Below are 72,089 nucleotides of genomic sequence, written 5' to 3'. Positions count from 1 at the left end.
ATCTAGATGTGAATCCCTTCATGATGGGGTGGGCTATATAAAATGTCTTTCTAACCACTTTGGCCATGTGGTTGTCAAATGAGAGATTGCTATCAACTTGGGTCCTCAGGTCCCTAATTACTTCTTCTGTAATTAATGGATTACCACCTATGTGGTACTTTGTGGGCACTTTGTTTTTGCCAAAGGGGATGACTATACACTTTTTTGCATTCAGCTTGAGGCCATGGCTCTGGCACAAGTTGTCTGTTTCTATGAGGCCCTTTTGGAGGATGCTTGTGTCGGCTGGAGAGTCGATTATGGTGGCCAGTTTGCAGTCATCTGCATATTTGGTCAGCCACAGTCCTTCCATGTTGGCCTGTACCTCCGATAAATATATACCAAACAAGAGAGGTCCCAGGACTGAGCCTTGTGGGACACCACTTGTAACTGGTTTGGAGTCTGGCATGGCTCCAGCAATTCTAACCATGTGGGTTCTGTCCTTGAGCCAGTGTGCAATCCATCTAGTGACATAGGGACTTATATTTAAGCTGGTGAGCTTCTCTAGAATGCCTGAGTGGGGTATTGTATCGAAGGCTTTTGTGAGGTCCAGGTAGGCTGTGTGGACCACCTTCCCCTCGTCAATGGCCTTGGTGACTGTTTCAAAGAAATCAACCAGGTTTGAGAGGCAGGATCTGCCCTTAACAAAGCCAAACTGGGTATGATCCAGTGTCTGTAGGTCCCCAATATCTTTATTTATGAGGTCCATGATGATCCTTTCCATAGCTCTGCAGACCGAGCTAGTGTGGCTTATGGGGCGATAGTGTCCAGGATCCGTTGAGGCACCACCTTTCTGTAGAGGGACCACTGTTGCTGTACACCACTCTTTGGCCACATATCCTGTAGTAAGGCTGGGATTGAACAGTAGTTTTATGTTTGGTTGTAGCTCTTCTTGGAGTTCATGTAGGACACAGCGGGGACACTGTCTGGTCCCATTGATGCAGTGTGTATTGCTTTGGAGGGTGCGGCTCTTACCTGAGCATCTGAGATGTCAGGGGGCAGCACTCTGCTGGGATACATATTTGCCCTTTCAGTGTGGAGGGGGGGGAGAAGTTTGCGCTGAACCTGTCAGCTAGAATGTTGGCAATGTCTGTGGGTTTGGTGTTTCTATTGACATTTTGGACTACCTCTGAGCATATCTGGGAATTACCACCCAGGTTCCTAACATAACTAAAGAAAGCCTTGTGATTATAATTAGTGTCCTGTGCAATTTCTCTCAAAGCTGGCCTTAGACAATCCTATGAGTGCCTGTAGTTATTTGCTAATACTGATCAGTGATGCCTTCCCTTTTTGGGATTTTGCTGTATCATTTAGTAGCTTCCTCCTTCTATTGTGTAGTTTGTTTATGGCTGGGGTCCACCAGACAGGACGTCTGCCTTTGGAGGATTGGGTCTTGGTTTTATTCAGGATAACATGATCCATGCATTCCTGAAGGTGTCCATAGAATGCGTTTATAGAGGAATCTGCGGTCTGGTCTGTAGTTTCCACAGGCCTGGGGGCTTTGAAGGTTTCCACCTCAGTTTTGAGGAGTGTGAATTTGCTTTTGAGAAGTTGTTCACTGTGGTGTTCTGGGCAGGGGGTGGGGTTGGGATGTGAATATCCAGTGAGATTAGTTTATGGTCTGATCTTACCAGTGAGGGATACACTTCTGGTCTGGAGCATAGAGTCCCCATGTTGGTGATGATCAGGTCCAGTATGTTTCCCCTTCTTGTGGGAGTGGTAACAAGTTGTTCCATAGCATTTGAGCTCATATATTCTAGGAATCTTTGGCCTAGGGTGTTGGAGCTAGAGTCATGCTCCCAGTCTATGTTTGGGTAGTTGACGTCACCCAATATAATGGTGTTTGGAGAGACCTTCATATTTTCCACTGTTCTCAGGAAGGCCGAGTGCAGTTCTTGGGTTTGGGAGGGTGGTCTGTAGCAGGCTATAACCTGGAAGGCAGTTTCACCCATTGTTAGCTGCACATGGATAGTCTCTGATGTGGGTATCTTTGATGAATATCAATACTCCCCCTCCTTTTGTGGTTCGTTCCAAGTTTTGGGGCTGAAAAGCATGGTATGAGGTATAACCTGGTAGTGCTGGGGTGCTGTCAGTAGCCCTGAACCAGGCATCTGTTACTGCACAGATATCGATGTTCTCCATGCTAAGGAGAGTTTCGAGTGCATGCATCTTGAGGTTTAGACTTCTGGCATTGGGTAGCATTACTCTTAGTTTCTAATCCCTTGTGATACCTATGAAGGTGGGTTTGTCATTTGAGCCTTGCCTAACAAAGGCACTATGGGGGTAGCAAGAGCCTTTGCCAATATCCAAAAGCCCAGGGGTGACAGGTGCAAGCCGTCCCTAGCGAAGCAGGTGGTTCAACAGAAGATGAATATGTGAGGGTGTAGTGCCTGTGATTAGTTAGCAGTAGCATATATGACTGCTCACGTGGACAAATGCCAGGTAAGTCATATGCAATGTGTCACAGGCAACGTACATGTGAACAGGACAAACAGTGACATTCTGTCAAGTGAGACATGGACATACATATAGTAAGCTATGCAGATGTCACTAGGAGTCCACAGAAGCTCTGTAACTTTGCATTGCAGGTGGGATCAGTATTCCAGGGTAATTGCAAGCAAACATGCATGCAAACAAAGCTACAGTAAGCAGGGCTGCATGTAGTCCATTGTACAACAAACAAGCTGTACCACTTCCAGTAGGTAACACTGCAAATATGCAGGCACTATGCACATGTACATGGAAATACACAGGTCAGATGGCTAGGGTCCAGTCTCAGCGCACACAAGTGTACAGACCATGTACTGTCAGGATGTACAATAACTGGATGGAAACCCATGTGCTCATACCTGCAGTAATACACATGTCAAATAACAGACACTGAGCCTTCACTCAGTGGTTCCATACTTAGTAGGATGTATGCTACCTGGCCTGCCACCACAGTATCCCTGACATGTATGGGGACTCTCCCTCCTGTGACAGTTAGTTTTGTGTGTTGGGCTGTCTAGCATGGTATGAGATGTGAGCTTGCAGTGCTAGGGTGCTCTTGTGTGTCCTGTACCAGTCATGTAGTACTGCACACATATCAACATCCTCAAACATCCACATTGCAGAGTCCAGTGTGGGCAACATGCCACTTGCAGTTTACATGTCCATCATTGCGTATTAATTCTTTCATTACCTTATCCCCTGTGCTACCTATGTATGTAGCCTTCTGTTGACATCCTTACCACCAGTATGCCAACATGTGCAGATGATACACTATGGTACTTACCATGGGTGTAGACAACAGTACATGACAATCATACCCTTACTGCATCAGGCATGCTGTGATATACCCACAATTATTTCAGCACACAGTACTGTTAATAACATGATACCATTACTACACGTCTATGTAGTCACCCTGTGCATCAGCAACATGTTAACCTGTACCTGCACTGATGTTACAGATTGCAGGAGGTGGCACAGTCTCATCATATGCACAGGGTGTGGACTTTGTATGCCTAAGTCAGCCACCGATACCACCAATTGACATGTATGTGTATGTGTGTTGGTGAGGGACAGCAGTACAAGGTGGGGCAATGTTGATGCAGTGTGTGCGTGTATGCGGTAGCCCTAGGTGTTGTCAATTCACATGTGTGTATGGATTCACACAGTTCCACCTCATGGCTGCCATATACTGGTGTTTGTGGACAGCCACAGACTGTACCTGCCAGGTCATACAGATCAGTGTCTCTGACCACGGACACGGTATCTGTGCCTTGCAGGGGTGCTACGGACCATATCCAGTACCAACCCAGACTGGGTACTGTCATCAGAAGCAGTTGTTCATTGACTGGACACAGATCCCTGTTAGGCCTGGCCAGAGCCACGTGCACGTGGTCTGCTGGGGCAGTCTGATGACAGCACAGACCCAGCATTGCTGGGGCTGCTGCTGGCACTATGGGGGCAGCCACGGCTCTGTTGTCATCCGCGACGAATGCCAGCTGCTGCTGTTGCTGGCATACGCCCACGTCGACGCCTCAACCATCCACCATCACCCTGGCTCATGGACATGTAGTTGTGGAACTGGTCTAATATGTCCCCACAACGTCTGTCTATGACATCGGTGAAATTACGGATGGCAGCCGCAATGTCACGCATATTGTCAGTCATGGCTGTGCGACATGCTGTCAGCTCCCTCAGACCCTGTCTGGTGTACCGTTCCATATGTGACTGTGCCTGCATGATAGCCCGAAACATAGCTGAGGTTGTAAGACATCTGTGGGCACGTCTGACAGGGGCAGTACGCCCATGGATGCTCCCACGAGAACCCCTGGACATCTCTCTGTGTGGTACCATCTCAGGGCCATGCCCATGGCTGCTGTGTGGGGAGGCATGTGCCACAGATACCACATTACCCTGGTCAATGCCCACTGTATGCTGTCCATCACCTAGGGACATTGGTGACAAAGGGTGTATTGGCAGGATAACTGTGCACATTGATGGGGTTGACAGCTGTGTACTGTCAATCGGCTGACCAATGATGGACCCTGGCATACCTTCCTGTGCCATTACACAGATATCATCATTATCAGTACCCATGGCACCTGATTCAGGTTCCCTGCTGCATGACACCAGAACAGCACCAGAACCTGTGGGAGGGAAACAGGAAACACAGTTTACAATGTCTACACAATATTACCAGTGATGCACACATCCACACATGCACAGGTCCAGACATGCACACATGCACACATGCACACAGATGCACAGGTGCACACATGCACACATGCACACATGCACACACATGCACAGGTGCACAGGTGCACACATGCACAGGTGCACACATGCACGCATGCACACATGAATGCACGTGCACACATGCACACATGCACAGGTGCACACATGCACACATGCACACATGCACACATGCACATGTACACATGCACACAGTTGCACACAGTTGTACACTACTCAGTATGCGTGATATCAACACACAGACACAGACACACCTGCATGCATACACAGAGCACTACTAAGTGAGCCTAATATTACTATTACTATCAAGACTATTAAAGGTATTGTTAATACACTCTCACCAGCATGGATAGGCTGCATTGCTGTTACACGGGAGGGACCTGCAGAAGTGAGGAAACTAATGTCAGTGGGCACAACTGTGCCATTGTTACTGAGTATGATACAGGTCAGTAGTACAACAGTCACCTTTCACAGGTCAGCTGCTGATATTGAGGATATCACACTTGCACATTAAATACTATGATGACAGCTACAAACCAAGGACACACCTCACACATGCATTAACTACCAGTGTACACAACAGTCAACTATACATATGGCATATTACCTGCATGCTCATAGTCTTGCTGCTGTGTGGCTCCAGCCTCCATCATAATGCATGTCTGCTGCTGTTGTTGTTGCTGGTGGACTGGAGCCACTACACTCATGAGTAGTCCCTCCAGTCTGGTGAGTGGGGGATGTGTAGCCACCCCACCACCTGTGGCGACCTGTTGCCTGTGGATATCCGATGCACGCTGACGGACATTTCTGATTAAATCACTGCAGTGATGTCGTACCTGCTCATATGTCCTATTATGCGTGCCTATGTAATTTACCCAAAGGACCAGGTCTTGCCACAGTGCAGCCCTCTCCTGCTGATTCTGGCTGGTGTGGGAAAAGAGTATTGCATAATCCTGCACCAGGCTCTGGTGGATCTCCTCATTCTCAGCTGCGGAGTAAGCTGGATTTCGCGGGTGAGCCATATTCCTGAAAAAGAAAATAACCTGATATCAGCAATATATGTCAGCAGAATTTGGCACACATACTACACATGCTACTCGACTGTTATGATACAACATATCTCACATATATAGCATCTGTCTGTCTATTGGTGGATACACATGTAAATGGCCAGGTATCAGTGCTCAGCCAGCAACTGTGCAACAGTACCTGGCACACTCCATACGACATACTACCAAACCCCAGCAGTCAGAACACTGATTCAGGTCCAGAGCACCTACTCACTCTGGGGGTTTGTATCTAGGTACTGTATGGCCTACATCATCAACTACTGTGAGCTGACCACAAACTAATTGCCCTGGATATACATATCCCACCTCCACCACCAGCACAAACAACTATAGTGAATAACATTGCAGATGCAAACTTTACACTTTGTAACAGTGACATGGTATCCTTTCATCCCACTGGGCCAGTGGAAGACACAACCCACAATGCTGACCCCTACACAAATGCTTTCTATGGACATCTCCGAGAATGCATGGATCATGCAATCCCATATATGACCAAGACACTCTCCACAAAGGGACAGCATCCTGTCTGGTGGACCCCAGCCATAGACAGATTGTATTACAAAAGATGGCAGCTACTGCAAGACAGAGCATAATTCCATAAAGGGAAGGTATGTCTGAGCAGCACTAGTAAGGATCTATTTTCCCTCATACAAACATCCATGGGCAACTTTGAGAGGGAAATCAAGAGGGACACTACAGATAACCAGAAGGCCTTCTTCAGTTATGTTAGCAACCTGGTCAGAATCCCTCCTCTATGCTCATAGTTAGTACACAACAACAAATAATTCACTGAAACCACAGATATTGACAACATTGTGGCAGACAGGTTCAGTGCAGGTGTCACCCCTCCCTCTCCCCCAAAATAAGACATAGTTATCCCAGCTGACTGTAACCTCTCTGTCATCACAGATGTTCAGGTGAGAGCCGCCCTCAGAAAAGCAAAATACACAACATGACTGGGACCTGATGGTATCCCCGGTTGCATGCTACATGAATTCTGACAGGAGCTAAACACACATATAGAAGTGCTATGTAACACTAGCCTGACTACAGGATATGTAGCAGTGTTTCCACTCCACAAAGGAGGCACCTCAACATACCAATACAATACAACACAATACAATACATTACATTACAATACAATACTATACAATATGCTATTGCCCCTGGGACTACAGCAGCATACTGTTCTGCTACCCTGACCATTGTGACACATGTGGTGTGATGGTACCTGCTGCTGTCACACAGTTACACAGGGTGACTCATATGGCATATTACCTATCTGACTAACATTCAGCAGGGGTATGTGTGACATGTACTCATGGGGAGTCTTGCTTCTTAACACTGTGTGGTTTATTGCAGGGTTTGTCTTATCTGTGGGTAGGAACCTTTACCTCCACATGTGCTCTCTATTGCAGTGGCATGGATGACACACAGCAGTCATTTAGGCTGTGGATGGTGTGAGGTGTTACTATGGTTGTTGGACATCTGTGTGACTTACGTATGTAAATCCAGGAGTGGTAACCTCTATGTGGGTAGTATGTGTGTACTCTGTGGCGTTGTCAGTCACTGTGCATTGGTATTGTGTTTGAGTGCATTGTCACAGTGTTGTACATGTCACTGTGTCCTTCTCCATATCTGTAGATGTCATGTGAGGTACATACCATGGCAGCCATTATGTGGTGTGGAGGGGTACACTGACCTACATGTCCATAGCTGACACACCATGTCAGCTGACACATACCATGTGCAGGTATTCCAGGAATAGTGTGCCACTGTGAATATCATTGGGGGGACTATTGTACACATTTATGACCCTGTTCACCCCTGACACATGCAGTGGTGGGCAGCCAATCACATATCTGGTGGTTACTGGTGTAGGTGATTTGGAATGGAGTATGGTACTCCAGTTTTGACACTGGTGTTCACTCCATGCCTTTGTCACCAGGCACCTGTTGCAATACATCTGTACACATGTGCCTCACTCAGAATATATATACATCTCTCTCTCTCTCTCTCTATATATATATATATATATATATATATATATATATATATATATATATATATATATATATATGTCTGTATATATGTATATATATTTTTATAGATATTGCTATAGATATGGGACACAGAGAGAGGGGTGAGACAGGGGGTGTGTGAGGGGTGTTGAGTTTTGTCATATACAGTCATACTGTAGATAGTCAGATCAGTCTGTCTATGTATATGTATCTACATATATCTATATCTGTATGTGTGTATTACATATATATGTTTGTACATATTCTATCTATCTACATCTGTCTATGTATTCCTACATCTCTCTCTATGTATGTATACATATATGCATATATATATATATATATATATATATATATATATATATATATATATATATACATACATACATATTTTGACATACATACGTATCCATATGATAGACAGGTATATCAACATGTTTGTCTACCATACTGTATACACACACTAACATACTGCTAAACATACATAACTGGAGATCAAATAAAGTGCGGTTATCTTGGTGCGCTTTTTCCATTTTTGTCTTCTAACTGTGAAACCTACTTTGTACATTGCACTACAACCTACATTCAACCTACATTGATATGTGCACATAGATGCTCTCACATACAAATGTATGTACAGCCTTCACTGATAGTTGCTGTATGTCCCCTGCCCTTTGCACATCTTCATATACATATGGATACAGACCAATGACACATATGGAGGGTTCACAATATGTAGACCTTTATAGTATTACTTTACATTACCTGAGTTTGTCACAGCTGCTTGTGTTGCCATCTGGTTTTGTGTCCTTCTGCTCCACTTGCCAGTTGTCAGCTTTCAGGTGGCTGTTGCTGCACAGTTTTGTTTGTGTGTATTTAATTTTGTTTTTCTCTGTCTCTGTCTCTGTCTCTGTCTCTCTCTCTCTCTCTCTCTCTGTCTCTCACTTCCTCCTCAGGGTGCAATGAAAGTATTGCATGTGTGGACTGGGAGTACAGCATACTTTTGTAGGTATCTGCATATGTCCATGTGATGGCCTCTGCACCAATTGTTAGCCAACATTTGCTAACTGCATGTAGCCAGTTGTGTACTGATTGCAGTTTTCACTGTGATTTCAGAACAGTGCTATAAAAAGGTATGTGAGATAGGCGTAGCCCTTTCAGATTTTAAGGGCAGGGACCATGCTGGTATGCTGTGGACAATGTTCTGTTAGTGTAAAGGTTGGTATCTCTCTCATATTTCCAGCTGTGTTGTAGATTAACATTCTTCCATTCATTTCTCCAGTTTCCTGTACTAACTGTGTATGTACACTGACACCTATGACTACTACTACTGTTAATGTGTGTGTGTGTGTGCTTTCCTTGCACTTTTGCTTGCACTTTGTTGCTATGGCTTCAATATTTGCCCTTTACAGTCACTACTTGTATGCCTGCTAGGTGTTCTGACTGTAGTGTGCTGCTGTGGCTTTCCTATTTTCCATGTACATTCACACCTTGGAATGCTTGCTATATCTGATAGGGTGTTACAGCATGCAGTGTGGTCTGGCCATGGTGTGGGCCTTGACATCTATTAGGGTATTTGAGTATGCTGCTGAGCAGGCCCCAGAGACTCTCAGATGCATCTGTTATCTGCCTCATGGAATGGTACATATCAGTGGGGTACACCCATTAAATTGTCTGGTATGCTACAGTTGTGACTGTGGGATAGCATGAGCATATGTATTACTACACTTTTTCTGCCATGCAAGTGGTGCATACTTTCAGGACTCCATAGTTGCCATTGCATGTGTTGTAACACCTTTCTTCCTACTGTTTGTAAATTTCACATGGAGTCTGTGGGGCATCCCTGTAACTCATTCACTGTTGCTATGTCTAGGCTCTTAACTATTCAAATATGGTGGTGTCAGACCTCTCATTTGTACAAATATTTGCAGGTTGTCCACATTTCTGCCTCATATTTTGGTCAATATCTCATGCACAGCTTTTTCTGGCAAATCACTCTGGGCTCAAGTCAGAATATAGTGACAAACATTCAAGTTTCAGACTTCATACCCTTCCAAACATCCCCCAAAATGCAGAACCTGTTACTCTCTGAACTGTCTAAGTTTGTTGTAACATTATTTGTAATGTGTCCCTGGTTTTGGCCCTTTGCTCCACATATTTTATTACTTGGTCCGGATGTGTTCCTGTAAGAGGTTGTGGGGTATGGGCAGTGATTATCCTGCTGTGAGTATGTGTGTGGCTTGCAAGGTGCTACAGTGACATTATTACCTACTAGCTACCAACTAGCATGGCTGTTTCTGTTCACACACTACTATTATGGAAATCCACTAGTTTTTACAGTAATTCTAAATGACATGCTTTGTGTACTACACATCCTATATTCCCTTTACAGTCATTCCTACTATTACATGATATATTTATTTTAGCACAATGTTCTTGTATAACAGTCATGGCTTAGTGGTAAGTCATGCAGACTACTGTTTCCTGGGTTCGGGACTGACAGTGGGATTTTATTTTGCTTTTGAACTGACTATAGGACCTGTCAATCAGAGTGCCTAAGGCACTTTTAAGCAGTTTTAACTCGGTTAGCGCTGGTTTGCGCAGAGCTCACGCATGCGTACTGGTGTTTAGCTCCACGTACACATGCGCACACCCACTTACAACCGCTTAAACGTGCTTACTCTTGCGCACACCCGCGCTATTTTCTTTGAAAGAAAAGAAAGTGGGGACACAGGAAAGTGGTGAAAAAAGGGGTCACAAAGAGGGTAAGACAGTAGGGAAACAAGCTTGGGTTTTGCAGGAGGGATGTAGGTAAGGCCCATAGCTGCCCATTTCTTCATCAGCAACATCTGTGCATATGTTTGTAATTTGGTGTGACATTTGATACCTTCCACCCCTGAGAGAGGTGTAAGGACAACAATAATACTTGTTGTACAGCCAATTGTAATTGATAGTTTCCATGTCCGGCAGACATATGCGCCGAATGGGCAGGTATGTATGGGGCGTAATTTTTTTGTGGGTACAGAGTGCCCTTTTTTTTCAGGTGAGAGTGGTATGTCAGGTGAAGGAAGTCAGTATAGCTGGGGAGGTAGGTTGGGTAGGTCAACAGACAAGACAAACAAGACGCATACAGGGGTGGTGTATGACACATGTGGGGGGGGGTTACACAATTGACGGGGACGGAGGTTTGGATATCCAGAGCCCATGAGCCCACAGATGGCAACAGTGGAACTGATATCCCCACCCATGGGCAGTTGCCACTGTTCCTTCACTGCCCAGGACGGGGCTGTGCTGGGGGCTGTGTAGGCTGGGCAACAGGCATGCCCATAAGTTGTGCCACCTGTGCCTCAAGCTGGCATAGGGGCCCAAGAACAGAGTCCTGGATCTCCCTACGCACCACAGTCCGGACGCTACGGAAGGTGAGTGGTGGTTCTCCTCTGGCCACGCTTGCAGAGGGGGGATGGGCCCCATCCCCTGCAGCGCTTCCACCCACAGGTGGCACAGGGCCACCAGAGGAGGGTCCAGACTGTGCACTAGTGCCAGGTGCACTTGCCAGCTGAGGTGGGAGAGGTGGGTCTGCTGGAACCCGCCTTCCCTGTCATCCTATGTTTTGCATTATGTCATGACAGTTTGGGTTAGTAACATACAATACCATTTACAATTAGTTGTAACAGCATGCATTAGTATTCCCATTAACCAAACACCCAGATATTCACACCATTGAACAGTGAGCATAACACATGCATAATTTGAACAGCAATACACAGTCCAACAACATGCAGGGTTGATTGATTGCAACAGGCCATCAGGTTTGGATGTATGAACAGGGCAGATGCATCAACGGACATGCAAATATTTATGACCCAACAGGACAAATGTCCAGGGGTGTTAATTGTGATTGCACATACCAATTTCACGTGGAATGGATTATATGTGTTTATAGGGTGGGGTGAAGAAAATATTATTAACACCTTCGAATACCAATACATATGCTGTACATTTCTAATAGCTACAGATATATACACACTACTGTTCTTACTACAGTTTCCTATATGATAACTACTTCAATTTGGTGATAGGACTGTTACTGCTACATCAATATACATTTTATTGTTATTCATACACGTTCATATCTGGCTTTGTTCAGCTACATCATCCTGCTACATTTGCTTTATATAACTATAGACAACTGTGGATGTTTGATATTTCAGACAATCATACTATCTGCATATTGCAGACTGAGAGCAACATATCCAGATTTTGGGATACACATTCCAGCTGCAGCAACACTTTGGACACATTTCGCAGTTTGGTTCTACTTGTCACATTCATTTCATTCTGTATTGACTGCTGTATACTTTATTCAGGGATTATTACTACTTTATTGGTGGAATCATAACTCTTTCTCACACTCTCTCACTTGTTTTCATTTTACTATTCAGGATGGTACTTACTTCTAGGCTTTATTGACATGTTTTACCTGTAGTTATTACAATCCTTTCCAGCAGTCTCACTTCTGTCATGTTTCAGTATTTCAACAGGGATATATTTCACACATGTGATTTGCTCATCTTCTGCAGCTGTACTTTTCAGCCTGCTGCAGGTTGTGTACTATTATATTACAGGTGGGGCATCTTTATTTCAGACTTTATTTCAGACATTTTAATTTTTCTGTTTGGATTACAGACTGCAACACACTTTTGTAATCAAGCAATACTTGCAAACACTTTTACACTGTTACTTGCACATTTTATTACTTAGTGACTACACTGCACTCTTTTGCTAACTGTCATACTTTGATATTTCTTTACAGTTACTGGGAGTGGATTACTGACCTGCCTGGTGGCGCAACCGCACCAGCCTATCACCATAGGCTCTGCGGTTCGCAGAACGGACACCTGCAGCTGTAATATAAATGAAGTAATATTGGAATACACATCTCCATAATATCAGCTACTTTAATTTCTTACAAACATAATTAAATGTAACTTACTCAGTAGTGGGGCATTGGGCATTTGCTGGGCCTCCTGTATCCAAAGGTTCAATTGGTCCTGCTTGCATCTCTTCAGGTCTGCATGGTGGTGATGGACCTGCTCACCAGTCCTTGGAATCCCTGTGGCACTGGTGAGATCATGAGCCAACCGGTCCCACGCCTCAGCCCTATATGCTCCCCACAGGACCTGGCCCTGCATGAGTTGGGCCTCATGATTGTGGACTAGGAGCCAGACCATGTATCTGGACTCCTCAACGCCCCACCTCTGTGCTCGAAAGCAACTACCCTCACCTACACCTGACATTCTGGCTGCAAGTCAGTTCTACAATCGTTTATGCTGTGTATTCCCGCCTTTGGGGCTTATATATGCCGTTTTTCCCACACTTATCTGTGATTGGCCATTTTGGAATTGTATCCACTTCACAAAACCTGCTTTGTCATGCTCCACTTTCTATTCATTCCTATATATTTGCTATTACTGCATTTCTGAGTACAGCTGTTGTGGCTTAGTGGTTCAGTACCTTGACTATGGTGCATGGCATCCTGGGTTTGAACCTGCCCACTGATTTTTATATTTTATGACTGTCTAGACAGGCTAGGGGGGTGTGTCTGTGTAAAGGCAGTTTTGTTACATCTTTCTCAACATTGCCCGCCGGTTAGCTTGTTAGCGCGGTGCGCAGCTCCGCGCAAATGGGGTGCACTGGTTTACGCCTCATTTGGCTGTCAGCACGCATATTATGCTCAGCTCAGCTAGGGTCACACAGTTTCAGCATGTGAAACCACTGCTCAGCTACGGGCACTGATTTTGCACCTGTTAAACCACTGCTCAGCTACGGGCACTCATTTTGCACCTGTTAAACCACTGCTCAGCTACGGGCAGATGCACTCACCTTGTTAAACTGTAGCTCAGCTATAGGCACATCTGGCATTTTCTATTGTTTTGTTACCTCACATTTCTTCAAAATAAATGGACTATTTCATTACATTTTACATAAATTGTGATTTTATATGTGTACATATTTGTCAGGGACTTGTTTCATGCTTATTTTACTAAAAAAAAAATTGATGTTGTGGGGGCTCGAACCATGGATGCCTGCTCTTCAGCCGACATCTCTACCGCTACGCTATTGCTTCTTGGCTTACTTTGCATATTTAGTTCTTATATGCTTTCCCACTGACTGCTAACTGTGGCTGCGCTACGGGCACGCCCGCGCAAATGAGCGCACTCACGGGCAAACATCTTTACAATTTAAAAAAAATTATAAGATGTTCATTTGTACATTTTATGTTCGTAGTCTGTGGGGGCATGTGTTGTGTTGTGTTTATTCACATTTCCATGGACTCTGTCATGGGTGTTTACTTTGGGCACTTTTACTCTTCTGGGGGCGTGTCTGCTTGCAGGGCTTGGCCTACGGACACGCCCCCTACTGTCTTACATGGACCGTGTTAGCCTTAGGTGTGATTCAGCATGCTCTCATGAATATGCAGAGCATGCTGACATCACTCCGTTTAACTGCAGCCTCCGTGTAAGAGTTATAACTCTTACACGGAGGCTTCGTGAATCCTTGCCATTATCTTTTAACCATTTTGATAAAAAATATTCTGATTTTATTGACCTTATCAGCTTGTCTCTACAGAAACATGAGAAGCAGATACACAGCTGCTTTCAGCTGCAAGCTTCTCTTGTTGCATTGTGAACATTTATTTGCAAAAGGAAAACTTTTCATTACATTCAAAGTTATTTTATTTACTTGCTTCCACTTAAAAGGTGTTATTAAATCAAACCAAGGGACTTAATCCAGTCAACCCCCTTTTCAAAACTATGAAAAGGCATATCTGTTTTACTTAACTCATGCTCTTTTGTTTAGGCTTTCTTCTCCATTTACATTGCAGTGCCTACATTTCTTAAAACTGAAGAAGAAGAAAGAAGGAAAGAAGAAAAAAGGCACCTGTTTACTGTAGTATCCTCATTACACACAAAAAAAAACTGAAAAAGCTTTACTCTATAAAATGCAGAATATGTCATGTTCTAAAGAAATACTGTTTTTTAATGTTTTTATTGATTTTAATGCATAAGTATCAATTATAATATAAAAATACAAATTTAAAATAGAACATTACTAACAAATAACACAAACTGTAACAAGACAATTATTTACAAAGTTATTTACTAAGTAACTAAATGACTTGTTATTGTTAGTGCCATTGTTGAAGAAAAAGTGTAGGAAAAGGTTTCCATATGATTGATATGTTTAAATGTGTTGTATTAGCAGTTTTTTAAGCTTTATCCATATGTTGTAAGATGTGGTGTCTGTAGTTGTCCTCATCTTGATTGTCAAAAATTCGTAATAACAGACGGTTGCCATATTTACAAATTATTTCATTGTAGGAGTTTGCTCACTTTTCCAATTCTTGGTAATTGTTTGCCTTGCAATTGATAGTAGACTCCATAATAAAGGGTAGTTTACTTTCTTTATACAATCAGGTGAACAAAATTAATGAATTAGTTAAGGCAAATTAATCATTAAATAAAGATCAAAAAAAAAAAAAAACATTCCCCAGGAGTTAATAAAATCCATGTAAAGCCTACACGGAATGTATCCATGGTTCCCCCTTGGCAGATTGCCATGCATATTAATGATTGGATGCTGCCAAGGGAGACCCAAGGAACAGGGATATTGAATCAGTGTAGGGAGAGGTCTAGCGGCTACTTGTGGCTCCAGAAGAGTGTGAGGCTCCCTGTAATGCTCCCCACCGCTGTTGTATTGTTGTGAAGTGTGTCAAATGTATAACATGTCATTTTTATGATCTTTTATTTATTTATTTTCTTCATGTTTGTACCATGAGGTGTGGAGTGCAGCGATGCTAAGCTGTGATCACATATAGACAGCTAACACCTGCCAGATATCTAAAAATAGAAACTGCATGTAATTAATTATCATAATTAATTTTTTTATATATTTTTTCTTCTTTTTTAATTGCCATCTGCGTGGCGTGGCACAGAGCGCAGCAGAGCTGAGCTCAATGAGCGGAACTTATTCATACATAGCCAATACCTGTCAGATATCTAAAAATAGAATCCAGAGGTAATTAATTATTTATTTATAGGTGTGTTTAAGGGTATTTGTGCGGTGTGGTGCTCAGCAATGCTAACAGGTAGCCTAGTAGTATATGTGAAGTTATACTAGTTTTTATAGCATCCAACTAGCTACATGGGTAGAGTTGCAGCCTTATGTGTAATAGGTGCTGGGTTTGAGTCCATAACAGGCAGAATATGTCTGTAAATGAATGTACTATAATTTAATAAAAGTATTGTGAAATTTGGCACTGCTGTCCTCTGCTAAGAACTACTCATTCATGCTAAGCAGTGTATAAACATGTTAATGGGAACCAATGTTTGCGCAGTTCTAAACTTCACAAAAAACACGGTTTTGTGAGTTTTTGCTCTGCTCAGCCCTGCTTAGCTGGTTTGCACTATGCTAAGTAATGCAACACTTTTTTTGAATGCTACTCGATGACAGGTAAGGGTAGGAAACCAGTCTATATTAAGCCCAATCAGTGGGAAGTCTTCAGTGAGTGTGTTAGTATGTCTGATGTGTGTCATTATCTATGGTTCCAGTGTGGAGCCAGCATCCCCCAATAAATGGCCCTGTGGGATTTCCCCCCTAGCAAACATCTGGTAAAGTTGTGATGAGTGCCAAATATGGGAGTCGTCATAACTGCCAGGGCTGCTAGCACACACATTCATGATAATGCCCTGGGGGTTGCACATGACCTAGCAGCTGGTGGAGTGGTATCCATTGCAGTTCAAGTAGATTCTACCCTCTTCACCGGGTGCTGCCTTGATGTGTAAATGTGTGCAATCTATGGCAGCCAGTACCTCAGGGTAGTGTGCTACATGGTAGAAGTGTTGCATATAGCTGGCCCTTGCCTCAAGGATGAGGGGAAAATAAATGTGCTCACTGGTATGTGGTAGCATAGCATCCAGGAACTGGTGGAGTACCCTGGATGCTGATGCCTGTGAGACTCCCATCATGTCCCCAGTTCGTCTTTGGAAGGTACCTGTGGCTATTATCCTAAAGGCTGCACATACCTTTGTTTCTACTGGGATGGGTTCCCCTCTGGTTGCTCTGGATCTGAGTTGAGAGTGGCAGAGCTCAGTGAGTTCTTGTAGTATGTCCCTGCCCACCCTGTAGTGCTCTACAATCTATAGCTCATATAGCTCTTAGAAGGTTATCCTAAGCCTGAACACTGTTCTCATTCTTTGCCTTAGCCTATTGTCAGCTGCAGCAGCAGCAGCACTGACTTCAGCATCTAGCATATACAGATGTAGCAGACCTGCAGCAGCCTCTAGCATTCCTTTAGTTAAAATTCCCAAGTTGGTACTCCAATGGTGCAGAGTATGGGGAAAAATCAGATTTTAGGGTGTATGAATACTTTATAGTGCTCTACTGTAGGTGCTGCCTCCGTGACTGGCTACCTATGATGCATTGCACCTGCCTAGTATATCATTAACATCATTGAATGACCCTAGTTTAAGTTAAACTAGGGTCAAAACTAAACAATACATCATTGCCTTGTAGTTACTCTCAACAATGTGGTGCACCACTGCAAACATGCTCCTTGTAGATAAACAAATCTTAGCAGTACATGGACACACCCCTCAGACTTCCACACTCAGCACAGTGGCACACCGTGCAAACATGTGGAAACACATACCTTGTAGGTAAACAAAGCTTAGAAGTCAGTGCACACACCCCCAGACTTCCACACTCAGCACATCAGGACATTATGCAAACAGATGCAGCTAAACTCCAGTCAGCTTACTAGTTATTGAACCCACCCTCTCCTGATGTCAGCTACCTCCTATGTGGACACCAGCGTTGTTCTCTGCCTGCATGGAGGGGATATTCGGAGATGATTACCCCATTATGCTATTCAGTAAGTGCACCTCATTTGCAGAGGAATCTGTGCTCACAACCTGGAAACTACATGCTTTCAAGCCCTACCACATTAGCAACAGCACCAATGCACCATTGTAGATACTCCACTCAGGGTCCTGTAATACATTTCTGTCTAATAATATTAATTTTGTTATTTCCACTTTTTTGTTTTTATTTATTTTTTAAGGCATGTCTGCACACTGTGGTGCAGCATGAAACATGCCCAGATTATTAAAAAAAAATATTTTAACATATTTTCTGTAACTTTTGACACACACAGAGGATATTTTGCTCATATATGTGTGTGGTATGCCATGTGTGTCCATCTATCTACATTTTTACAGCCCCTTTTGTCTGTCTACATTCCTGTACATGGTATTTTTCCAATGTACACTATGGACAATGACACAGGGTCTGCAGGGCTGCCTATCTGCTTGCTGAATTGCTCTACCTGCCTCATTTGTATGCAGTTCACCTGCTTATGTGGAGATTTGCATGCCACAGAACTTCCCTTTTTGGCCCGTGCCTGCTCGACACCCAGCAGTTCTTATTGGATCACAAACCTGCTTACTTTCATTAAGCGGCATGCCATGATGTCTACACAGTAAAAAAGACCATGTAGGCTTTATTCAATTCCCCCCATTGACTTTGTCCTAGAATGGTTTGACAATTGTGCAGTCAATAAACATATGTTGCCAATCTGCCTTGTCACATTGCACAACATTTCCAACACAATACTTTCTTTTTATACATTTATTCAATTCTATGAGGTGTTATAAATATTTTATCCATGAACTTCCAGTTAAATAATTTCCAGTTTAGGAAAGAAGTAGTTTGCTTAGAGTCTATCAATATTTGTATTCTTTACTTGGATCATAGTAATTCGAAAGTAATCCCAATAGTTTCCATTAATATAGTGTTCTACATTTTTCTTGGTTTTATATATTTTAGATAGAAGATCTTTATCAGTTATTTCTTCACTTACCAGAGTTATCATTAAATGTATGAATTTGGGGACATTATTTCTTATTGACAATTGCATTAAATTTATCTTACTGTCTATACAAGGATTATGGTTTTGTATATCTAACCACATATCTTTGTCCAAATTGAATCCAGCTATTATATTCTCTGTGCTTTGTATTTTGCTTCCATCCATCAACTGATACCAAAAAATCAGACTGATTTCTTTAAGTTTATGCATTGCTTCTAGATTAAAAATATATAAATTATTTTGTGTACAAGCTATTGGAAACATCAATAAAAAACATGCTTTATGTCCTGGATTTTTGTTAATATAATCTCGAAATATCTTTAACATTGAGGTGATATAGGTAGAGTTAATCTTATTATTTCTATTTTCCACAATGTAATGTTTTAATATCCATAAAAAAATAATATTCATTATCTCATTTTGCTGTGTAAAATGTATCTGGTTTGAATCTGTACACATGCTCTCTTGAATGTCCTTCCATTTTGCAGCATAGTTTTTATTTAACCATAAAAGGACTTTTTTTACAATTGAAAGAAATACTGTTAAGATCAAAAATTATTTTACTTACAGTTGTTTCTTTTCTTCTTCTTCTCTTCTCCTTAATTTTCTTCCAGACATTAGCGACATGAAGTAAAGCATGTGTTTTAGAGTCTCCTACAACTTTAAAACAGTAAAAAAAAAGTCCAATATTTCTAGGTTTTCTTGTTCAGAAATATTTCACAAATGTTCTGGTCCTTCTAGTCAACTCCAGTGCTTTTTTCTTTCTCTCAAACATTTTCATTTGGAACATTGACAATGGTTTCACTGGCATAGTCTTTCTATGAGCTTAATTATCAGAAGTACAAGAAGCAGAATGAACTTCTGTTTGATAGCTCACTTTTTTTGTTGGACAAACATTTGTATTTCCTCCTTAGCATATTCTTCATCAAAAATGACTTTGACCCTCCAAGAAAAAATATTCTGAAGATAGCTGGATACAGCAGCTTAAATCTCAAATCTGCTTCTTGATGTTACCTAATTGGTGGAATAAATGTACTCTTCTTCTGCTTGGTGCACAGTGAATAATCTTTTTCCACAAACACTCTGCTATCTCCCACTTTTAGTACTTTGTCCTTCTGCAATAGTGTTGCCAGAATCAAGTCTTTCTGCTGGTAGGATTACATCTTTACTATTAGAGATCTAGGCTGCTTTCTCATTGCCAGGTTGGAAGCATATACACAATGGGCCCTTCCAATTAACAAAACCTGCTGTGGAATACCAGTTCAGTGGCTTATTTGTGGTTTCATAAAATTAATGCCATCTGCTTCTCCCAGTTTCTCTGGTAAAGCAAAAAATTTCAAGTTTTCCCTATGAGCTCTGTGCTCTAATTCTACAATTTTTTGAAACATCTCTTCTTGCACCCCCCCACTACATTGATTAATTCATGCACTTATTGCTAAAAGACAAGCATCTACTACATCATTATAATGGGTGTGCTCATAAGGAAATACAAAAAAGACTAAAATAGCAACTACCTACTACAAAACCAAAGAAAGTACCATAAAATAGGCCCACTCACACTTTATGATGATTTTTCAGCATGGCCCTCATTAAGAAATGATTAACAAGCCCTCAATTCCTTTAAAAACTGATAGTGTTATGTATATAATAAACTTGATTCATAAATAGGTTCATAGGTTCATAGGTTGGTACTAGGCTATCAGCCCTAGGGCCTATTAAAGGTTCTTCTTGAAGAGGTTGACATGTATGGGCAATCTATTCCAGAGTCTGGGGTCTCTGGGTCAGGAACCTATCCCTACAGCATGTTTTGTTTATTGTGATGACAAGGTTTAGATCCCTGTGTAGCATGTCCAACAGCTCTGGGTTTTGTATACAGAGTATAGCTGGAGTTTTTAAGGCGGTCAGGCATCTGCTTTAGGCCTGTGATTCTTTTAGTGAGGTATTTCTGAGGCCTTTCCAGTTGTTGCAGATGTCTTGAGAGGTACATACCAAATGGGGCGTTGTATTCTATAATGGGTCTAATGAGGGATGAGTACAGTGGGACAATGACCTCCTTTTTCTGGATGAAAAGCCCTTCGTGATGAGGTGTGCCACATAGAAGGATTTCCTGACTGTTGTGAGACCACTGTCCACCTGTGTCCCTAAGTCTCTTATCACACTTTCTGTGTTTAGTGTGCTGCCACCTATATGGTAATTCATGGATACATGTTTTTCCCAAAGGGGATAACAATACATTTCTTGGCATTGAGCTTGAGCCCATGGCTCTGGCACCAAGCATCTGTTTCTGTAAGGGCCTTTGTAGAGTATCCACATCATTTGGGATTCAATAATGGCTCCCAGTTTGCAGTCATCTGCAAACTTTAGTCCCTTAGTGTTGACCTGTACTTCAGAGAAGTAGATGCCAAACAAGGGACTGAACACTGAGGTACTCCACTTGTCACTTGTCTGGAGCTGTTACAGTGTGGGTTCTATCAGTAAGCCATTTAGCAACCCATTGGGTGACATAGGGATTAATACCCAACTTAGTAAGTTTATCTATGATTCCAGAGTGGGGGATGGTGTCAAAGGCCTTGGCAAGGTCTAGATAGGCTGTGTGGACCACCTTATCCTTGTCCATGGCTCTGTTTGTATGAGGTCAGGCAGTACAGATCTTTATTTTTGGGGAAATAAATAATGCCTGTGAGCTTATGCTGTTATACTCAGCACTTACTTTTTGCCAGACTTGAACACATGCTAAGATCAGATCTTAGACAGAGGTGCATCAACCATTGGTGCCACAGAAAAAGCCATATCTGATGTGTCATGAAGAGCACACTTGAAGGGATTACATCAGAATCCTATTGTAATGGGTATGGCTTCTCTAACATGGAGTGTGAAACCTAAAAAAGAGGTGGCCTTCTTATGGTGCCATATCTCCGTCCTTTGACTAAGCCACGCTAGGGACTGAAAGTGGTGAGATAGCCAACTACTTTCATAAAGCTACACATCATACAGCATCTGTAGGTGAAGCCACTCCTATCTAGCACAACAGAGACATACTAGTCACTCATTGCTGGATTCAAATAACTTCCTTATCTACTTTTATAATCTGGAGAACACACTGTCAACAGAAAGCACCACAAGATAAGTCTGATTATAACACTGAAACAGCACACTTTTGAAAGCATTTCCTTATTAGTGTGTTGCACAAAATATGTTTTGATTAAAAAAAATGCAAGAAATTGAGGGGGGGTGGGGCCTCTCCCAGTGTAAGCATGTCTTCTAAGTTGAAATGTACACAATGGATTTTTTGATGGAGCCAATTCTACATTACACTACAGACAGGCACGTATAGAATTTATGCAATGCTGGATTTGAACCACCTACCTACCTGATTACACAATCTGACATATGTAGTATCACTTGCAAGCAGAAGTCTGAAATAGAGCACATTTGATGGGATGACTTCATCACTGTGTAGTAGATTAAATGTCAGTGGAATAAACTGATGTCAGAGCAATCTTCCAGAGTAAATGTTTCTCTTGAGTAGAAGTGTACACTTAAGACCTGTTGCCAAAGCCATACTTACCTGACACTAGATACACATGCACTCACAGAACTTCAGCACTGTTAGATTTTCATCACCTACCTGTCTAGTTACATAATCTAGACTACACACTATTAACAGCAAGAGGCATGGGAAAAAATCTTATTACAATATTGAAATAGTGCATGTGCACATTTGAAAGGATGACATCATCATCATTGTGTTGCACAGAAGTGTTTATGCTAAAATGTAAGAGATTGATGGGAGAGCCATCCCCCATTATAACACATGTGTTGTAAGTGGAGTTACACAGTGACACAGTGGACCTATTAATAAAGTCAATTCTACTTGGTAGTACAGACACACATAGTATTTACACAATGCTAGATTTGAACCACTAACCTATCTAGTTACATAACCCAGAATATACAGTATCAACAAGTCCCACGGGAAAAGTCTGACTCAGCATTCAGACAGTGCAGCTCATTAGATGGCCTTATTAGTGGGTTTCAGAGATATCTATGATAAAAATCATAGAAATTGATGAGAGTTCTCTCCCAACCTAAATGTTTCTCCTGAGTGAGAACAGATGAATTAGACTTGTTGTAGAAGCCATACTCAATTGACACTAGAAACACACAAGTTCAACAGTGTTAGATTTGAACCACCTATATACCCAGTTATGCAGTGTAGAAAGCACAGTAGCAAACACAAGTACCACAGCAGAAGTTTCACTTCAACAGTGAGACAGTACAGTTTTGAATGGATGACCTTATCAGTATGTTAGAGGAGAAGATGTTTGCGATAAAGGTGGAAGAAATTAATGGGGAAGTCCTATCCCAGTTTAAATGTTTCTCCTGAGTTGAAGTATATACATCAGGTGTGTGGATGACTCTTACCTTGCACTACAGATTACACATTCACACTCATGATAGTCAGTCACTGCTGCATTTCAGTACCTACCTATCTAACTATACAATCTAGAATACATTATATCAAATGCAAGTGTGATAATGCACATTAGATGTATGAAAATGCACATCAGTGTGTTTGCAGATAAGATGGTGTGCATCACAGATCTGATTGAAAAGGCATGTGTCTTAACAGGCCAAAGCAACAGCAATAGGTTGATCACAAGAAATTACATGCTACTTAGATAATTTATCTATCCTGACATTCTTGTACATTAAGTGACATATAGCTGTTTCACAGTATGGTATACTGATGACAATCACACTTATGAAACAGTGGATTGACAACCAAGCATTCCTGAGTGCTCAGCACAGGAGATTGTATGCAAATATTAATCATTTGTTTGTCATTTTAAATATTTACTCATGCTTGGACAATGTGCAGAGTAAATACAAACAGACATGAGACAAATATGACAGTACACTGCTTAATACCACTAAGAAAAATGTGTATTAAGGCCCTGCACCATTATACTTAATATGACAGTCTAAATAGTTTGGAGTGCGGACATATCTTTATATAATGAAGTGTTTAGATAGCATCACAGTTAACTCTTCAGATCTTGAGTACAACAGTCCTTTACAACATACAGAAGTAGTACAGGCTACTGACACTTTCCTCTTGTGAAAATTGCTTCCTGAAGTGCACTACAAACAAGCTCATTTATATGACTGATGGCAAAGTATTACCTCATGCATAGTTATATTCTGAAGTTTTGAACTTAGAACAGGAATTAACAGTAGTCTATGGTGCTCTATGCCAATCTTCATGCAAATAATGAGTATAGAAGTACACAGAGTTCTGATTCTGATCCATTTCAGAATAGATGTGTGTGATGTTAATGTTTTATGTGCCCTGATTTACAGATTTGTTGTGATAATTTCAATAAAGTACTCATTATGTAGGTAACACGGGTGTACAATTAGACAGACTTCATATCAAATGACAGTCCATGACTTTCAGGCATGTTGCACTGCTTCATATGCTATTGTATGTGTTTATATGGCATCACTGAGTAATGCAGTCACTGCATGATAACAGACATGAAGCTGTCATAATTAATAGACTTCAGAAAATACCTGGAAATGCAACTAAATTAACCTATCACCTAGTGTGTGTAAAGCAGCAATATATTTCAGATGTGTCAAGTGTACTATGCTTGTTAACTCATAAAGCCCTGATTCTACTAAATGTCTTGTACTTATTTCTGGAAAGATATGAGCATCTGGGGAATGATCATCAAACAAGCAAGGGAACAAGCTTATTAACACTGGTGGAATCCCTGACTTTGGAAACAGTATGAAGCAAGGAAGTTTGTGTCTAGCATATTTCATTGCAATAGTTCAAATTACAACAACCCATACGGTATACATTCAACTCTACTCACTGTTCAACATATGATAATAACTGTCTCCATATAGAGTCATCAGCCTGTCCTTCCATAGAGTAGTGAGTCTAACTAACCACAGTAGAGTTTGTGATAGCACACTGATATAACTGAAGGCAAAAACTCACCATTTTTGCCATATGACCTGAACTATCATGACTGCCAGTTAGTATTACGACTCTCTGGCAGGTATCCTGCAAATACTGAGGACAAAAATGATGAGAGAGAAGGGAGGAAGAAAGAGACAGAGATGTAGACATAGAAAGAGCTTTGTTTTTTGCCTATCTCTGACCATCCGTGTGGTATTTCACTCTTAGGTTTGTTATCGTAATTAATTTGTTGTGCTTTGTACAATAAAGTGTTTACAATAAGGCTTATGAGGATTAGGAAAGTATAAACATGAAGACTTACACAGGATAATGGTGGGTTAATAACATATGTAGCCAACAGTTACACACATAATATTAATATGGAAAAAAACATTAAATAATACTTTGACATATTTCTGGATTAGATCCCTTGACACTATGGAAAAAGCAGTTTGTAGACGTGAATTATCTGAGCAGATCACATTGGAGCATGTATTTCACAAAGTTAAAATCACAGAGTTAGAGGGACAGTGACAAAGTTTGAAGCAAGGAAGAATATAAACATTAGGCTTCATTACAGTAATGACATGTGTAACATCCCATAAGATGTACAGTACAGCCAGCAGCATAACAAATGTTAAAGCAAATGCCTTACAATAGTGCTTTCAGTCTGTATTTCAACACAGCAGTAGGGTTAAGTGCACTTGTGCAAAGATAACTGGATGACTGCGGGTGACAGGAAAAACTCCCCAGTCTTTGCCATAGGATGTGAAATGGCACTTACCATTACTCAGCACTAGTGCACAGTGCCAAGCAGTCTTGTCAGCTCCTGATGGGCAACAAAATCACTACCTTCAGTACTACTCCTGGGAAGTAAAACAGTACCAGCAGCTGGGGCAGAGCTACTTGGGGTATATATTATAAACCCAAAAGTTTACTTCAGCGAACACTCACATGAGCAAAAATGTTGGTAAAGAAAAGGGGGTCTGTGGGGTCGCGGTACAGTGAGGAGTGGGATTTTTGCCCTTTCTTCACCGTAGTGCAATCTTGGAGTTGGAATATATAGTTAGTGGGGGTGGGGTGGGGGGCACAGCCCCCCACAATCAGCAGTTTGATTACCAGTGTTTTCGCTCATGTGAGCGTTCACTGAAGTAATCTTTCGGTCTTCTAATATAGACCCGCTACTTGACATAATTGGAGTAGGTAGTGCAGGAGTTGTGGAGGAAACACTGACAGGTTGTGTTCATGCTGCCTGTAGTAGTGCCACCTTAGCCACCTGTGATAGTATTGCAGGTCAAACCCTACTAGTTGGTCTAGCTCTCTCTGCTGGTGGACATTTGTGTTGCAGCAGCAATGCTTTGACAAAGAAGAAAAAAAACAAAGATAGGTTGTGTGAAAGAAAACATAGACAATAACATCAATGCCACATCACATTATTATTTCAGTATATATAAATAAATATAACACATAAGTATATTCACTTTTGCCACACCCAGATATGATACGAAGACGTTAATGCATAATAAAATAAATCAATGTCAGAGCTATTATTAGCAATTTGTAAATGGTTAGTTGATTATGGCATGTTGGATATATGTATTCCAAGTAAATAAATTCAGTTACAAAATGAAATGGTTAATGTCATTTAATATCGCAGTAAATAATTTATACATACTATCCTATAATAAAAGCAAATTTCTGCTGCCGTGAATTGAACCCACACACAAGAAATTTGATTTACTTGTTGCCTAATGAGATAATCAAGGGCTACTGGAGTAGGAGTGTAAACTTGATATAAAGTTTAAGTATGCCTACAAAAGCTCATATGGACTGATACCCTTAAAAGTATGAGCTGGCTTGCATTTATGCCTGATGCAGACATAATCCATGCCTCTCCAAGGTAATCACTCCTGATGTGTCTCTCTATTCTGGGCAATCACACCAACAGCTCTACAGAACAAAAACAGCCAAAAAATAGCTGCATAATGAATAACTATATTTCCCTGCAAATCTGTGTTATATTATTGACAACTGATGGGTCACTATGCTTAGACAGCTCAGGGTTGTTTGTAGTGCTAAATTCAGCTTCCCATCAGCTCAGTAGATCCTGCTTGTGCCTCTTCATGCCACTACAATAGTGACAGCATTGTTCTGGAATCATGGAATGCTGGGTACACTGAACACAGCCTTGGCCATGCTATTCCAAGCCTTCACCCTCATACTGATACCTTGTATAGTTCACCTGCAGAAGTCCACAGCTGTAGATCTTGACAAGGAATGCCACAAATGTCCTGGACTGCTCTTCACACCCCTTCTGGGCTCTAAATTAAGCATCACCCTCACCTTCACCTGCCAAATCTACAGAAGAACACCAAAAAGTATGTGTCTGAATTGGTTTCCAATTCAGATGTTGCATGTACTTGCACAACTGGAAGCACAGAATGGCTTGGCATACACATTGGGAATGATTCCTTCAAGATATAATGAAGTTGTGAAATATGGCACTGAGACTTGCCCAAGTGTGATGCTCACCCTATTTACACATATTCCACTGTAAATAATAAAATATGTTATGATGTTGTTTATAATCACTTTTATTTAAAGATAAAATGTTCTGAATTTGGGCATAATTGCTTGGTGGGATAAACACAATGCAAACATTGACTAACACCATCTGTGAATTAAGTCCATGAGAAAAAAGAAGTCTGAAATGCTAAATGCAGCTCATTAACAGTCAGTGCCATAGGAGAGCTTATTTTTAAGCCATAAGTTGAGATACACAAATTTTAACATGAATGAACATCGAATTAAGTCATGCCTGTGTGTATGTGATTTTAACATGTCATGGTACTCTATGTAAATGGCAATAATTTTGGCTGTAAATAAATTTCATATGCATTGAGTTACATAATCTGACTAATACATGTTGGGATAAGTGCCAGGATTACTGTACATGACATACATGACATACTGTCCTGCACACATAATTATATGTGATAAGTCATAATAATTTTAAGGAAATATTGTGCAGATTATACCTATGCAAGTATAGTTTAAATTAACTACCATCATCATTATTAGGCATAAAATAATTTACCCAGATTATATTTAATATACATAACAATTATTACTCATAGTTGCATAGCAAATTTAATAATTGTAATTGTCAGTTGTACTGTAGGTTAAATTCTTAATAAAGATTATGTGACTATACTTATTCTGATCCCCTCATTAAAATTACCCATAAACTGGATTTGAACCCTATATTATCTTTGCACTTTTCAAGTACATTGCATTTACACCTTGAGCCATAGAGTTAGATAGATGACAGGTGCATTTTCTTCACACAGTACTGTCTAGAGTGTGTACAGAAGTGTAGCAGTGCCAGTCTCATTTGTGCTACTGATGGCAGCCAAAATTACATTGCTGATTTTTTTCTGACAGATGTGAACCATTATTGCACACTGTCAAGTTGCACAGAAAAGTAGAAATAAAAAATAAAAAAAAAATAAAAATTGAATAAATCATTTAGCAGAAATAATATCAAGCTACAAAATGATACAGATACAAGGTATATCTAGCAATGAAGAGCACTTCTGGCATTAAACTGACACATTCATTATTTTAATATTTGTTTGCCACATGATAACTTGCATTTCTGTTACACATCGTCAGGCCACATAAGATTATTTTGACACACTGTATACAAGTAATAATGGGATATATTTAAATGAAATTTATTACTCTTATGATTACTACTTGGGAGATATGAATAAGTAATCCAGAATATATCATAAATATTTCCACATTCATCATGTTACTGATTTTCTTTTCTCATACTTTAGAAAATGTAATGCTTTACATCACACATACCAAATGTTGTTATTAATAATAAAATAGCTGAGTTTCCAAATGCAGAACCCATGCAATAGCAATTCATAATGACTACAGGTACATATTTAGCATTCATCACACAGAGTTAGGGTGTTCAATTTATAATAAAAAAAAAATCTGTGACAATATGTAATCTGACCCCATCAGTAAAGGTATCAGTAGTTTGGATTTAAATCTGACATCACCTCTGCTTTTAATTTAAGCTCACTGCATTTGCATCTTGAGCCATACAAATAGATAGTTGACAGGTACATTTTCTTCACTCTGTTCTGTCCAGAGTGCTGATGGTAGTGCACCAGCACCAGTCTTATTTGCACTACTGATGGCATGCTAAATTGAAATTTGTTTTTCCTTGAAAAGTGAACTGTCATCCATTGCTAGTGACCACTGACAGTCACAGAGATACAATGTCAAGCTTTGTGCAAAGGATGAAGACAGAGAGAGAGAGAAGGAACAAGTGTCTGTGTGATGATTCCTCAACTCTGATGTCTTGTACCATAAAAATATGAATTTTAAGGATCACTAGTTTTACATAGACATCACCCTTACTAGATTTATAAGTTGATACAAAAACATTAACATGAAACATTGGGAAGATTAACAGTATGTGCCACATATAAAGAGGGGTTTATGAGGCTGAGAAAGTGGAGCACAAATAATCAAGCTTTCAAATTCTAATACTTTACGTTTATGGAACAATATATTCATATTGTCAAGTTATCTTTTGCCATTTTGTACTTGATGGCTAAATAATTGTGAAATTTGCTACAGTTATCCTGTGAAATCATGTCACAGTAAGAACAAATGTATGCAATACAGGAGTATGTTCTTCCCTTTCTTTTGTGAACAGTAAGTGTCTTTTAATACATTTGTAATGACATTCTGCTATGAATGTATTTACATATTTCTGCTTTCTATGTTTCCTTTTCATACAATTCCATCATTTACACTTTGTAAACACAGCCAGCTTTACTTCTTAAGCATATATTCCAAATTGTGTTTTCTTTTAAAGGTTCAGTACTAAGTATCTTAGTGTAATCTCAAATTTACTTTATAACTTTGTTCTACCTGACACAGCCTCTGTAAATGTACTTCCAGTGACATGAACATTTAATTATTCATGCACTACTGCAAATAATTCACACTTGCAAACCCTTAGCAAGCCCTACTTCTCAATCCTCACTCTTGTACTGTTAGGGCATGTGCACAGCAATGTGTAGGTCCTCACACAATGTTTCCCTTTCCATGCACTTTGAGCAGATTGTGTGATTCATGAATGGCAATAAGAAGTTGACACCTGATTTACGTATTCACAGTGTCCAGAGAAACTAATCTGCACTGTATAAGAACAAGCTGATGATAAGGAACTTGCATCGTAGTAGGTGAGAGGGATTGGATACATAAAACTCAGATACTGATTTTTAACTGAGATAATTGCATACATTTTTGGACTTTCATACTAATCCTGTGAAGGTATGTGAGTTTTCTATATCATGTAAAACACATTTTAAGTGTTGTGCTGGCTTATTTTTCAGCTAGCATTACATGATGTCTAAAGTTTGTCCATTGGTGTTGTTACAGAAAGTACAGCAGTTGTATGAAGTATGCTCAGCTAATGTTACATGCCTTTATAGCAACATTTCTCTGAGAATGTGAATGCATGTGAGAAAACATTCTTATAAAAGTAGTAGCAATGTTAAGGTTACATTTTAGAATAACAACAATGTCAAGCCTGTTATATATATATGCCTGTCATCAACAAAGGTTATCCAAAATGGTAACATTTCAAATTCCCATCACTTTGATGAATCATTAATGTTGTTATCTATTCCAGAGTTATGCAACTGGTTCCAACCTTAACAGGTTTGACATTATTTATTTATTTATTGATTTATTTTTGGTGGGGGAGCACATTCTAATAATGTAATAAATGTTAGTAGAGTTGTAAGTTAACTTCTATTAATGATGCCTGTGCACATTCACATTTGTTTTGTTGCTTTTCATATGTGCTTCTTTTTAAAAAAAAAAACATTTTTTTTTCATTTTCATCCCATCCAGTGATATGAAAGAAATCTGGGCATGTAATCCTGCATTCTCAACTGCTGAGAATGAGATGATAGTGCAGGCACCCAGTCAACATGGATCACACACATTAGAGAAAGTCTTAGCTGCCAAGCCCTTCTGTAACTGTATCTGACACTAGGTGGTCAATGATGCCAATGCTGTGGGTGCCCGTGGGTGTGAGTGCAAACACATCAGACATCAGGCCATTGGCATGCTCACCAAGACAAACAAAACAGCCACTGCTATTGTACTGGAATGTAGGGCTGATGGTGGTAGTCCTGCTACTGAACCACTATTCACTGAGACGGAGGAATCGCTGCCCACTGTAAGGAATAAGTGTAGCTCATCAAGGATTCCCAGTGTAATACCAGACATAGTTGTTGAGGTAGAGTACAAACAAAGGGTGTCTACAGTTGAAGTTCCAGGTATACCATCAAATATCTTTGGATAGAGACATGACTGTATAACATCTTTATTTATATACATAAGTAGGTGATGTTTTCTTTCATGTGTCATCTTCATTTTGATGCTTATCACCCCTCTTTCTCTCTCCATTCTGTCTGCCTAGGTACATCTGGTATTGAGGTTTGACAACTACCTACAAATGGTAAGGGCATACCTTTTTACTTGTAGTACTGTATAAAAAGTTTCTTTAAGTCTACCTTAATTCCTTTTTAAATTGCACTTGAATCTCTTATTGCTTAACTCTGATTTTCTTAGCATAAGTATTATTGTTTTTTTTTATAGTTCTCTTTTGTTCTGTTTTCTTACTTGTTATCACAGATGAGCCTGCACCCAATGCTTTAGAAGTCCTACTTCCTAATATTGCAGCATTGGTAGCCTTTGATGATGATGGCAGTGATGAAGAGGCACAGTCTAATGATGCAGGAGGTCAGTATGACACTGAAGTTGTGGTTCCCAAATCCCCTGCCCAGATTTTGGACACAGCCAATATGCCAAAGCATACCCATGACAAAGAGCCATCAGATGTAGGACAGATTGAGTGTGACATGGTTGATAAGGGTAGAGTGGTTACTCCAGTTGTAGAGCTGGCAGGGGTTCATACAGGGGCATCAGTAGAGGTGCTCAGAGGAGGCCTTCTGTCTGCCCACTGCAAAAGTTGGTGGGTCAGTAAGTGTCACACAACATTAGTGCAGGGTCAGCATGGAGGAAGAGGCTGTTTCTACCAGGGTCTTGAAAGAGGTAGTCAGAGTACTGAATGTTGTGCATTCTGACGGGCAAGATAACCATGTTGTTAACTCCTTGTAGTGGATAAATGATACACTGGATTCTGCAGTGTCTGTAAAGGAACATATGCTGGGGGAGGATTATCATCCATGTTGCTGGAGGGCCTCTACATTGTCACATGATAGTCAACATGGCCATGCAGGATTTGCTTCTGTTATTACACTACTGACACTGCTTCAACAGTGATTGAGATGTCTACACCCAGATATATCAGGCCACTTAACTGTGGTCATGGACGTAGTCATGATGATAGCTCATCCAGTTGATCTCATTTATGTTCAAGTAGTACCCTGTCTTCTAACCAAGGCCATGGGATTATATCTTGTGGTTAGAGGTGGTGATGGTGAACTGAAACCTCTGCCATGCACAGTTCACACCTGTCCAGGATGTGCTAGCACAAATGCTTTAATTGTATTCCATCAGACCCACTCACATAAAAACTTCTCTTGGCCATACTACTTCACACACACACACACACACACACACACACACACACACACACACACACACACACACACACACACACACACACACACACACATCTAAATATCAATATTGAATGATTTACATTTGTTGATACTGGCCCTGACAATGGATACTCACTATTAACCTGATTTCTCCCTCAAACACACACTCACTTCTTTGGTGTCAGGCTTGTCCTCCTGTAGACCCCCCTCCCCAATTCTGTGTATGTGATGGTGACTGTGTCTTGCCCTTTGCACATTTGTTTCTGACTTAGGGTTAGCTATACCTGATGCACAGAGTAGATAGCTAACTTAGGCAGATCTTTGCTTTAATTAAAAGTATATATACATTTTTTTCATAAGGATCGATTTCTAAAATTATTTTGTTAGGTACTTCTTGATCCTCATTGCATTTGTATTGTATTCTTAGTAATGCAGTCCCATAACCTAGTAATTATTGCTTGATCATAAATCGTACAAATGATGCTAAAATTGCTCTGGTCACTGTTGGTGAGTATTTGCTGGACAACTTTAATGTCTGATGGATAGTAGTGGGTAGATAAATATTTACCTTGCTTATACCACTTATGAGTTACTGCTGACATTCCTGTACAGTTGAGCAATGCTTTCATTTGAGTGAAGGACAATACTTGCATAAGAGGGCAATCATTTATGTTTTTATTACAGGCTAATTAATTACCTTGGTTACTGCTGCTTGAACAAGTTGTATCTTCTGGGATTGACTCTGTTTGATGCTCATAAACACACAACCATTACATGAGTAAATAAAAGTTGCTGATTTCACATGCATCACTGTTATTGTTTGTATGTGCTTAGCATCTTAGGATGCCACTTAGGTATTAAGTGAGTGAGCTATCTTCTGCATCGTAGCCAAAGCCATAGCATATTGTGCATATCTACGTCTGCCTTAATCGTCTACAGCTGTTGATTCTTCATGAGATTCCTCATATTAGTCTGCTTTTCCTGCTGGACCTGCCTGTTTGTGGTGGGAAGTAAGGTCCTTGGGTTTGTTGTCATTATTGCAGCTAATTTCTATTATATTGTGCCACATGGTACAGACTGTGCGTAATTTTGCACAGATAGCTGAGTCACACTACAGGGTATCATCAGAAGTGTCTGGACATTGGAAACTTGATTTGAGCAAGCCAAATATATGCTTGAGAATATTCCTGGCTTGAGCAGGGGCATCATCATATCCTTACTCAGTGGGGTTTTGTGGTTTTCTCATGGGAGTCATGAGCCAAGACTACAGTGCATAACCTGCATCCCCCACTAAATGCCCTTATGGAAAGTCATGCATAGCAAACCTTAAATAAAATTCACAGTTGTGCCATATGTGCTAGTCATGAAAACTGCTAGGATTACCTCCACACATATTGTAGATGATCCCTTGGGTGTTACACACCATCTAAGAGTAGATTAAGTGGTATCCTTTCTTGTTGATGTACCTGCTTTCCTTTTCTCTAGGTGGGGCTTTTATTTTGATGAATGTGCAGTCTTTGGTCTCCATAACCTCAAGGAAGTGTGCTATGATGTAGAAATTTGGCATGGTTGTAGCTCTCTCCACTAAGGTATGAGAAAGCCATATATTGTCCCTTACATGTTGTAACATTTCATTTATGAAACTGATGTAAAATTCTTGAAGCTGAGGCCTGTGATACTCCTAAAATATCACCTGTGGGGTTCTAGAAAATGCCAATAGCTAGTATAAGTAATGCTACACATACCTGGATTTCCTCTTGGATGGGTTCTCCACAATTTCCTAGGGCCTCAGGTGAGGGTGGCAGACATTGCATATTTCCACTAAGGTATCCCTGTCCACTCTGTACTGCTCTACAATTTCTGTATCGTGAACTCCATGATAAGTCAAATGTGGTCTGAACACTCTTCTCCTTCTAGGCCAAGGTCTGGAAGCAACAGCAGCACCAACTTGTATTAAAGCCTGATGCACATAGTAGCATCTGCAATGATGAACAGTTTCTTCTAATTGTGTGTTTGTGTCTGTATTTCAGAGTACTGGAATTATGTCCAAAAGGGAGGGTGGCATGTACTTGTACATTTAATATGTTCCTGAATTGCTCTGCCATGTTGTCTTGCTTAATTAGCATTTATTTCACCTATTTATGCTTTAATTAGCATATTTTGCTATTAACTCTTGTTTTGACAGTAGCATAGATAATATCTAGCAGAGAGCAGATCATATGAACCTTAGTAGTATTATACACACAGTGCTGTGCTAAAAAAAAATTGACAAAGTCAACACCTACGTCATTAGGGATACAAGTGAAAAGTGAAGTAACATCCATAGTAACTAACAATACTTGATTGTTAAATTCACTTGACCTCCATTCATCTAATCTCCATAAGAAATGTTTAGTGTCCTTTAAAACATACTCAACTTTATCAAGTATGGGACGTAGTTGTTTCTCAACATAGATTGAGAGTGTCTCTGTAACCCACCCTCTGCCAGATACTATTGTTTGCATGGGTGGACTAAAGGAATTTTTATGCAATTCTTATTCTTATTTAACAGAGGTTTTGAATGATTTGTGACTGTTTACTAGAAATTTGTCTCTTAGACTCTGTTTTGGTAATAATATTAGGAATGTGGTTGATTTTAAGAAACCCAGTACATTTGTACCTATAAATCCCCCTTTAGTTGACACATTCTACAAATTATGGCAGGATGATATCTATGAGTATTTCTCGAGTAAAAGGAATCTTGGTTTTAAGAACTGCAGTAAAGCAGAATTCTCTGCTTTAATAGAATTAGTATCCTCTGATACATTATGTTTTAGACCTGCTGACAAGGGTGGCGGAATAGTAGTTTTTGATACCATTCGTTACACTAATGCTATGTTGGATATGCTTAATGACACTACTACTTATTTGTCACTTACTGATTTACAAGTTCAGAGATTAATAGCAGAAGTACAACAATGCATTGAGAATTTATTAATGGAGGATTCTACTGATAAACAGTTATATGATTATTGTTTTTTAGTAGAGCACCCCACGATACCTTATATTCATGGACTCCCAAAGTTGCATAAAAATTCCTTTAATCCACTCATGCGACCAATAGTATCTGGCAGTTGATGGGTTACAGAGACACTCTCAATCTATGTTGAGAAACAACTCCGTCCCATACTTGATAAAGTTGAGTATGTTTTAAAGGACACTAAACATTTCTTACGGAGATTAGATGAATGGAGGTCAAGTGAATTTAACAATCAAATATTGTTAGTTATTATGGATGTTACTTCACTTGTATCCCTAATGACGTAGGTGTTGACTTTGTCAGGCTTTTTTAAGCACAGCATGGTGTGTATAATACTACTAAGGTTCATATGATCTACTCTCTGCTAGATATTATCTTGGATCATAATTTATATATGTTTGAAGGTTCTTATTACTTACAACAAATGGGTGTAGCTATGGGCACAGTTTGTGCAAATAGCTATGCCAACATAGTCATGACTCAGTGGGAGTCTGAGTTTGTGCTCAATGATAATAACATTTTTTCCAGATTTATCCTCCATTATAGTTGTTTTATGGACGACGTTTTCTTTATTTGGGACAATGACTACTGTTCATTATGTGAGTTTGTTGCATATCTTAATAGCAGTACGAATTTTGTGAAGTTTACATTTAGCTCTTCCAATGAAAAGATTTCATTTTTGGATGTGCAGGTTATTTTAGCCCCAGATGGTATTGAGACAGAGATTTATACTAAATCCTGTAAGACTAATAACATCCTACATGCTAGAAGCATGCATCCTAAATCCATTAAGAAAAATGTGTTAAAAGGGCAACTTTATAGATCAGCTAGGCTGCACACAAAAGACAGCTGCATGTATGAATTTTTGAAGGAATTTCCGGTAACTTTAGACATAAAGGATATTCACAGTATGATATAAATGAAGCACAAGATGAGGTTGTCTCATTCAGGGACACTCGTTTGAGGCCTTATCTGAATGCAAATATGGACTTGGTTAATAGTAGGGTAGTGAATCAGTCAAGCAAAGCTAGAATGTGCCTTACATTTTCTAATGATTCTTCTGCTGTTTGTGATATCATTAGGAAACATTTGAAACTACTACAATCTGATGTTAAATGTAAGCATGTGTTGGGAGAGACACCACATTTTACTTTTAAGAATCAGAAATGTCTTAAGAGATTGCTTTGTTATAAGTCCGACAGAGCTACTGGTAACAGTGATACAGGAGATAAGTTAGAGACTCTCCCTTATCAGAGATGCACCATGTGTGCTCCTATCAACAATGATGATATATTCGTGCATCCTGTGACTGGGCATGTGTATGAACTTAAAGTCACTGCTGACTGTAATACGATGAATATTGTCTATTTAGCATCTTGTGAACTCTGCAAAATGTTTTAAGTAGGCAAAACAAATAGCTGTTTAAGAGACTGGATACGTGAGCATCTGTATAGCATTCAGAAGAATGATAGTAGAAATACACTTGCAAAACATGTTGCTTTAATGGGCAGTGATCATTATTTTAAATGTTTGGTTCTGGAGATATGTCAGCCTAGTGTTAGAGGTGGTGACTTAATTAACAAAACAGAGTGCCAGGAGATAAAATGATACTTTTGCAAGCCACAGGTATCAAGTGGTTAAATGAGTTAATTCCCCTTAAACCCATTTTGCAGTCACGTGATTTGCAGCATTAATTGTTAATACTATTTAAACTGTAACTGTTCAGTAAAGTTTTAGATCTGATGAAGTACCATACTGGGTACAAAGCGCTTATCTTCTTTTGTTTTTAAAGAGTGTTCTTAACAGTGTGTTTTATTAAATACTTTTGCACTACTGCAGTTTGTTTTTTTTTCAGTTTAAGGTCCTAATGGTAGTGATGGAAGTTGTGCTTTACATTTTTACATGTAGTTTTACTTTTTCACTTACAGAATACTTTTTAAGAAAGCCAGCACTCCTCCCCCCACCAACCAACATGGGTCCTTGCAACTACGTAGGTTGCCTAGTGCTGGATCCAGCTCTGACTGTATACTGCTTTATAAAATGTTTATTTTATTTTATTTTATATTTTTTTACCTGGCTGGTCCAGCTGGTTATATGTTCATTTTCAGCAGAGGCCCGGGGAGAAAAGCTCCAGATACAGACATTAATATCAGAATTTACAAATATAGTTCATTGAGAAAAAATATAATAGTATTAGCATTAGCATGTTCTTACAGAAGCAACAAGGGGATACAAATTACGCATGACTATAGAAAGATTTAGTGTGAGATTTGTATGTAGGAGAAAAGAAAGTACTAGTAGCACATTGAAAGCTAGTCAGGGTTAGCGCAGGGGCAGAGCCAGTGAGTTTTGAGGAGAGTTCTGAGTTGGGATTTGAATGAGAGAAAAGAAGAGATAGCAGTGAGGTTGTCAGGAAGAGAGTTCCAGGCTTTACCTGTTGTGTTTGAGAACAAGGAATTGCCTGCCAAGTTATTGCGTTTTCAAGTTGATATAAGAAGTTTGTTAGAAGAACGAAGGCTTTTAAGGTTGCAGTAAGGAGTGATAAGGGAGGTGAGTATAGGAGTGTTAGTGGGTTTGTAGAGGATTTTATGGGCTAAGGAGAGCTGGTGATATAAGATTAGATTTTGCAGCTCAAGCCATCCTAATTGCTTTAAGTTTTTGCAGTGGTGGGTTCTAAAAGTAGAGCCAAAGGCAAATCTGGCAGTACTGTTATAGGCAACAGTCAGTTTGCTGAGGTTAGTTTTGGACAGGTATGTGTAAATAGGGGAGGCATAAAGGAGGGAAGAAATCAGATAGGTATAGGCAATGGAAGTTCTGGTAAGTGGAGTAAGGAATGGTTTAATTCTATACAGGGAGCCTAGTTTTCTGTTAACTAATTTTATGGTGTTATTGATGTGATAGTCAAAGCATAGGTTATTGTCTATCTCTACTCCGAGGAGCCTGGTAGTGGGGTCAGGTGATATGTTAGTGCCATTACTAGACAAGACAGAGAAGTTGAGAGGAGAGGATTTTCAGGTGGGGGAGAACAGTAACAGTTTGGTTTTCTTGGGGTTTAGGATTAAGCATCGTTTTAGGAACCAGGTTTCAACAGTTTGGAAAATCTGTTGGGTGATAGAGTGCAGTTTGGAGGGTGAAGAAGCAAAACGAATCAAAGTAGAATCATCAGCATATTGTATACAGGTTGCAGAGGAAATACTGGTATGAAGATCATTAATAAAAATAGAAAACAGAAGGGGGCAAATTATAGAACATTGTGGTACTCCGAGGGTAATGGGCAGGTGGTTAGATAAGTTACTGTGCCAGATTACTGCCTGTTGTCTGTTATGAAGATAGGAGTGGAACCACATTATAGCTCTTGAGTCTAGTGAGAATGTTTTAAGTAATTTTAACAGTATCAGGTGATTGACCATATCGAAGGCTTTGGATACGTCAATAAAGAGAGCAGAAGTAAAGATATTATTATTTTGATTTTTGTTGATACAGTCAGTAAAGGAAAGGAGGGCTGAAGTGGTGCTGTAGAAAGGTCTGAAGCCATGTTGACAGTCAGCAAGTAGGTTGTTATACAACAGGTGATTAAGAAGTTGTTTTTGTATGCATTTTTCCATAATTTTAGCTAGAGGGGAGAGTAGGGCTATGGGTCAGTAGTTTGAGAGTTCTGTTGAATTTCCACCTTTATGCAGTGGAATGATATGTGAAATCTTCCAGACAGAAGAAATATAGCCTTCGACAATGGTTATGTTAATCAGAATGGAAATGGAATAGGCTAGTAGTTTGGCTGTAGTTTTTAGATACTGAACAGGCAGCAGGTCAGCAGATGGAGAGGAGGCTTTAAGTTTGTGGAGAAGATAATAGATAAGTGATGTAGGTACTGGTTGCAGTTGAAATGTGGGAATAGAAGTGTTAGGGGAGGTGGACTGAGAGGTGATATCGGCGGATAATTGATTAGCAAGAGACTGGACAGTTTCAGTAAAGAATGTATTGAAGGCATCAGCGGTTTGTTTAGGGTTGTTTTGGGAAGTGTCTATGGGAATAGGGGTGCCAGAGTGGCCAGGTTTTAACAGACTATTTATTCCTGTCCAGAACTTCTGTGGATTTTGTTGGTTAGTTTGTTGTAAATGGCAGTAGTAGTTTCTTTTATCTAGAAGTACTGCTTTTTTGGTGGAGTTTCTGATTTGTCTAAAGTTAAGTTGGTCGGTGGGATCTTTAGTGCTATGGTACTTGGTCCAGGGTTTGTTTTTCAGGATAATTTTATGCCGTGTATCTTTTGAGAGCCAAGGGGCAGGTTTTGAACTTATTCTAATAGATCTTAAGGGAGCATGAGAGTGTAGAATAGAAATGAACTTGGAGTTGAAGTAAGCTACAGCATCATCAAGAGGCAGTAATTTAAGAGGGGACCAGTTGCAAGCATTGAGTTCTGCTAGGAAGCTTTCAGGGTTCAAGTTTTTCTTTATTCTGACCATTTTGTATTTAGTTCGGTTAGGGGTAGCAGTTGAATGATCTCTCAAAACTAATTCAGTAAAGCTGATTTGCTTGAGAATGATAGTAAAGTCCATAAGGCATAATAACCTATTAGTTAGTTATCCTAAGTGTGTGTGTGTGTGTGTGTGTGTGTGTGTGTGGGGGGGCATAGTGAATGAATGAGATATCAGTGTCTTTGTCTTCTACAAAAAAAAAAATCTGTTTCGTGTACCAATTTTAGTCCCATAGAATCAGTGCTCAACAGACTAGGATGTGTCCATAATTAAATTCCAAAACAAGCCCTTGCAGATAGATTCAAGAGACAATAGAAACCTTCTTTGTTTTCAAAATAAAAAAAAATCATAATAACCATGGGGAGGTGTGCCTTGAAACAATTCTCATCATATTACTTGGTGAAGGATTATGGATTCAGTTTACTACTGATTGTCCTCGCACAAACATAAGTCTGTAAAGCAAAATTAAATATAGTATATTCTGGTATGATAGCTGAAACACTGAAAACAATGAATGTGATCTAAAGTTTACATATAAAGGGTGTAATTCATAGCCTGCTTGAACAGGGAAATCTGGAAATGTCATGCAGGACACCCTGTGGCAGCAGAAAAAATGTTTGTAGCTTCTCTACATGGTCATGATGCTTGCGTGCTCTTTTATAACTCAATGGGTATATGCAGAAAATATAACTGTGGTAGGTTGTAAGGGAAGCATGTTAAGATAGGAGGGTAGAAGAGGGTGAAGGGCCCCAGAAACAAACATATATCATTGAGAATACTGATAAGGGGGTAAGTAACAACAAAGATATCAATCTCAAGTAACAGAAGACAAAAGTGTTAAAAAACATGTGACAGGTGGGGTACAGAAAAGTAATAAGGTATATCAATCAAAAGTAGATATGTCATCAGCAGTGCTTGATCACTGTAGTATAGTATAACATAATGCAAATATCATGAAATGATCACCTTATTGTAAACACTGATGTACCAGTGAAGGACTTGAATCCATAAATCTCTCTACTTTAACCATGGAAAGCACTTAATTTACAAGCTAAGCTATAGAAGCTGTCATGTTGATATTGTCAGTGAAGCACATATCAAGTGATTGTTACACACACGGTGAACTAAAGAATAAAGGATAGAAGAAAAAGCATTTGAGAGGACATGAAACCTCAGGCTTTTTATTTACACTGTGTAAAGTACTTCATTTATGGACTGAGCTATAGAAGCAATCACATTAAAGATAAGAGGTTGATCCTGGGTTCATATTACGTTATCGAAAGATAATGAAATCGAACGGCCGAAACATCGAAACTGCCACATTTCAAAACTTTTATTGTGGGGGGGGGGGGGCTGTGCCCTCCACACCCTCGCTAAATATATATTACAACTCCAAGATCGCACTACAGTGAGGAAAGGGCAAATATCCAAATCTTCACTGTACTGCAATCCCACAATGCGAACTTCGAAATGCGACCGTTTTGATGTTTTCGTCATTCAATTACATTATCTTTCGATAACATAATAGGAACCCGCTTGATCCTATGTTGTATGTGTAGATTGATGTACAATGATGCTCATCTCATTTGTGTGTCTGATGGCAGTCGAGGCCATCATATGTAATATATGATAGTGGCTATAGTTAATCATTGCCATACAATGAACAGTGCCCATCGTCTTTAGTTGTATTGGGCATTGATGGCGCCCATCACTTTCTGTTGTGCACAGTATGATCACAAATGATAATGTGAGGTGTTTTATGTATGTTTTATCCAGATGAAAGGTTGAAAATGGGAGTATAGGCAAAAGATAAAGCAAACAAAGAGCAGAATGGAACATGAATAGCTATAGAATGAACAGGATGGAGGTAGATAAAGTGGGGTAGGTGTTTTTTTGAGGGACTGCTGCACATTTTTCATATTTAAATTGAATGAACACTGGGGAGGAAGTAAGGGGTGTAACAGAGTTAATATATGTAACATAGGAGTACAGACACAACTGACTAGGTGCAGGGTGACTAAGTGGAGGAGTGCGCAATTGTGAATGAGACATTAGCTAAACAGATGGAAGACAATGGTGTGGGGAGTGAACAACCAAAAGGGGAGGGTAGAGCACAAAAGAAGGGAACAAGAGATTGGGGGACATGAGGGGGCATTTCAGCTGCAGATGCTGTTGCTCAGGGTTGTAAATGTTTTCAGTTTGGTTCATTCATGCACCTAACCTCCTGTCAATACTCCCCCCTGCAATGTCTGCAAGTTATCAATGGTGTCACCTCCACTGGCACTGCTACTGATGGGTACAACTTTACCAGCATCCAGTACAGGGGCTACCTGAAGCTGGTGGTGCAGAAAGGGCAGGAGGTGTGGAGGTGACTTTTGCAGGTTTGGACACAGATGTGCAGGATCCTGTTGTTGGTGCTGGTGCTGGTGGCACTGCTGCTGCCCCTTATGGGAGACTAAAAGGCTTTGCTGGAGGGAATTGTACAGGTTTTCATACTGCTTCTGCATATAATAGCAAAATAAATGGAGAGAAACAAAAAATACACAGAATAAATGTACATAATAAACAGGATAATAAGAAAGATGGTGGGGGACAGAAGTACAAATATAACGATCAACTGCAGCTGACATATAGCTTGACTATTGAGTTAAAACAATTTACTTGAAGGACCCAAAATTACTTCTCAGTGTAACAGGACTGTTAATTTACATGAGAGAGAGAGGGATTTGAACCAATAGTCATCATCATCTGTATTTTACGAGACAGAGGGGATTCTTGTGATGAGCTACCTAGACAAATCAAGAGTCTGAGTTGCAGTAATGACGTTGGAGAAAAATGTGCATATACAAAGAAACCATGCTCCTCAAACATGACTTTTCAATCAAAATAAACAAGTATATCGAAAAATTGTCCACTCAAATAAAAATGTTGATCATACATATTTTCCTTGTCTAATGCTGTAGTTACTATAATGAAACAGAAAAATAAACCTGAAATATTTTGTGATAACATAACTAGAGGATTGAACCCATGGCATTCTCACAATGTGAGAGCACACCCTTAACATCCTGACCCCCTGCACACATATATGATAGGATACACGCAGAAACACACTAAAAACATTAAACAGTCATAGTGCTACCTTTAAGCTATGGCAGTTATAACAGAAATAGCACTAGTGTACAAAAACTATACAATTTGTGAAATAATCCCCAATACTGCTAATACCAAAAACAAGGCATTCTGATGCAAGTATACTCACCCCATGCTCTCCTAGGTGCCCTAGTCTTCTTCTGTGCAGCTGCCTATTTTTTTATATCTTCAGGGGCTATACAAATAAAAAAATAGTACTATGTAATATTTCTGGATGGCATGGTGTGCCACTTTAAAAGAGTAGCTATGATAAATTCTACTTACTTGATGGGAGGAACAGAGACTGCTCTAAATGCAGAAATGTGATCACTCCTTGGACCGCTCCTTTTTAGCATTTACTTCTCAGAAGTCAAGGCCAATGTCAGTGGTCTCTGGCTGACTAAATTTGCAGATGATTGCAAATTAGGAGCTGTCACTGAATCTCACATGGTTACAAATGTTCTCCAGGAGGGGCTGACACAGACAAACTACTGGTGTCAGAGTCATGGACTAATACTAAATGCCAATAAATGCATAATAGCATCCTTTGGGAAATCATCCATCCCTGGTAACTACCATATTGACACACATCCTTTAGAGATCACCCAGTAGTCAGAGACTTAGGAACACACATAGATAGTAATCTACCCTTTGATCATCATGTGTCTACATTGGTGAGGAAATCATTCTATGTTGCACAACTTATAAACAAAGGTATGCCATCTAAGTCCAAGGATACCATTGTTCCACTGTATTCAGCATTCATTAGACCTATCATTGAGTACAATGCCCCCTTTGGTATGTACCTAACCAGGCATATCCAACAACTGGAACATCCACAGAGGTTCCTCACTAAAAGAATACAGGGCATAAGTAATATGACCTATGCAGACCGCCTCAAGACCCTATCCATGTATCCTGTCTCCTAAAGGTTTTTGAGGGGATATCTTTGCCTGGTATACAGGGCATTGTCAGACCCACTCTGATGGACCTTCGGCATATCCACAAAACAAACAGTATCATAATTACCCATTCTAAAGACTTAAACCTTGCCTGTGATATAAACAGGACCTGCTGGAGAGATAGGTATGCATCCTAGTGACTACCTCATCTATGGAACAGGCTCCCCGTCCATGTGAAGCAGAGTTCCTCCCTAATCCAATTCAAGTGCAACTTGGACAATTGTAAGGGAAACCGGAAATTCATCCCGGATTTGGCACCTATGTCTCGGATGCAAACAGGTAACCTGTAAATGATTCAGCTCCCAGGCCCATTCTTACACTTATCAAGGGTATCAGAACTCATCAGAGATTTGGGATGCAAGGCTAGGCTTAAAAAGGCCCTTCTGGCTATTAGCCTAGTAAACACCTATGAACCTATGAACCTGTAAGAAATTCTGGCATTCATAGTGTAAGCAATACCTGCAAAAACTGGATTTCAAAAGAAAATATTACTTCAGCAAAAGTATCTCTGCTTGTATAAGGTAAGTTCTGTTTTTCACAAGTCTGTTCATTTGTAGTATAACTGCTTTTAACTGTCATTTAATCTACTGACATAATGTTTATGGCTGTCAGTACCTCTGAGTGTGTTGGGCAAGGTATATTTAGAGGGGGTGGCAAGGTTACAACATTTACTGTGGTGCAGGATTGTTAAGCTTAAAGGGAGATACACACATAAGCTCACACTCAGAGCACTGCTGAATACATTTTACTGTTGTATACATTGCACTGATTTCACTAGCAAAAATAGAGATAGGAACAGCCATGTCTCCTGTGTCAGTTGCAGTTTAGTGATTGTTTTCTTGGGAACATGTGCTCAGTAAACCTAGTGCCAGACAATACTTAAAGAGTGTGGATACGGATATATAATTATCAGGAGGACAAACAGCATGCTATATGGCCATGGAGGATACTGGTGGTTTAGCATGTTTAAGGGATACGCAGGAACAATGCTGTTATCTCCACTGTTTTCCATATCAACTGAGCAATACTTTAAAAAACAGCCATAGCAGAGATACACTAAGACTTCTGTTAAGGACATTATCCACACAAATGTCTGATGCATAGAATGAAGTGCTATCCTAGGCCGTTCATCCACATGGATGCCGTCTCTTTGGCCTGCATGCAGTTGAGCAGTCCTACTATGACCGTGCATGGGAAAACACTGTAATCAATGTTAATGTAGTTGGTGTGCAAAATTTGTGCTGCAAGTTCATTGATATGATATGTGGTTCCCAAAAAAGTGCACAACTCCTGGATTGCGAACATAGGGAACAGATGGGGGGGGGGGCATCCAGAGTACTATCTGTCATGGAGATGGCGGAGTTCCTGGCCTCTCTTAAAGGGAGTGGCACCTATGCAGAGCCCCATAATGAAGCGGTTGATGCTAGAGCAGAGTTGAACAGGCCCCAGAGACAATTCACTTAAGATGCCCCAAGTACATAGGCCTATTTCTGTATATCAATATCTGCAAGTTCTCTGTGTCCCTTGGTCATTATTAAATTTATTAGAGCTGTCTGCCTTATGGTATACAGGTACATCAGGGGTTCAATATCACAATCATTTGTATAAGGTGTACATAATAAAGTATTGTCTTTATTATGTACATGTATACTTCTGGTGCTGGGATATACTTACACTGCAAATTTTGTGCTTAAGTATAGTCACAGGAGAACAGGCTCCCCATCCATGTGAAGCAGAGTTCCTCCCTAATCCAATTCAAGTGCAACTTGGACAATTGGATGGGAAACCAGAAATTCATCCCGGGTTTGGCACCTATGTCTCTGATGCAAACAGGTAACCTGTAAATGGTTCATCTCCCAGGCCCATGCTTACACTTATCAAGGGTATCAGAACTCATCAGAGATTTGGGATGCAAGGCTAGGCTTAAAAAGGCCCTTCTGGCCATTAGCCTAGTAAACACCTATGAACCTATGAACCCATAAGAAATTCTGGCATTCATAGTGTAAGCAATACCTGCAAAAACTGGATTTCAAAAGAAAATATTACTTCAGCAAAAGTATCTCTGCTTGTATAAGGTAAGTGCTGTTTTTCACAAGTCTGTTCATTTGTAGTATAACTGCTTTTAACTGTCATTTAATCTACTGACATAATGTTTATGGCTGTCAGTACCTCTAAGTGTGTTGGGCAAGGTATATTTAGAGGGGTTTGCAAGGTTACAACATTTACTGTGGTGCAGGATTGTTAAGCTTAAAGGGAGATACACACATAAGCTCACACTCAGAGCACTGCTGAATACATTTTACTGTTGTATACATTGCACTGATTTCACTAGCAAAAATAGAGATAGGAACAGCCATGTCTCCTGTGTCAGTTGCAGTTTAGTGATTGTTTTCTTGGGAACATGTGCTCAGTAAACCTAGTGCCAGACAATACTTAAAGAGTGTGGATACAGATATATAATTACCAGGAGGACAGACAGCATGCTATATGGCCATGGAAGATACTGGTGGTTTAGCATGTTTAAGGGATACGCAGGAACAATGCTGTTATCTCCACTGTTTTCCATGTCAACTGAGCAATACTTTAAAAAACAGCCATAGCAGAGATACAAAAAGACTTCTGTTAAGGACACTATCCACACAAATGTCTGATGCATAGAATGAAGTGCTATCCTAGGCCGTTCATCCCCATGGATGCCGTCTCTTTGGCCTGCATGCAGTTGAGCAGTCCTACTATGACCGTGCATGGGAAAACACTGTAATCAATGTTAATGTGGTTGGTGTGCAAAATTTGTGAGGCAAGTTCATCGATATGATATGTGGTTCCCAACAAAGTGCACAACTCCTGGATTGCGAACATAGGGAACAGATGGGGGGGGGGGCATCCAGAGTACTATCCGTCATGGAGATGGCGGAGTTCCTGGCCTCTCTTAAAGGGAGTGGCACCTGTGCAGAGCCCCATAATGAAGCGGTTGATGCTAGAGTAGAGTTGAACAGGCCCCAGAGACAATTCACTTAAGATGCCTCAAGTACATAGGTCTATTTCTGTATATCAATATCTGCAAGTTCTCTGTGTCCCTTGGTCATTATTAAGTTTATTAGAGCTGTCTGCCTTATGGTATATAGGTACATCAGGGGTTCAATATCACAATCATTTGTATAAGGTGTACATAATAAAGTATTATCTTTATTATGTACATGTATACGTCTGGTGCTGGGATATACTTACACTGCAAATTTTGTGCTTATGTATAGTCACAGGAGATTCTTTAGCTGTTGATCCAATGAATCAGATGAATGACACATTGTGATGGAACAAGTGGTGTCTGCGATGGAACATCTGCTATGAGGGAAATGGCATCCTCATAGACATAGGTCAGCCACATCATCTGTTGTTAGCAAATGTGGCCGTACCCAATCATGATCTAATAGTGATGCTACTTCCACTGATCCATTAGTGGTTGAGGTGTGCAAACAGAGATGTGGCAGGCCATGGGGTCATGGTCCTGGGCATCTGCATGAGGAGAGCTCATCCAGCAAACATCGATGTTTGCACACTGCTCACATTGTAAATTTTTTGCATCAATTGTGTGTAGTAATTTTGCTGTCTTTTAGTCTCTCTGAATAACTGTTTGTCATTTCCAGTTATCTGACCTTGTCTCACTGTAATTCCTTTGTCTCCAAAGGATGTGGTCAGCAGTCAGGAGTCATTTTGCAAGGGTCAGCTTATTGCAAGTTATGGTATAATGTTGGACTGCTGTCCTAACCTTCTTCAGACAGATGTACATGAGTCATAGGATCATAGGATCATCATAGGAAGTTACTAGGCTACTGGCCCTGAGTCCCTTATAAGCCAAGACTTTAGCCCATGCATAGACAAATCAGCACCTTATGCCCCAGTCCAGCATGGACATGGGTGGAATCCCAAGCATGCATTTTCTATTTCCCATTCAGTTATCCAGATTGCAAATAAAAAGGGGTGAAGTGGTACTCTGCTTGATGTGGAGAGGGAGTTTATTCCATAGATGGGGGAGTCTCTGGAACACAAATCTGTCCCACCAGCAAGTCCTATTGATATCACAGACCAGGGTGAGGCTACATGTGTGGGTTACTCAAGTGGAGCTTGACTTGCGGATATGCAGCAGTCCCATCAAGGCGGGGTCTGAGAACACCTTGTATGCCAGACAGAGGTCACCTCTGAGGAGTCTGTATGAAACAGATTAGAAGCATAGGGCTTTTAGCCTATCTGTGTAGGGTAGATTTTTGAGGCCCTGTATTCTGCTGGTGAGGAACCTCTGTGGTCTCTCCAGCTGCTGCATGTGCTTTGCGAGGTACATGCCAATTGGGGCATTGTACTCAATAATGGGACTTATAAGGGAAGAATACAGGGATGTTATCACCTCCTTGTCCCTGGATGAAATACCCTTACTTATGAGGTGGGCCATGTTTCATAGTTTCATAGTTTCATAGTTTAGTACTAGGCTATCTGCCCTGGGGCATTTGTAAGCCTAGCCATAGTGATGTGGCTTTTGCCACCCCATGAAATGGTACAAAAATGCACAGAATAGATTTAGAATACTGTGCCTCTGTCTAGTAGTGACACGATGAAGGTCCCCTTATATAATAGAATTAGTTTACTGTGCCCCTGTCTAGTAGTGACACAGATGTGACCCCTGGGGTAAACTTACGATCTCCCATCCACTCATCAAGATTTCTCTTGAAGAGAGTCAGTGAGGGGCTCTGCCTAACATGAACTGGGATCTTGTTCCAAAGCATGGGAAGCCTCTGGGTTATGAATCTATCCCTCCAGCATGTCCTATTTATACTTGTGCCGAGGTTTAAGTCTTTAGCTCTCGTGGTCCTGATGGATTTGGATTTTTTTGAGGTGGAGCATGTCCATCAGATCCTGATTGGACATGGCCTTGTACGTCAGGCAGAGATCACCTCTGAGCAGGCGGTATGCTACTGAATAGAGCTGGAGTTTCTTTAGTCTGGCAGAATAAGACATATGTTGGAGACCCTTGATCCTCTTAGTGAGGTACTTTTTGGTCTCTCCAGCTGTTGCAAATGCCGGGTGAGGTACATACCAAATGGGGCATTGTACTCAATCATGGGTCTGATGAGGGAGGAGTATAGGGGTACAATGACATCCTTGGATCTGGATGTGAATCCCTTCATGATGAGGTGTGCAAGGTAGAATGTTTTTCTAACCACTTTGGCAACATGGGTGTCAAATGAGAAGTCGCTGTCGACTTGGGTCCCTAGGTCTCTGATTACTTTTTCCGTATTCAGTGGGTTGCTGTCTATGTGATAATTTGTGGGTACTTTGTTTTTCCCAAAGGGGATGACTATACATTTTTTGGCATTTAGTTTAAGGCCGTGACTCCGGCACCAGTTGTCCATTTCTGTGAGGCCTTTTTGTAGGATGTATGTGTCTGCTGGTGTATCGTCTATGGCGCCTAGTTTGCAGTCATCTGCGAACTTTGTCAGTCACAACCCTCCCATGTTTGCTTTAACATCTGAAAAATAAATGCCGAACAAGAGGGGTCCCAGGACAGATCCCTGTGGGACACCACTTGTGACTGGCTTTGAGTCTGACATTGCTCTAGCAATTTTAACTTTATGGGTTCTGTCCTTTAGCCAGTTTGCAACCCATCTAGTGACATAAGTGTTTACGTTTAAGCTGTTGAGCTCATCTATGATGCCTGAGTGGGGTATTGTGTCGAAGCCCTTTGCCAAGTCCAGGTAGGCTGTATGGACTGCTTTGCCCTCAGCAATGGCTCTAGTTACTGTTTCAAAAAAGTCAACCAGGTTCAAAAGGCAGGATCTGCCCTTTACAAAGCCAAACTGGTTGGGGTCAAGTGTCTGTAGGTCCCCTATGTCTCTGTCTATGAGTTCCATAATGATTCTTTCCATAGCTTTGCAGACCAGGCTGGTTAAGCTTATGGGGCGGTAGTTCCCAGGGTCTGTAGAGGTACCCCCTTTGTGGAGTGGGACCACTGTTGCTGTACGCCAGTGTTCAGGTACATATCCTGTAGTAAGGCTAAGGTTAAATAGCATTTGTGTGTGCGGGTTTAGCTCCTCTTTGAGTTCATGTAGCACGCAACCCAGGATACCGTCAGGTCCCATTAATGCTGTGTTTTTAGCTTTGTTGAGGGCGGTTCTCACTTGGACATCTGAGATGACAGGGAGATTACATTCAGCTGGGATAAGTATTTCTTCTTTTGGGGGTGAGGGAGGGGAGAAATTTGCACTGAACCTGTCAGCCAGAATGTTGGCAATATCTGTGGGTTCAGTGTATTTTTTGTTGTTGTGAACTAACTCTGAACATATCTGAGGGTTTCCGCCCAGGTTTCTAACATAGCTGAAGAAGGCTTTGTGGTTATCTTTAGTGTCTTTAGCGATTTTTCTCTCAAAGTTGGCCTTGGATGTTTTTATGAGAGAACGTAGTTTTCTGCTAATGTTGATCAGAGATGTCTTCCCTTTATGGGATTTTGCTCTGTCGTGCAGTAGCTTCCTTCTTTTGTTATACAATTTGTTTATGGCTGAGGTCCACCAGACAGGACGCTTGCCTTTGGTGGAGAGAGACATGGATTTATTTGGGATTGCATGATCCATGCATTCTTGGAGATGTCCATAGAAAGCATTTGTGAAGGATCCAGCATTGTGGGATGTGGTATCCACTGGCCCAGTGGGCTTAAAGGATACCATCTCAGTCTTAAGAAGAGTGAAGTCTGCTTTTGAGAGGTTTTTCACTGTGGTCTTTTGTGCTGGGGGGGTGGAGGTGGGATATGTATATCCAGGGTGATTAGTTTGTGGTCAGATCTCACTAGCGAGGGGTATACCTTCGGTGTGGAGCATTTTGTCCCCATGTTTGTGATGATCAGGTCTAGTATATTATCTCCCCTAGTGGAAGAGGTGACTAGTTGTTCCAGTGCATTTGGATTTATGAATTCCAGGAACCTTTGGTCTAGGGTGTTAGGGATAGAATAATGTGCCCAATCTATGTTTGGGTAGTTGAAGTCTCCCAGTATGATGGTATTTTGTGATACATTCATATCCTCCAATGTCTTCAGGAAGGCTGAGTGGGGTTCCTGAGATTGGGAGGGGTGGTCTGTAACATGCTACCAGTTGTATAGCAGTTTTGCCTATGGTTAGTTGCACCTGTATGGTCTCTGATGCTTCATGTGTTGCTACTAACCTGGAGGTGTGGGTGTCCTTGATGAATATGGATACTCCCCCTCCCTTTGTGTTTCGGCCCGGGTTTTGGGGCCGAAAAGCATGATACGAGGTATAGCCTGGTAGCACTGGGGTGCTCTCAGGAGCCTTGAACCAGGTTTCAGTTACTGCACAGACGTCGATGTTCTCCACACTGAGGAGTGCATCGAGTGCCTGCATCTTGAGATTTAGACTTCTGGCATTGAGCAGCATTACCCTTAGTTTTTTCCATTTTGTTTTCTAAGGAGGTGGGTTTGTCTTTTGAGCCTTGCCTAAAAAAGGCACTATGGGGGTGGCAAGAGCCTTAGCCAATATCCGGAAGCCCAGTGGTGACAGGTGCAAGCCATCCCTTGTGAAGCAGCGTGGCTTGTCCAACATGTCATCCCAGGCAGACAGACTTTGGATCCCCTTAGAATGACACCAGTACTTGAGCCAATTATTAAAGCTGATCATCTTGTCTTTGTATTGTGGCATCATTCTTGGTGAGGGCAAGATTCTGCTCAGGGTTAGGGTCATACCAGCCTGGGCTACATAATCAGAGAGCTCCTCTATGTCTCTTTTCATGTAGTCCAGGGAGGTATGTCTCAGGTCATTCATGCCAGCATGGACAATGACGGAGTCATATTTGTACTTGCTTTGAAGTGACCTGAGTGCGTGTGTTATGTCGCGGATCCTAGCTCCCGATAGGCAGCTCACGGTCACCCTCTCCTTGTTCAGCCTGGTAAGTGGGACATCAGTGTGTCTGACTATAGAGTCACCTATTACTAGTGTATCAGGCATGGTGTTTGGCCTTAAGGGCTGTGATTGGTTGACACACTGATTTATTGAAGTATGTGTTGCATGTGTTTTGTTTTGAGGTGGTGGATTTTTGGATGTCTGCTTTGGGAGCCTCTGTTGTTTTGGTAAGTTTTTTATTAGAGCCTCCGAGTATGTTTTTGTGTTTTTATGTGTTTGGTTTGCAGTTGTGGTAGGTCTATGTGGGACTGGGTTTGTTGTGTGTGTGATTACCATCTCCTCCTGTCTGGTCATGCCAGCCCTGAGTTGAGAGAGTTCAGCCTCCAGTTTGGCTATATAGTTGCATCTCTCACATGTATTTGTGTTTGTTGGGAGGAGGAGAGTGTAGTCTGTGTACATGAGACAATTGTAGCATTGTCTCAAGATACCCAGATTAACCAGCTGAACTGGAGAGGACGCCAGTAATCTACCACTCGACATGCTAGAACAGTATAAGGGAGTGCTGTGCCTTTAAGGGAAGTGGATATTCACAGGGGTGGTAGGTGGATGTAGTGCTTACTTAGTACGAGACTGCTTACTTAGTAGAGACGTTTTGAGAACAAGTGCTAGGCTTATAATATAGCGAGTAGTCTGATTAAACTAAGAGTAGAGCTTCCTTAAGGGAAATTTTGAAGAGCAGACTTGGCGGAGCCAGAAGAAGTTTAACCTTGTTTAAACAGCGCTGCGCTATGCGCACAATCGCACAAAGCCACTCAAATGCGGATTTTAAACAGGGAACTACAAAAGAGCTAGAAATGGTCCAAAACAACCAATTACTACAGCTGGTGTGCTGTAGTAATTGGTTGTAGAAAGCTTTCCGCACAATGGAGGCAACATAGTGGTCAATGGTCAGGCTGCTATCAATCTGGGTGCCCAAATCCCTCACAACTGACTGTGTGCTTAGAACTTTGTTATTAATGTAATAATTTGTGGGGACTTCTCTCTCCCCAAAGGAGATGATGATGCATTTTTTTTTGTATTCAGCTTGAGGCCATGTTTCTGGCACCAGTCATTTAGTTGGGTGAGACCATCTTGGAGAATGTCCACATCACTAGAGGAATTTATGACAGCTCTCAACTTGCAGTCATCTACAAACTTGGTCAGCCATAGCCCACTGGTTTTGGCCTGTACCTCAAAAAAGTATATCCCAAGTAACAGAGGCCCCAAGACCAAACCCTGGGGTATACCACTCGATACAGGTCTACTACTTGAGGTGGCTTCCCCTATTTTGACTAGATGGGTTCTATAAGTGAGCCAGTTGGCCACCCATCTGGTAACACACAGATTGATGCCTAGTTGAGAGAGTTTATCTATTATGCCCAAGTGGGGAATAGTGTGGAAGGCTTTGACCAGGTCAAGATAGGCAGTGTGCACTGTCTTCCACTCATCCATGGCTTTGGTGACTGTCCCAAAAATGTCAACCAAATTTAACAGACATGACCTTCCCTTGACAAAGCCAAACTGTGTGGGATTGAGTATTTGGAGGTTGCCAATGTTCTTGTTTATGAGGTCCATGATAATCCATTCCATGGCCTTGCAGATCAGGTTAGTTATGGTTATGGGTCTATAATTTCCCAGCTCAGTGGATGCTCCACCTTTGTGTAAAGGGATGACAATGGCTGTCCTCCACTGAGCTGGGACAAAACTGGTACTCAGGCTTTGGTTGAATAGGGTGCCTAATGTTGCTGCAAGTTCCTGCCTGAGTTCATGTAGGATGCAGCCTGGGATGTTATCAGGTCCCATGGAGGCTGTATTGTTTGCCTTTGAGAGAGCAGTGATGACCTGATCCCTAGTTATAAGGGGAAGGGGGCAGATACTGGGAATGTCCTGATTTACTGATGGGGGGGCAGAGGGGTGAAATTTTTGCTGAATCTGTCAGCCAGCAATTTTGCTATATTTACAGCATTTGTATATGTGGTGTACTTGACCATCAGTTCTGAACAGATCTGGATGCTACCTTTGAGATTACGGACACATGTGAAAAAGGCCTTTTGATTGTCTCTAGTAGATGTGGCCAATTTGGACTCGAAGCTTGCTTTGGAGGATTTCACTAGTGCTCTTATTTGCTTGTTTAAGCTAAGGAGAGATTGCTTCCAATTGGGTACCTGCTCCTTCTTGGTCCTTGTCAGCAATTTCTTCTTCTGTTATAGAGTTTATATATTGCAGATGTTCACCAGACAGGTTTACTCTTCCTTGCGAAGGATGATTTAGTCCTGTCAGGTATTCCTGATTCCATGCATCTATATAAATGGTTGTATAGTAATTTGGTATAGTTTTGGATACTAGTGCCAGTTCCTAGAGAGGCGGACAGGGCTATGAAGCTGTTTATACCATGCCTCAGGAGGCTGTAATCAGCTTTGGAGAAGTATTTTTGATTGACCCTAGCTAGAGGGGTGTGTGGGGAGATGGTGTCTTTAAATGTAACAACTTTATGGTCGGATCTTAGAAGGGAGGATGATACTGCAGGGATGCTGCAGTGGCTACACATATTGGTTAATACCAAGTCCAAGATATTATCACCTCTTGTTGGGGTATCAACTATCTGTTCCAAAGCATTTGCATTTACAAAATTGAGGAATCTCTGGGTGTTTGTGTTCTGGCAAGAGTAGTTCTTCTAGTCTATGTTTGGGTAGTTAAAGTCACCCAGGATCAGGGTAAAGGGTTGGATCTTGATAGATTCAAAGAGGTCTAGCTAGGCAGTTTGGGCATCTTGGGTCAGATTTGGGGGCTGGTAGCTAGCTATTATTTGTATAAGGGTCTTTTCAATAGTTAACTGCACCTGGAGTGTCTCCTGTGCATCATACTCTTTGACCAGCCTGGAGGTTTGTATGTCTTTAATATATATTGAAACTCCACCTCCTTTGGCTTTACTACCCAGAGTCTGGGGTCTGAATGTATGATAGGATGAGTAATCAGGTAAGGATGGGGTGCTCTCCACAGCTTTGAACCAGGTTTCTGTGACCACACAGATGTCAGCATTTTCCAGGGTTAGGAATGCTTGCAGTGAGTGCAGTTTCATATTTAGACTCCTAGTGTTTAGCAGCATGACCTTTAATTTGTGTTTTGTTGAGCTTTTTATGTTACTTGCAGCATATTAAATCAGTTATGTATACAAATAACACATTACATGTTTGTACTTAGGTTTATAGGTTCATAGATTGGTACTAGACTATCGGCCCTAGGGCCTATACAATCCTAGTCATAACAATTCCGTGGCTATTTCTTCCCACACTGTTTACTTCCCTGTACTTCCCTTTGCAGACATTTGCCATTATATATGTCTCCATTCCTTTTCCACAAATAGCCTTTGCATGCTTAAACAGTGGCAGTCCCCATGATTTCCTCATGATGAAGGCGAGCTGAAACTTTGGTGCTCATTCCTTTTCATCTGCTCCTTGGCTGTCCAAGCAGCACTCAGATGACTAGCTTATTCTGGGCATCAGTGGTACAGTACACTTTGTTTTTGCAGTAAAGTGTGACATGTAGGTCATAATGTAAGAAAGTGAGTAAATCTTTGTTGTAGTGCATACAGCTACCTGATTAAAGTAAAAAAATGTCTAAATTATATCCTGGATTAGTGTTGCTATTGCACGAGACCCAACCATAACAATACTTAGACAGGTGCTTAAAATTGTTGCCTCATTTAATCCTGAAGAAAAAGAGGCTACTTAACACCTTTGCTTCCTGAAATCTTCAAAGCCAGGAAACATCTTGCTTCCTGAGAACTTTTCTCCAAATCATCGAATTTAAACTCAGCACAGCTCCTCGTGGTGGCCAGCAGTGTTCCTCTAGCAGCAGAGACCAGAAAAGACTACCTTTCCAGATTTTAAGTATTTTCCTTGGCTTTTTCAACCTTTTGTGACTTTCGACTACTGTTTTTGCTTGTTTTATCGAAGTTTGCACTGTTTTTACTGTCTTTATAAGCTAAAACTGTTTACTGCACTTGCTAGTTTAAGTTTTGCCTAAAGGTTAAACTACAGGCTAATACACTCAAGTGTACTAGCTTTTGATAGCAGTTAGTCGAAAATTATAGCATTTATTGTGTTTGTTGCCTTTCTGTAAAAAAAACTTGAAAAAAAACAAAAAAAAATATCCTTGTTTTCCATACTTTCCTAACTAGTGTTCCAAAGACCAGATTTTACTCATCCCTGGGCTTTGTCTTGGTTCCTGTGTTTCTTCATTTTCCTTGTTTGGTCAGGGGGAAGTTTCTTTACTCACCAGTGAGAGTGGGGGGTACTGAGCTGCCTGTTTGTCCTTAGAGGAGTGGTTTAAGGCAGTAACTTGTAGTTTATTGGCCATTTTGGGCCATTTCCTGTCTTTTCCAGCCCCTGAGTTGCCACCGTTGCACACTAGGGCAGCGGCGGTTAAGCAGGTTTAAACTGTTCGGGCTACCTAAAGTCCACTCTTCAAATTTTCCCTTAAAACTACCTTCCTCGAACTATCCTACTGATCTAATCAGCATATCCTTCAACTAAAAAGATCATCTCTACTTGACTCCAAGTAGACTATTCTCTATCTGTAAAGCCTAGCACTTGCTCCTACAGTACTTATCACCTTGATACAGCACTCTTGTTATAGATAGTACCCCAAAAAGGCAAACCCCATTTCTCGTTCACCCACATCCCCCGGAATCTCTTTTTAAGTTTTTTTGTCTATTCCTTCTAGCATGTCAAGGGATCAGTTGCTAGTGTCCTCTCCTGCTCAGCTGGTGAACCTGGGAATATTGAGGCAATGTTACAATTGCCTCATGTACCAACCCTCTCCTCCTCCCACAAAACACAAATACATGCGAGAGATGCAACTATACAGCCAAACTGGAGGCTGAGCTCTCTCAACATAGGACTGGCAAGACCAGACAGGAGGAGAAGGTTACCACACACACTATAGACCCAGTCTCACATAGTACCATCACAACCTCAAATCATACACATAAACACACAAAGACATACTCGGAGGCTCTGATCAAAAATCTACCAAAACAGCAGAGGCCACCAAAGCAGACACCCAAACAACTACCACCTCAGAACACAACACCTGCAACACATAGACCTCACAGTCAGAGTGTCAAACAGTCACAGCCCTTAAGGCCAAACACAATGCCAGACACACTAGTCATTGGTGACTCCATAGTCAGACACACTGACGTCCCACTCACCAGACTGAGTAAGGAGAAGGTCACAGTAAGCTGCCTGTCAGGCGCTAGAATCCACCACATAACGCAAGCACTCAGGTCTCTCAACAGCAGGTACAAAGTGCGACTCAGTCATTGTCCACGCTGGTGTAAACGACCTGAGTTGGACTACATGAAAAGAGACATTGAGGAGCTCTCTGATTATGTAGCCCAGGCAGGTATGACCCTGACCTTGAGCAGTATCCTACCTTCACCAAGAATGATGCCACAATACAGAGATAAGATGATCAGCTTTAACAATTGGCTTAAACTCTGGTGTCATTCAAAGGGGATCAATGTCTGTCTGCCTGGGATGACATGCTGGACAAGCCACGCTGCTTCACAAGAGATGGCTTGCACCTGTCACCCTGGGATTCCGGATATTGGCAAAGGCTCTTGCCACCCTCATAGTGCCTTTTAGGCAAGGCTCAAATTCTAAACCTACCACCCTAGAACACAAAAAGGAAAAAACTAAGGGTAATGCTGCTCAATGCCAGAAGTCTCAATCTCAAAATGCGGCCCTTCTCAGTATGGAGAACATCAATGTCTGTTCTGTGACAGAAACCTGGTTCAAGGCTCCTGAGAGCACCCCAGCACTATCAGGTTTTACCTCATATCATCCCCAAAATCCGGACAATACCAAGAAAGGAGGGGGTATCCATATTCATCAAGGACACCCACACCTCAAGATTGGTTGCATTGGAGACCATCCAGGTGCAATTAACCATAGGCAAGACTGCTCTGCAATTTGTAGCATGTTACAGGCCACCCTCACAAACTCAGGAACCTCACATGGCTTTCCTGAAAACACTGGAGGGATAAATGTATCTCCAAACACCATCATACTAGGTGACTTCAATTACCCTAATATAGACTGGGAACACTACTCAAGCCCAAACACCCTAGCCCAAAAGTTCCTGGAATTCATAAACTCAAATGCCATGGAACAACTAGTCACCATCCCCACAAGAGGAGAAAACATACTTGATCTCATCATCACGAACATGGGAGCACAATGTTCAACACTGGAAGTATACCCCTCACTGGTGAGATCAGATCACAAACTAATCTCGCTGGAGGTCCTCATCCCACCCCACCTGAAATAAAAGACCACAGTAAAGAACTTCGCCGACTTCACACTTCTAAAGACTAGTGTGGTCTCCTTTAAGGTCCGGAAAACAGTACTCAAGCCACTGAATCACTTACAAATGCCTTCTACCAGCACCTGCAGGACTGCATGGATAAGGCAATCCCAAGCAAAACAAAGACTCTTTGTACCAAAGGCAAGCGTCCAGTCTGGTGGGCGCCAGCCATAAACAAACTCTACAACAAAAGGAGGAAGCTACTACAAGATAGAGCAAAATCCTTAAAAGGTAAGACACCTTTGATCACTATAAGTAAAAAACTAAGAGCTCTCATAAAATCATCCAAAGCAAATTTTGAGAGAAAAATAGCTAAAGACTCAAAAGACAATCATAAGGCATTCTTTAGCTATGTTAGAAACCTGGGAGGAAACTCCCAGATATGCTCAGAATTAGTTCAAAATGATGTAAAGATTACTGATCCTACAGACATTGCCAACATACTGGCTGACAGGTTCAGTGCAAACTTCTCCCCAAAAGGAGAGATATCTATACCAAACGATTGTAGCCCCCAAACATCTCTAAAGTGAGAACTGCTCTCCAAGGCAAAAACACAGCATCCATGGGACCTGATGGTGAATTAAACCCACAGTTAGGACAGCTGTTTAATCGTAGTCTCACCTCTGGATACTGTGGTCCCACTTCACAAAGGCGGTGCCTCCCATTAGCTTGACAAGCCTTATCTGCAAAGCCATGGAGAGGATCATAATGGATCTCATAAATAAAGACATAGGGAATTTGCAGACTTTGGATCCAACCCAGTTTGGATTTGTCAAAGGCAGATCATGCCTTTTAAACTTGGTTGACTTTTGAAACAGTCACCAAGGCCATTGATGAGGAAAGGCAGTCCATACAGCCTACCTCGATGATACAATACCCCACTCGGGTATCATTGAAAAACTCATCAGCTTAAATGTTAACCCATACATCACTAGATGGGTTGCAAACAGGCTGAGTGACAGAACCCACAGGGTCAGAGTTGCCATGTCAGACTCAAAGCCTGTCACAAGTGGTGTCCCACAGGGCTCAGTCCTGGGCCCACTCTTGTTTGGCATCTACTTTTCAGTACAAGCAAACACAGGAGGGTTATGGCTGACAAAGTTTGCAGATGACTGCAAACGAAAACACATCTGACACAGATATCCTTCAAAAGGGTCTCACAGAAACGGATAACTGGTGCCAGAGCCATGGCCTAAAGTTAAATGCCAAGAAATGCATAGTCATACCCTTTGGGAAAAACAAGGTTACCCCTAGCTACCATATAGGTGGCAATCCACTGAGCACAGAAGAAGTTATCAGGGACCTGGGGACCCAGGTTGACAGTAGCCTGTCATTCGACACCCATATTGCTAAAGTAGTTAGGAAGACCTTCTACATTGCCCACCTTATCATGAAGGGATTCACATCTAGGTCAAGGGAGGTCATAGTCTCCCTATACTTATCACTCATCAGACCAATGATTGAGTACAATGCCCCATTCGGAATGTATCTGACCCGACACTTGCAGCAGCTGGAGAGGCCACAAAAGTTCCTCACCAAAAGGATAAAGGGTCTCAAAAATGCTGTCCGACTGAAAGAACTCCAGCTCTATTCAGTGCTCAGAGGTGACCTGTGCCTGACATACAAGGCCATGTCAAACCCAGATTTGATGAACATGCTTCACCTCAAAAAATCTAGATCCATCAGAGCCACAAGATAGATTCATCACCCAAAGACTCCTATGCTGTGGAACAAAATCCCGGTATATGTGAGGCAGAGCACTGGCCTTGTTCAAGAGAAATCTTGACCAATGGATGGATTACCTCAGTGTCACTGCTCGACAGAGGCACAGCAAAATAATGGGCATAGTTCCATGCCCTCGGGCAGATAGCCTAGTATGAACCTATGAACCTATGAACCTATTAGATTTCTAATACCTGATAAATCGTGTGAGTTAGAAAAATGTAAAATATGGCATCTCTTTGGTACACGATGGGCTTTACACTAATGTTAGTATCAAATGTCTATCTAAAGATGCTGATTTTATATTGCAGATTTATGAAAAAGTTGATTTTGTTTGCCAAAAAATACTATTAAATGTTATGGTCAAACAAAATATTATATCTCTGTAAGTGCAAAAAGGAATTGTCCACCTGATATATGACAAGAAGGGATAATATACTGTTGCTTTTTTATAATGACAAATCTATTATACAATCTCAAAATAATTCAAAACAATGTTAATCTACAAAATCATTTGTTAGATCACTGAAATATCAATGAGGCAGTATTCACTGTCATGCTTAAACCATGTTAGTTTGTAGATGTCACCTTGTTGCCTTAGTTTTAGTTATGTGTCTGCACCAGGACTTCAGAAATTAGACTTTGAAAATATTGACATGTATACTGGTTTAGAGTACAGGAAAGTCTTCTGTAAATATGAATATATTCTTACAGGATACACAGCCTCTCTGCTTTTCTGATGACTACACTGCTTTAGGAAGCAGTGAGTTAAGCACCCTTAGCACTGTTTACTTTGCATTTGCATGAAAAGTAGAAAGCACTGACCAGCAAAGAGCAGCAGCAGCAGGATATGAAACATCATTTGAACTTCTGCTTCTGCCTGCTGTCTGCTGAAGTGCGCAAAGTATTTTGAATTAAATCGCGTCCCCTTACACAGGGAGTATGTAAGATGTCAACCACTCCCCCACTGCTTTACCAGCTTTCAAAGCCAGATCATTTTTTAACTCTTGCTTTTGATTAATTAGTAGTACAAGGAGAAGATAAATCTCCATGCACTACAATGAATTATGATCACGTTGGTAATCATAATTGCTTTAAACAGTCTTAATTTCTTGGTGTCCATGTCTCAAACACTTAATAAAGCAGCTGTGATCACCAACCTGCTCATAAAATTAGAAGTGTGAAAGGAGAGGTAAAACAATGCAGTGGTGTAAGGTAGAGTTAGAATATAAAGCTCAGAATGAAATAAATGCCTGCTCAACATTACTTCCTTTCTTTTGTCCAATAAATTACTAAGTAAAAAATGCATTATTTTTAGATAGTATGTTCCAGAGTCATAAGCATAATATCTAAGAAATTATACACTTTATTTGAACTGGTAGTACATGTCATCTAGTATCAGGATAACACCAATGTATAATTTTTTAGATATTGTTTCTAAGTCTGAATAATTTAAAATGATGGTAATTCATATAACCAAGTTATTCAGATGTGAATTGATAGGGCATGAAAATAGCATAATTTTATCTTTATTATTATTTAAATACTCATAATGATTAATATGTTTCATGGGTCTGTCAAAATATTTTTCAGGTTTGTCTTATTAACTCAGTTTAGCTTATCTGTGTATATAGCTAGCTATATAGATATTCTTGTTTTGTTGTTACATTTGCAGCTTAGCATCTGTGGTTTCCTGAAAGTACCTAATGAAGTACATAAATCAGTAAATATTTAAGCTTATGTAAGCAGCTCAGGATGTGTTTTTGAATGCTTCTGATATGTTTCTATCCCACAGAACAAATGTTTTTTTAAGTATACATGCTCCATTATTTTGTTCTGTGACAACAAATCTGGATTGATTAAAATATTTGGAAGTTCATTAATCAGATGTGTGTAGCCAATGAGCAATTCAGGAGCTGAGGTTGTCAGCAATGTTGTTTTACAGTGTGCCTCATCTGTTTAGCCAATTCTGAGTCAATTCAAAGTGTATATAGTTGCAATAACTTGGAGGTCATTACTGGTTTCTTATAGTGTGTTTCATGTGTTTACTCAATTCTAAATATATAGAGTTTTGCAAAGACTGATACCTTAAAGAAGCACCTTACCCTTAGACAGTCATATAAAAGAATACTTCTATCTGTTTTATGAATACTTTTTATATCTGCATATTGACTCTGAAGAAAGTAACAGAACTGATATAGCAGGCCAAAACTGGGACTTTTCTAAGTCCAAGCCTTGTGTGCAAGATCTTCAATATTATGTTTAGATTTTGTTTTCCTGATTCAGAAACACAATATTAAAAAATATAGCCTGCTTGTTGTGAATGGTGTATATCTTTGAATCATGAATTTGAGTGGAAGGCAGCTTCTTGCTATAAACACCTTAAGCTTTTTTTTCCAGTTAGACTGCGAGAGGGACTGCTTGCTACAAATGGTTTATGCTGTTATTATTAACTGAAACAAAACCAGAACACTAGACATCTGCCCCATTAGTTGCAGGTTTGATTGCTTGCATTATACTTAACAGATTAAATCACTCACTGTCTTTAGGATTATGATGGAAGGATACTGTTTGATGTTAATGCTTTGTTAGTGTTTTATGAACTATAAGAGGTCTGCTTCTGTGGATGGTTAGTCAAAATGGAAATATATGTCTGCAAGTGAGCTGCAGAGTGCATGATACTTGGTGAGAGTGGAGCTTTGTGGGACTGGCTACTGTGATGTTGTATAGCTTGTCACAGTGCATCACAGCTACTAAATGCCAGTTAAGCTGGAATATGGCCATCTCTGGGATTGTTCAATTACCTAGGGGTGAAGCAGCATAGACGAATGGGGGCAAGGCTGCAGGATGATGGGGGGGGCAGCAGTGCTAGATCGATAAATGTCAAAAACCTGGCTACACTCCTGCAATGAAACACTTTTTACTGGTGAATCTGCATTCTGAAGTAGGCAGGAAGGACTATAATAAGGCAAGATCATCTTATTCATAGTGTGGAATAGGTGTGGTGCTGGGCTGCTTTGAAAAGAACCCAGCAAACAGAGTCAGCTGATTTCTTTTTGCCCTTTTAAGTGGACCTCAGAAGGTCTCAGAACTTCAAGCATGCACATAGTTATAATACTGGTGAAGATAGTGGATGTGGAAACATTACCAATTGCCATTTTGCAATGAAACAAAAGCAGGCTACAGCCCAGCAACAACTGCCATGAGCTGCCACTGTTGTGCCAGACTGTGCTACTCCACCTGTCTATATTATGCAGCGTGTTTTTTTTTTCTAAATCACACGCATACCTATCACATGGCTGATCATCATCAAAAATTCACTTACCTTGATGTGGCAGTTTTCTGAATCTGGCCTGTGAAGTTATTCATGATGTCTGGTTGCTGTACTTACAGCACTGCTGTGGGAGCTGCAGTTAGTCTTGGCTCAGTACTGAAAGAGTTTAGCATTTTTTTAAAGGGGAAAAACAAATTATTCTATTTGTTTCTTTTGTGAGGATGAGGCTATCAGCCTTTAACCCACATATTTTAAAAGTGAAATCATGAGAAAATGGGGGATAGTGGCTCCCTTGCAAATAGAATTAACCAAAAGATTAAATAAATGACATAATCTTTTAGAAAGTAAAACTGGCAATGGTTGTCAAATCTGCTAACGTTAAAACATTTTAAAAGCCGAATTAATATTATGGTGAGGTCCATCTCTCTATACTAACACCTATATTAATATATATAGATTAATATTGCCTTAACTGTTTCCCCTTGTTATATAGCATTTATGAGCAAGTCATCCCCTTCAGCCTACAGCACATTAACTTTGATTAAAATCACAGATTAATCACTCAGTCTGTCTTACTAGATCCAGCATCAGGCAGAAGGCTTTTGGATATACAGATTGCAGCTGAGTAGAGAGATATGAGGAACAGTTCACTATGTTCAAACATATATGGCAGCTGAGCTATTTGCTATCACTTACTGATATCACCAACCTACAGTCTTTGTTTCTAAATAATATATATATGCTGAGCAGTTCATGATACCTTCCACATAGTTGGCATAGATAATTACAGGGCATTATCATTTTGGTCAACAACAGTGATGTCAGAGACTGTCATCTTGCTTCTCACTGGAGGAACACCAACATCATCAGCCTGAATTTTAATCTGAAAAATGTGTGCATCGCCATAGTTAAAAAAGTGAGCAATGTCCAGTGAATGATTTTAGGAAGTGATACAAAAATAAGAGAAAATAGAAACATTTTGTGTAATGTGTTCTCGAAAGAATAAACAAATTTGGCATTTTATATTCATCAGGTAGTCGTAAATCACTACAAACCAAAGTTACAATCTTGGATTATTGTTCTCACGTATGTGGTGGTATATATATCTGTAATTTCAATAAAAAACAAACAAACAAATAATGAATGAAGCTTGAACTAATAGAATTTAATGTAATATTATAATGAGGCAAGGTCTTATGACAATGCCCCAGATGATAACATAAGTTTGAAATCAATGCTGTGAGGTGTTTTAATGTGGACACTCTCATTTGCTGTGTAATCATTATTGTGTATACTTTTTAAAACAGTAACACTGCCTGACAGAATTGTATCTTTGATGGAGCTGGTCAATTAATTTATTATTCAGTGCTAATGAGTTCATCTTCAGTGGGTTCTACGGAGACACTGTATTATTCTTCCGTAGCTACTAAAGGTAAATGATACGTATCAAGCCTTGAAAAAGTATCACAAGGTATAATTGCCTAAGTAAGTTTAAGGTAATTAAGTCTTTTTTAAAGAATTAACTTCATGCAACAACAATATGAGGTGAATGCAGCATGTGTACTGCATGAGTTCTGGGAATGAGAAAATAATATTTTAATAAACATATAAATGGAAAAGAGTTACAAGAATTCCAATAAAAAGAAATGGAGAGGCTGCAGACTGGTAACGTATGACACTGCTGACTATCTTACTCAACATACGTTATCTGTATAGACTATGTTAAGAATATATCCTTTGCAAAGTACCATAGACCACAGACTACACCAATATACCATGCAGAAATAAATAATGTCTTATCAGCCCTTCATTCTGTGAAACAGGTGTCATAATTGAAAATTTTTGTATGGTTGCAATTGAGAAAAGCAAACACTCGTATACAATCTTTTTACTGCAGTAAAATAAGTGAACGCTCATATGAGCAAACACTGTTATCAATGGTGGTTTTGCTGGTAACCTTTTGAATGAGATTGTGTTGCAGTGGGGAAAAGGAAATTTTGCCCTAATCATGCAGAGTTCTTGGATTTGGTATAGTAGGTGATGTAGGATGTAAAATAGTTTTATTGTCTCCTATTTTCAATCATTTTACATTCACTCTAAAATTAAGTGATGACTCTTTTTATGTTTTCTCAATGTTTTATCACACACACACACACACACACACACACACACACACACACACACACACACACACACACACACACACACACACACACACACACACAACTTTTATTGCTTCAATAAAAAATTGCTTTAGAAGACATTATGTAACACAATTGTAGACATTCACGAAGGCTTGCACTGAGTGTAAGAGACGTGCAACACTCCATGCAAGCCTCGCGATCCAGGAACAGCCCTAAACTCTGTGTAAGAGACCAGCTAAAACGTCTCTTACATGGACTGGGCGTGGAAATGCTAAATACCTCACTTGCATCTGAAAGGTATGCAAATGAGGTATATTAGCAATCCACGAAGCAGAAACCAGTCCGTGTAAGAGACGTTTTAGCTGCAGAAATGTACTCAGTTGACAGCTGAGTATGTTTCTGCAAATTCCACAACAGAGCCATGTCAGCTCCAAAAAAAGGGTGCATATGACTCAGGCAGTATGCCAATGGCCAAATATGTGGCCATTGGCAATATAACCCGATGCCAAAATAATAAAAATATAATTTTTTTTGGCGATCGCCGATGTTTAAACCCAGCGCAGCCCCGTGCAAACGGGCTGCGCTGTATAAAACATGAAAATGAAGGTTATAAACCCACAAATGTGGGTTTCATGCAATACATGGAATGACAATGCAGGGACCAGCAGACCAAAAACAACATGGCCACCGTGTAGTGGTTGCTAAGGGGGGAAGCTGAGTCTAAGACATGTAACTAAGCATTAGTTGGCAATCTCATGTAAATGAGGGTTAGGATACTGAATCTCACAGTCACATAGCAAATGAGCACAGTCTGAGTAGTGTAAGAGATACATAAGGGGAGGAATAGAGTAGGAGATAGGTGACATCACAGGGGGGAATGGTAGAAAGAAATGCAGTTCATTGGAGGCCAGTGTAACATGACAGATGACAGGCACAGATCAAGGAAAGAGGTGTGCCACTAGATAAGTCATGGAAAGTCAAGAAATGGAAGGTGTACACTGTTACCTACACCAAAGTTTCTTGCTGGGCGTGCATGCACACGTGCGCCATGAAGCGCGAGTAGGGCAGTGTGCGCTCGTGTAAGGCAGACTGAGCATGTGGGAGCGTGTTGGGAGATGTTTAACACTGTTTGCACGGGTGTGCGCGCGTGTAGGGCAGGCTGAGTATGTTGCAGGCGGCAGACGTGTAACAGTGTTTTGGCGGGTGTACACACGCTTTAACCCAAATAAGTAGATTCTGAACCATGTAAGCACGTGTGCGAGCGTGTAAGCCACTGTGAGCGTGTTTCTGATGGTATGCACGTTGCTCCCCCCTGAGGAAACAGAGAGGAAAAAGGAAGCAACAGAATTAATAGGAAGCTAGCAGGGATAACTGCTGAAGCTAGCAGGTGAAAACAATTAGAAGCAGGCAATTACACAGGCAGAATAGTAGCCCAGCCCAGCACTTAAAACTCTGCAAACAGTAGTGCAGGATGTTTCCCTTAAGAGACACTGCAAGACAGGAGTAAGCTAATAGAAGTGAAAACTGAAAAAGCTGAACTCAGAGCAGAAATGTTAGGGGCTGCCATAGCTGTCATAATGAGACATAGGTGACTTGCTGAGGGTGGTGACAATGCAGATGGTGCCAGACAACCCACAGTGAGGAGGCGGAGAAGAGTGTACAGGCCCAGGGTCACCTACCACGGGTTACATGAGCTGGGATAGTAGAGCGCTATAGAGTGGACAGAGAGCTCTTGCAGCAAATTGTTGAGCTGTGCAGGCCACACCTCACACACAGAACCAACAGAGGGGAACCCATCCCAGTGGAAACCAAGGTATGTGTTGGCCTAAGAATACTAGCAACAGGTACCTTCCAGAGACCAACTGGCGATATGATGGGGATATCACAGGCATCAGCCTGCAGGGTACTGCACCAGTTCCTGGATGCCATGTCAGCACATGTCGGTGATCATGTATATTTCCCCAATGCCCGTGAGGTATTGGCCAGCAATATGCGTCTCTTCCAGCAAATAGCGGAATACCCTGAGGTACTGGGTGCAATAGACTGCACGCACATACGCATCAAAGCAACAGCCAGTGAGTGGGGTAGGGCCTACATTAACTGCAAGGGCTTCCCCTCCATCATGTGCCAGGTTGTGTGTGATGCCCAGGGCATAATAATGAATGTGTGTGCTGGCTGCCCTGGGAGTTACCACGATTCCCACATCTGGCATTTGAGGCAGCTGTACCAGACATTTGCCAATGGGGACATCCCACACGGACACCTAGTGGGGGATGCAGGTTATGCACTGGAGCCGTGGCTGATGACACCCATCAGAAACGCACACACACCTGAACAGGAGTGCCATAATGAGGCACACGCACAAACACGTAATGTAATAGAGCGTGTGTTTGGGCTGCTCAAGTCACTGTTCCGGTGTCTGGACACATCTGGTGGAGCCTTGCAGTACACACCAACTACATGTACCCAAATTGTCATGGTATGTGCTATGCTACATAATATGATCTTGCGAAAACAGCTGCAGCAGGACCAGCATAGGGCCGGGCCAAACAGCCCCCCACCATTGCCAAGACCATCACAGGCAGAGCGTGACTCGGAGGAGGAACAACCTGAGCCTGCCCCAGTAGGCAGAAGGAGGCGTGCCCAGTATGCCCTGGCCTTGGCAAAGAGGCAATGCATAGCACATACACTGGCTCAGTAGGAACCCTGGGAATGATACCCCCTCTGACTCACTCAAATAATAACATGGATGCCTAAAATGACATGACCTGCTCACAAACATGTACAGGGAAGTGTAATATGCGCATCCGACAGAGGCAGCCCTGCAGCACCACCTGAGGCATGAATGCCATGTGTTAAGTAATGTAACACCATGTACTATATGCACACCTGAGCACCCTGACTAACATCCACCCTCACCAAGCATGAAGCCACAAAATGACGATGGGATGATCAAGTGCAATAACTGGCTGAAGTAATGCAGTTAGTCAAAGGTGAGCCAATGTGTTTCAGGCTGGGAAGACATGTGGAGCTTGACATGATGCACCACCTGCTAGGGGTGGCGTGCACCTATCATGCCATGCCCCATGGATACTGGCAAAGGCTGTCAGTACCCACAGCATGCCCTGAATAGGTAAGTCTCAAAACACAAACCCACCTTCATAGGTTCTACAAGGGATAGGAACCTAGATGTAATGCTAACCAATGACAGATGTATAAACAGCAAGATGTGTGCAGTGTAAACGCACACAGTATGGAGAATGTAGATACCAGTCCTGTAATAGAGAACTGGGTCAAGGCTCACATCAGCACCCTAACACTACCAGGTCACACCTCATACTGTGCTGTACAGCTGCAAAACATGGAACAAGCTACAAAAGGAGGGTGACTAGCAAGAAATGGCAAGGATAACCACACCCCCATGTTGGTACCACAACAAGAAGCAGCATGGATTAGCCATGGTCAAATACCAATGGCTAAAACCGCCTCCCAGTATATAGCCTGCTGCAGACTACTGTCCTAATACCAGGAACTGCACCTGGCCTATGTTGGAATACATGAATATATCAAGCCCCCCAAACCACATTATATTGCTTGACTGAAAATACCCAGACATACACCAGGAGCATTATACTAGCACCAACACAGTAGGAGAAAATTACCCAGATTCCATAAACCAAAATGCCCAGGAACAATGTACCACTCCCACAAGAGGGTAAGCATACTGGATGTGATAATCAGCAACATGTGTACTGGATGGCAAGATGAGAAGTGTACCCCTCACTGGTAAGACCAGACCATAGAGTAATCACACTGGATATACACATCCTGACCCCAGTCTCTGGCCAGAATACCACAGTGAAAAACATGTGTAAAGCATAGGTTGCAGCCCTCAAAACCGATGTTGAATCCACAAAAGGCCCTGTGCAAGTGCAGAATATGGGACACACCACAGAACATGTTATACAGGCATTCCATGAACACAGCCAGGAATGCTTGGAGTATGCAATCACAAATAACAACAACACACAATGCCATACACGCAGGCATCTGGCATGCTGGACTCCAGCCATTACCAAACCATGCAAGAGAATGAGGAAGCTACCACATGATAGAGCAAACAAAAAGGGAAGTAATCACTGACCAGTAGTATGGCAATAACATATGTCCACACATACAATCCACTAAGTCCAGCCACAACAAGTAGAATCTGTGAATCCAGAGACAATGTGACACCAGTCCCAAGTACACAGACAACCACAACACCCCCCAATAAATACAAATATATGTGATAGATGCATCCATGTATCCAAACCAGAGGTTGAGCTCCACCAACCCAGTACTGTCAAAACTAGTCAGGAGGAGAAGGTAACCACATACACCACAAACCCAGTCCCACATAGACCTACCACAACTGTAAACCAAACACATAAACACAGACAAATATTCCTGGAGGCCTTAATTACAAACACACCACACCAACAGAAGCCTCCAAAGCAGATCACAAGCAACCACAACCTTCAAACATAGCACATGCAATGAATAGTACGCAAAGCTGGTGTGCCAAACAGTCACAGGCCAGAAGGAGAAACAACATGCCTGATACAGTCGTAATAGGTGTCTGTATAGGCAGACACACTGCTGTCCCACTCACCAGACTGAACAAGGGAAAGGGTAGAGTAAGCTGCCTGTAGGCTGCCACAAAATGCCACATAACACAAGTATGCAGGTCACCCCAAAGCAAGCAGAAATATGATGCACTCAATGTCCATGCTGGTGTGAATTACCTGAGATGTACCTCCCTGGTCAACATCAAAAGAGACAAGGATGGTCCCTCTGAGTATGTACCCCAGGTTGGTATGACACTGGCTGTGTGCAGCATCCAACCCTCACCAAGAATGATGCCACAGTACAAACACAGAATGCTCATGTTTAACAGCTGGCACAGTTACAGCTGTCAGTCCAAGAGGGTCTAATGTCTGTCTGCTTGAGATGTCAAGCATGACAAGCCATGCTGCTGTTCCAGGGATGGCTTGCAGCTGTTACCCATGTGCATCTGGATACTGGATAAGGCCTTTGCCGCCTCCATAGAGCCGTATGTAGGCAAGGCCAAAAAGACTACCCACCACCCTAGAAAACATAAGTGGTAGGAAACATAAGGGTAATGCTGACCAATGCCAGATGTGTAAACTGCAATATGCATGCCCCTGAGGCACTTCCCATTATGGGGAACATTGATGTCTGTGCAGTGACAGAAGCCTGCTGCAAGCCTAGTGATAGCACACCAGCACTACTAGGTTATACCACATATCATGTGTTATGGCCCCAACACCTGCACCAAAACATCAAAGGAGGGGGAGTATCCATATGCAGCACAGACACCCATATTGCCAGGTAACTGACAATGCACAAAGCAGTGGAGACCACCCATGTGCACATAACTGTAGTCAAAACTGCTGTACAGTCTGTAGCATGACAGACCACACTCTCACACACAAGAACTCCACCCAGACATCCAAAGACACTGGACAGTATGAATGTCCCACCAAATACCAGACAAGGTACACACAAATTACCACATAGGTGTCAAACCATTATGTATGCAAGGAGTAATCAGGGACCTAGGGACACAGGTCGACATTAATCTGTCATGTGACACCCACAATGCCAATGTGGCTATGAAGATTGTCGATACTGGACACCGTATCATGAAAGGATTCACATCAACATCAACAGAGGTCACTGTGCCGCTGTACTGTTCCCTTATCAGACCCATAATCTAGTACAATGACTCATATGGGATGTACTGTACGTGACACCTGCAGCGGTTCGGAAGACCTCATAGTTACCTCACCAACAGGATAAAGGGTGTGAAATATATGTCATATGCTGCCTGGCTGTAGACACCCCAGCTGACTGCAGTCACACACTGCCTACACAGAGGCATTGTATGTCTGTTGTACAAGGCCATGTCCAACACAGGAGTAATGGACATGGTACACCAAAGGAAATCAAAGCCATTGGAGCTGTGAGAGTCACAGATGTCAGCCTCAACACATAATGAAATAAGATGTGCTGGAGGGACAGATACATAACCCAGAGGCTCCCCACACCCAGAAACAGGATCCCAATCCATGGTAGGCAGAGCCCCTCACTGACACCCCTCAACAGGAATATTGCCAAGTGGATGGATGACCGTACATGTATACTGGGGTCCTCACTGTGTCACGACCAGACAGAGGCACAGTGAAGAACTTCATAAATGGCCATAATTGAACATAGCAAGGGGTGGCAAAAGACACACACACTCTGGCTAGGCTTACTAATGGCCTAGGGTGTATAGCCTAGTATGAACCCATGAACCTATGAAGATACAAAACATACAGGACACTAAGGATAATCACAAGGCTTACCCAACTGATGGTAGTAACCATATTGGACATCCACAGATATGCTCCGAATCACACAGATATTACAAACAACATACCAAACACACACACATATTGCTAACATACAACCTGTCAGGTGTAGTGCAAACACCCCGAGTGCAAAATACCTATCCCAGCAGACTGATGGTCCCCTGACATTGCAGATGCTGAGGTAACAGCCAT

The sequence above is a fragment of the Protopterus annectens genome, chromosome 10.part0, assembly GCF_019279795.1.
Source record: "Protopterus annectens isolate FY-2018-M chromosome 10.part0, PAN1.0, whole genome shotgun sequence".
In the NCBI taxonomy this organism is placed as follows: domain Eukaryota; kingdom Metazoa; phylum Chordata; order Ceratodontiformes; family Protopteridae; genus Protopterus; species Protopterus annectens.
The sequence above is the reverse complement of the archived record's forward strand: the minus strand, read 5'-3'. Positions refer to the sequence as shown.